Source organism: Saccopteryx leptura, chromosome 3 (assembly GCF_036850995.1).
Source record: "Saccopteryx leptura isolate mSacLep1 chromosome 3, mSacLep1_pri_phased_curated, whole genome shotgun sequence".
NCBI classification, from domain to species: Eukaryota; Metazoa; Chordata; class Mammalia; order Chiroptera; family Emballonuridae; genus Saccopteryx; species Saccopteryx leptura.
Window position 1 is genome coordinate 205,357,426 of NC_089505.1, and position 72,089 is coordinate 205,429,514.

Here is a 72,089-nt window from a genome sequence, read left to right on the forward strand (position 1 = left end):
CATTTAATCCATTTACATTTAGGATTATTATTGACATGTAGTTGTTTATTGCCATTTTATTCTTTAAAACTGTATTCCTCTTTTGCTATATTCTTTTCCCACTTTGATCTGCTTACACCATGCCCCTTAACATTTCCTGCAGCATTTGTTTGGTTGTAATAAATTCCTTGAGTTTTTTTTTTTGTCTGGGAAACTTTTTATTTCTCCTTCAATTTTAAATGATAGCCTTGCTGGATAAAGTAGTCTTGGTTGTGGGTTCTTGTTCTGCATTACTTTGAATATTTCTTGCCATTCCCTTCTGGCTTCAAGTGTTTCTGTTGAGAAATCTGATATCATCCTTATGGGGCCTCCTTTGTAGGTGATAGCCTTTTTTTTCTCTCACAGCTTTTAATATTTTCTCTTTATCACTTAGCTTTGGTATTTTAATTATGATGTGTCTTGGTGTAGTTTTCTTTGGGTTTCTTTTTAGTGGAGTTCTCTGTGCTTCTTGAATTTGTGAGAGTTTCTCCTGCAATAATTTAAGGAAGTTTTGAGCTATGATGTGATTGAACAAAGCCTCTATTCCTTGTTCTTTCTCTTCTTCTTCAGGAACCCCTATGATGCGGATGTTATTTCTCTTTATGTTGTCACAGAGCTCTCTAAGAGTTTCCTCAGACTTTTTGAGTCTTTTCTCTTTTTTCTTCTCTGCTTTCATGCCTTCATTCCAGTTGTCCTCCAACTCGCTGATTCAATCCTCAGCTGTATTCATTCTGTTTTTAATTCCTTCCATTGTGGTCTTCATTTCTGATATTGTATTTGTCATCTCCCACTGATTCTTTTTTAATATTTCAATATCCTTTTTTATACTTGCTATTTCTTTATTTAGGTGTTCGTGATGACCATCCATTGTTGTTCCAAGATCCCTAAGCATCCTTACAATCATTATTTTAAACTCTGCATCCGGAAGTTTGATTATTTCCATATCACTCAGTACATCTCCTGAAGGTCTCTCTTGTGGATTCATCTGGATTGCACTTCTTTGTCTTCTCATTGTGTCTACCCAGGGTGTTTTCTTTGTAGAGCTGGTTGAGTCTAGGCTTGGTTTTTACTTGTGTTGTTTCTAAGTCTTCCTGTGTTGGCATCAGCTATTATTTGTAATCCACTTTAGGATTTGGGCCAATTTGAAGTCTTGATTTGTTTGTTTTCTTAACAGGTGATTGTCTTGTTTGCTGATCTCAGCAGGGGGCTTATTTGAAACTGTATCCAGGAATGCGGTGGGTGTGACCTGAGGCTTGAAGTCCTCTTCTGCCTGTTAATCTCTCTGGGGGGGGGATTGCTTTCTCAACTTCAGTAGGGGGAGGTGTATCTCAGATTTCCAAGGAGACCTGAGTTACTGCCCCTCCTCCCCACTTCTTGTTTTCAGCTGTGTCTTGTTGAGCTGACTGGAGCTGGAGAGATGTCTGTATCTCTGTGACCTGTAAGTACTTTTGTATTTTGCTTTGTGGAAGGATCAGCCCCTCCCCCAGTTATGGCTGCCTCCAGCACTGAATGAGTCAGCTTTTTATGTCATCATCTATATTCCTCTCCCCCTCACCATCCGTCTCTTTCTTTCTCCTCTTTTTGGAAGACAAGCAGGCCCTTTCAACACACCTCATTCCCTGGTCACCAGGTAAGTGGTTGTGAGCAGTACTTACTGCTCTCCTCCTTAAAATATAGAGCCCAGCCTCACCCCCCCTTGTTTCTGTAAGCAGGGGAGATTCAGGTGCTCTCTACCAGGTTTGTTGTGGTTTCTTCTTTGCTCCTTGATTTTTGAAAGCTGTTCTTGTAGCCCAGATTTTGTTTTTCATTCTGATTGTTCATAAATTAGTTTATAATCCAGTTCAGTGGTGTGAGCTGGGAGTCTGTGCGTCTGTCTACTCCGCTGCCATCTTCAGGTCTCTGTATTTCTTTTTGAGAGAAGTGTTTATTCATACCTTCTTGTCATATTTTTATTGGATTGTTTGCTTGTTGGTAGCTGAGTTTCATGAGTTCTTTATATATTTTGGATATTAACCCCTTATCTGAGCTGTTGTTTGCAAATATCATCTCCCATTTAGTTGGCTATCTGTTTGTTTTGTTGTTCTTTCCTGTTGCTATGCAGAGGATTCTTAGTTTGATATAGTCCCTGTAAAGCCAATGGCCATGGCCAGGGCCACCATCACAGCAGCCTGGCCCATGCATGTTTGCATTGGTTTCGGACAGTCGGTAAAGAAACAATGGAGCCAAAAACTGATAGGCCATTTTCTTTAATTCTAGCTTACACCGGGCGGGCAAGTAAAAACACACACTGGGCTCCAAAACCCACTCACATTCAGTGCTCACAAAGCCACTGACTTATCCAAGTTTCCTAGAATCAAAGGTTTCTAGTTCACCAGCCTTATTCTCCTCAGTTCCCCATCTCCTTCCTTATCCCAGATACAAACTCTGCACAAACTGGCATCTCACTCAGCACTCCGCCATCTTGGCTGCTTCTCCTGGCCTACTCCACGTGGCCTCCTTCTGCTCTCTGCTCTGCTCTCTCCTCTAATGATTCCAGAACCAAGAGCACAAACTCCCGTTCTACCCCCACTTTATACTGTAGATTCAAACCCTTTAATCCAATATACAATATAGGGAAGTCTCTAATACAGTCACTTCTCTGAGGCATGATTGGATTGTACCACCCCACATCAAGACGGGTGGGAGAGGCTTAATCCCAAAACCAAGCCCCAGGCTACAATGATCCTGCCTGCCCCCAACACACATTAATATCACCTGGGCAACGGCATCTTTAACAAAGTGAGCATAATACATTTTATCTGCCCAACAGTCCCATTCATTTATCTTTGCCTTTACTTCCTTTGCTTTTGGTGTCAAGTTCATAAAATGTTCTCTATGGCCAAGATTTGTGAGCTTTGTACTGATGTTTTTTTTTTAATGTAATTTATTGTTTCAGACCTTATATTTAGGTCTGATCCATTTTGAATTAATTTTTGTGCAACAGAAGAAACTATAATCAAGTTTCACACTTTTGCATGTGGCTTTCCAATTTTTCCAGCACCATTTATTAAAGTTTTCTTTTATCCATTGTGTATTTTTGGCTCCCTTGTCAAGGATGATTTGCCCATATATATATATGCAGCTTTATTTCTGTGCTCTTGATTCTGTTCCATTGGTCTGCATGTCTGTTTTTCTGCCAACACCACCTTGTTTTGATTATCATGGCTCTGTAGTATAGTTTGAAGTCAGGTATTGTAATGTCTTTTGCTTTGTATTTTTTCTCAGGTTCCTTTGGCTTTTTATTTTTATTTTTTTGTGGTTTCATACAAACCTAGTGATTTTTTTGTTCCATTTATTTAAAAAATAACATTAAAATTTTTATGAGAATTGCATTAAATTTGTATATTGCTTTGGGTAATATGGCCATCTTAACTGTATTTATTCTTCCTATCTAAGAATGTGGGATATATTTCCATTTCATTTATCTTTTTTTAATTTTTGTTAATTTTAATTTATTGTGTTAACATGAATTCAAGTTTCCCACTCAATTTAACTCCCTCACCCTCAAACACATGTCTGCAATTATATCCCCATTGCCGCCCTACTTCTAACCTTTCCCCCCTTTCCCTCTGGGATATGGTGTACTGTTGTTGTAAGGTACCAAAAAGCTAAAAATTGATGTTGATATTCTGGGAAGGAAGGTCAGGCTTTCCTATCAGGCTTCCCTGTCCCATCCTTCCTTTATGGAGGGGAGGGAAAAGACTGTAGAAGTTTCTGGCTTGCAAGAGCAATAAGTCATTCAGTTTTAAGTCTAAAATACAGGTTAGCCTAAGAAACTTCTTCTCTTTCAATAGGAGGCACATTTACATACCACCTTGCATTGATTGCAGTTTCTCCCCCTTCCTGGAATCTTGAGGGCAAAATTCTTCTAGGCTAGTGAGGAAAGATGAACCCTAGAAGATCTGTAAACATCTTTGATTGTGTTACCTTGAAAGTCCTAATGTTTCTGTGTACCCCCTAAACAAATGTTGCCAGCTCATACCATGATTTCATGCTCTCCCCCGCCTGTGTGTGAGCAAGGGTATATAAGCAGCCCCTGAACTATTTTTGGAATTGCACGATTGGGCCTGCAGATATCCCATGTCAGCCATATGCAGCCAGCATATTTAAAATTTCCTCCTCTAATAAAACTCTTCAAAATTCATCTGGACTGGGTGTCTCTATGTGAACTCAATGAAATGAGGTACAGTGCCTGTCAGAATCTGGGGTGCGGTATTTTATAACATATGGGGGCTTGTTCAGGATCCAGTGTTTTGCATCACCAGATTAAAACACCCCAAATTGGCTGGACTCTCTGCTGAGCTGCCCAGCCCTGCTTGAATCTCTTGGAGAGGCACCACCTGAGACTTTTCTGGGCTCCTGATCTCCCTGTGGTATCTGGACCATTCCTTGGTAGACCCCTCCCAGTTCCCAAATTCAACAATTTGGATAATTCGGCAGAGAACTTCAGGAGGTAGGTAGAGCAACTCTTTCTGATTTACTGAACTTTCTGGCTTCTGTTTGAACTCTTACTTTCACTTTTATGTTTGTAACTAATTTGTAGTCTGTGTCAGACTAGAATGTAGGTAGAGTAAATTTGGGGTCTTTGCTGATTTGGGACTCCAGGGATGTGGAATCCCAGTGAGTAGGTAGGGCTTTCAAGACTACTTTGCTGTTTGTTACTAGTTTATAGTATTGCTTTCATTTTCCTGTTTAGGACTGGGGCTGGTTTGGGACTAGTTGTAAGTAAGGTAAGCCTGTGATTTACTAATCTGTAACCCAGTGGGTAGGTAAGGCAGATCTCCTGTTTTGCTGATCTGGAACACTGGTAGTCTGTAGGTAAGTTCAATCTAGATGTATGGCCAATCTAGATCTGTGGTTTTACTAATCCATAATTCTGGTCTGTAAGTAAAGTAAATCTTTTGTTTTGCTGAGTTGAAACTCTGGAAACCTGTAGGTAAAGCAAACCCTTTGCTTTGCTAATCTGAAGCTCCAGAGTGTGTAAGTAAAACAGAATTTGGGCTTTGCTGATTTGGATCTCCGGCATAAGTAGAACCAGCTGCTTTGCTGATTTGAAGCTAGTCTCCATGTTTGGCGGTGTTCTCTGGAAGAAACCCGAGTAGGGACTGAGTTGATACTGAGCTGATCAGTCCCATTTCGGAACTTTCAGGGACACCTCTGTGTTTGTTGAAATCTCAGTCTTTATTTTAATGTTTCTGTCTCTAAAACCCCTGGTTAAGAAATCTCTGGTGCCATGACCTGCATGCACCTGAGAGGCCACAGGGGAGCTCTTCCCTCATCTATGAGGCTTTGTCTTTGTTTATCAAATTATCCAGTATTATTTAATTGAAATAGGCATGCATTGTTTGTGTATAAATCCTTTGTTCAATGTCTAAATGTGTCTGTTTGAGTCTTTTGTGTCAAGATTGGAAGCTTCTGACTAAAAGCTATGCTAAGTGACTTTCTTTGTTCTCAAAATCTACCTTTAGGGCACTGTATCTGACTTCTCCCCTGAAGGAAATTATTCTCTTTGGTTGGCTTCTTCCCCTTGTCTTGTGTAATAATTAATATCTCTATAGTCAAACACTCTCTTATTCCAGGTGCTAGTTAACTATCTGTCTTATATTTTTGTTTTATTGGTGCACTAATTCTTAGATTTTCCCGAAACAAGTTTCAGTTTTGTAATAAGTAATAACAATTGGAAATTCTAATCCCCAGATAATAAGGACAGTCTGGAATATAGTAATTGGGAACCCAGGTTGTCCCGATCAGTTTCCATACATTATTTGGTGGCTAAATTTAGCAATGAATCCACCACAGTGGCTAAAAAGCTTGCTCAATACAGAAAGGGCTGGCAAGCAAGTGATTTAAATGAAAGAAAAGCAAAGCCCCCAAATTGAAAGGGTTTCTCCAAACTCTGGAGCAAAAGGACTAGCAAGTAAGTAGTTTGAGTTAGAGAAAAACCCAGCGGTGATGGGCGGTGTGCTGAGTGAGGGGTGGGGCCAAGTATGCATGGTCCCTCCCCTCTCCATCGTCATTCCCTGATCTCCACCAGTGCTGCACCTGAGCGGAGCGGCAGGCAAACAGTAAACAGCCCACTGCCTCCAGGTGCATGAGTAGGTTAGGATTTAACCTGCTGTGTGTAGGGCAACAGAAAAGAGCAATCAAGTAAGGATAAAATAACTAAAATGTAGAATAGAAATTAGTTTCAAATGTCCACTGGCAGACCAAAGGAGGTTTTGTCCATTTAGAAATTACAGGGTAGGAATAGTATTAAAAATTAGAACTTTGCTTAAAAAATTATAAAGGAAAGAAAAGGAATTTAGAAATTAACAAACCATAGGTGTGGACCATGCTAGTTAATTGGCAGCTTCCTAAATTAAATTGCAACTCTAGAAGGAGTAATAGAATCATAAGTAATAGGATTATAGGGAATAAAATTAAAAATAAACTCTCCGTGTGTTGGGCATGATGGCTTGTTGCCCCTACTGGTGTAAAAATGAGGAAAAGTTCCAACACTCTCCTGCGGGTAGAGAGGGGGTTGCAGTCTCTCCAAGACTTTCAGTTACATAAAAGACATAAAGTTCATAAGAAAGACCCACAGCATTAACCATAATAGTAAAAATTGTAAAAAGAATTTTCAGGGAATTGCGGGAAAAATTGGAAACCTCATATAGGCTAAAACAACTCACTATTGGGAAAGTAATTTTGTGAAATTTGTATTTAGCTTCTTGAAGCAAGGCAGTTTGTATACAGGAGGCAAATTGATTCAAGTCTTGCTAGGGAAAAGCCCCATTGTCTTGCTTGACTGCAGAGGGAAAAAAAAGGTAAAAGTGGCAAGCTCTCAGTTCTTGGAGTCTGCTTCTCCCTCAGGCATTCACCCCGCCCCTCATGACTGAAATTACTGTAAGTCAAAAGAAAGTTAATACCTCTTTGCCAGCTGGGTAGTTTACACCAAGAATCCCTTATTGTATAAAAGTATTTTCCATGTTAAAATATATGTGTTGTTTAAAAGGCCTTTTGTTAATTCTTTTATTTGCTGTTTTATAGTTCTGTAATATTAGAATTTTAGTTTACATATTGAAAGTTAATAATGTCTTTTTATGTAATGTTTAGTTTATTATCATTTTGAAACAGTATTGTTAAAATTTCTTTTGAATTCTAATATGCTGAATTATTTAGCAGTGAAGAGACTCTGGAATTCTAAAGAAAACACCCAAACCTATTTTTCTTGAATTGATGATCCAGCTAATAACGTTGTTTTTGTCTTTTTTCCAAAAGTTTATATAGATAAAAAAGGGCTCTCAAGCCCCTCAGTGAGATCTTCTGAGCATGGCTTTTAAGGTCTGTAATAACCAAGGTAGTAACAGAAAAGGCAAATAAGGCCCAAAAGAGGTCAGAAAATACCAGCTTTTGGTATACGCTCTTAAAGGCTCCAGCACCCAGAAAGGGCATCATAGGATTCCAGCAGGGCCCTGCTTCAAGAGTTGAAAGAAAAAGGTCATTGAACTGAGGTCCACCAGGCTTCCCAGCCCCACTGGGAGACACATCTCTGCTGTGAAAAGAGGGACATGAGAAGGTAATCTGCCCCCTTGCTCCATGGAGGGAGGGTTCAGTCTCTTCTAGCCCTGCTCCAGCTACCTGTGACCTGACCTTGCCCAGCTTACTGGGAATTGCCACTGAAGGCCCAAGGACATTGTTCATGAGCCTAAGATATTTCTTCCAAGTAGCAGATAAACTGATCTCATTTCTTGTGAACACAAGGGCCATCTACTATGCCTTGCCTGAATATTTGAGTTTTATTTATCCCTCAAAGATCTCTACTGTGGGTATTGACAGTCTGATTTTATTGCTTTATTTAATGTATAGTGTCTCCTTTATTCTTCTTGTCTCAATGCCCCATGCCTATTATAGGCTGGGACCTGCTCCTAATTCCAGCTAGAAGCAGTGGTCACTAGGAATTAAACTCTAGCTACAAAGTGTAGAACGTGACCACAACTCCAATGCCCTGTGGATTTTCCTGAATATGTGTAACACCTGTTCTTTAGGACATTTCTCAGACTTAGTGAAATTATGTTAACATGTTAAGAACATTTGTGACTGTAAGAATTTTATTTTGAATCCTGTTATATTAGTTAGAATTTTATTTTACTTAATAATCTAGTAGGCTTTAGACATTTTATTGTATTAAGACGCTTGTTATAGTATTTGTTAACATTAGCTATTTGAATTTTATTGTTCATTGTATATTTTTCCAATCTGCCTCAAAATAGGAACATAGTAATTCAAATGAATAGATGCCACCCAGAACCAGTGGAGTCTTGGGACCCTTATTGCCAAAAGTTTATTTGAAACCAATTAGAGAAAGATTTGGCCAGTAGAAAAGAAACCCAATATTAATTAGAAGCTAATTTGAAGCTACATTGTGCCCATAGGTACCCAAAGGTTCAAGGCAAATAAATTGCATGAATCAAATAGTAAAAGAAATGTAACCACCCTTTCTCTAAGTACTTGCAGGATTTACAGGTTACTCAGCAAACTGTTCAAAGACTGTCCAAGAAGTACTTTCAGCATTACCAGGAGATCAAGCATATCACCCAAGGACTGACTTTCACGTGGACAGGTCCATACACCATGATCCTGACCACTCCCACTGATGCTAAGGTAGAAAAATGGCGTGCCCTACTCCAACCACAAACGGAAGCTGGTTGGTCTATGTACAGCGAATGTATGAAAAACTCACTAAGGACTTCTTTTTATCAGACTCTGGGAAAAGGGAAACTAGGGTAAAATGTAAGACAACTTAATTGTCACTAAAGGTTAAGATTTTTAAAATCAAGAGTTCTGACTAGAAAGGAATTGTATAGTTTTGATAATAGAAGGTATAAGGTATGGAACTACTTTTGAAAGAAAAAGGAAAAAGCAGGTTGTGAAGGCCAGTTATTTCTGGATAAGAGAGTTTATGAAAGTTGAAGGTTTATGTAAGTTGCAGAAAGTTTGTAAAAAAAAAAAGAATTTGAACAGTCAGAAAACTGGTTTTTGAAGAATGTTTAATTAGTCACCCTAGCTAACAATCCTATTGTCTGCATCAATTAGTCCTCTTACTTTAATATTGTCTTGTACCATGTTTAATCAATTCTATAGCAAAAAATTGCTTGATAGGTTTAGTTCTTCTTTGAATATTTGGTAGAATTTGCCTGTGCAGCCATCAAGTCCAGGACTTTTTTTTTGCTGGGAGTTTTTTGATAACTGTTTCAATTTTATTTCTTGTAATCAGTCTGTTTAAGTTTTCTGATTCTTCCAGATTGAGTTTTGTAAGATTGTATGTTTTAGGAATTTATCCATTTCATGGTTGTCTAATATTTTGGCATGTAGATCTTTAAGTATTTTCTTACAATCCTTTGTTTTTCTGCAGTGTCAGTTATTACTTCTCCACTTTAATTTTATTTATTTGAGTATCCTTTCTTTTTTCCTGATGATTCTGGTTAAAGGTTCGTCCATTTTGTTACCTTTTCAAAGAATCAGCTGTTGGTTTCATTGATCTTTTGTATTGTTTTTATAGCCTCTATGTCATTTATTTTTCTGCTCTGATCTTTATTATTTCCTTCCTTCTACTTCCTCTGGGCTTTAGTTTTTTTTTTTTTCTCATTCTTTTAGATTCAGGGTTGTTTATTTGAGTTTTTTTTTTATTCTTAAGGTATGTTTGTAATGCTATAAACTTTCGTCTCAGTATTGCTTGTTTCAAGAAAATTTATTATTTCTTCCTTGATCTCATTGTTAAGCCATTCATTATTTAATAACATGCTATTTAGCCTCCAAGTGTTCAAATGTTTTTCAGTTTTTCTATTGTAATTGATTTCTAGTTTCATGCCATTGTGATCAGAGAAGATGCTTGATATGATTTAAGTCTTCTTAAATTTCGTAAGACTTGTTTTGTGTCCTAATATGTGGTTTATCCTAGAGAATGTATCATGAACACTTGAAAAGAATGTATATTCTACTCCTTTGAGGTGAAAGGTTCTAAAGATAGCAATGAAATCCAGTTGATGTAGTGTGTCATTTAAGGCTGTTGTTTTTTTGTTAATTTTTTGTCTAGAGGATCTGTCTATTGATGTTAGTCAGGTATTAAAATCCTCTACTATTACAGTATTGCTGTAGATTTCACCCATTATGTCCATCCACACTTGTTTTATATATTTAGGTGCTCCTATATTAGGTGCATAAATATTTACAATGGCTATATCCTCTTGTTGGATTAGTCCCTTTATTGTTTTGTAGTGACCTTCTTTATCTCTTACTATAGCCTTTGTTTTAAAGGCTATTTTGTCAGATATAAGTATTGCCACCACAGCTTTTTTTTTCCATTTCCATTTCCATAAAATATACTTTTTTCCATCCCTTTACTTTCAGTGTATGTGTATCTTTTGTTCTGAGGTGGGTGTCTTGTAGACAACATATCTACAGGTCCTGTTTTCTTATTCATGCAGCTACCCTATGTCTTTTGATCAGAGCATCTAATCCATTTACACTTAAGGTTATTATTGATATGTACTTATGTATTGCTGTTTTATTACTTAAATCTACAATTCTCTTTCTCTTGGTTTCTTTTTTTTTTTCTTTGCTCTTTTTACAGGAGGCCCCTTGCAGTACTAGTATGGTTGTGAAAAATTCCTTGAATTTTTTTTGTTCTGTTTTTGCCTGGGAAGTCTTATTTTTTTTTCTTCATTTTAAACAATAGCCTTGCTGGATAAAGAAGGCTTGGTTGTAGTTTCTTGTTTTGTGTCAATTTGAATATTTCTTGAAAATCCCTTTTGGCCTCAAGTGTTTCTGTTGAGAAGTCAGATGTCATCCTTATGTTGGCTCCTCTGTAGGTAATTAACTCTTTTCTCTTGTAGCTTTTAGTATTCTTTCTTTGTCTTTTTGCTTTGGCACTTTAATTATGATGTGTGTTGGTGTAGGTCTAATTGGGTGTCCTTTTAATGGGACTCTCTGTGTTTCTTGAACTTGTGTGACTTTTTTTTCATCAATTTAGGAAAATTTTCAGCTATGATTTTTTTAACAGGTTCTTTATTAATTGTTTATTCTCTTCTGCTTCAGGTACCCTTATGATTCAGATGTTGTTTTTGTTTATGTTATCACAGTGGTCTCTTAGTTTTCTTATTCTTTTTGATCCTCTTTTCTTTTTGCTACTCTGCTTCCTCGCTTTTGTTTGTCTTGTCCTCTAACTTGCTGATTCCATCCTCTACTTCATTCAGCTGCTGTTGATTCCTTCTAGTGTAGTCTTTATTCTGATACTGTATTTTTCATTTCTGACTGGTTCTTTTTTATAATTTCAATGTCCTTTTTGATGTTTCCTATCTCTTTATTTATTTGCTAATTATGTCCATCCATTGTTGCTCTAAGACCCTTAAACATTCTAAAAATCATTATTTTAAAACTGTGTTATTTCTATTTCATTTAGTTTTTTTTAAAAAAACAGATACAGAGAGAAACAGAGAAAGGGACAGACAAATAGGAAGGGAGAAAGATAAGAAGCATCAATTTTTTTGATATGGCACCTTACTTGTTCATTGATTGCTTTCTCATATATGCTTTGACTGGGGGCTACAGCAGACCGAGTGACCCCTTGCTCAATCCTGTGACCTTAGGCTTATGCTGGTGTGCCTTGCTAAAACCAGATGAGCCTGAGCTCAAGCTGGCAACCTCGGTGTTTTGAACCTGGGCCCTTTGCATTTCAGTTCAATGCTCTATTCACTGTGACACCACCTGGTCAGGCTCATTTTGTTCTTTTTTTCTGGGTATTTCTCTTGTTGATTCATTTGGGTTGCATTTCTCTGTCTACCCGTTTTGTCTGTGTATTAGATAGTGCTGTCTGACTGAAATTTTTGTGGTGTCTTTATGAGGATAATGGGCTTGGTAGTAATGACCTGCCAAGCCACCTGTTTTTCTTGTTCTAGAAATGCTCATTGAGGGTACTATTTTCACTCTTGTTGAATATGAGTATTGTTGTATGAGAGCTGGTCCTTACATGGGTATGCTTATTCCTTCAGGCTGGCTGGCTCTAAAGGTCAAACTTGATTGTGTGTTTTACACAGTGTACAATGTTTGTCCTACTAGATGTATTTATTCTCCATAGTGTCTGGTGCCTTTGGAACTGCTCCTTTGTGCATGCTGCTTTTGTATGTAGCTGAGTCCAGGGTTGTTGTTGTTGTTGTTGCTGTCTCCCACCCATTACCAGTTGTGTTGGCTCTAGATCATCTTGGCTTGGTGTTAGCTGTTGTTTGTAGCCCTCTGTGGGCTACCTATCTGCATCTACTGAATTTTTTTTTATTTGTGTCTGCATTTTCTGTGTTTGGGTAGTGTGAGAAGGGCCAATCTTTGTATAAAGATCAGCTTCCTCCTGATTAGAGATGAGAGAAGCTTTGTAAAAAGTTCCAAGCTTTGTAGGATTTGTCTCCACTTTTCAGCTGCTCCTCCTTCTCTTGCAGCTTCCTGGTCTTCCCACAGAGTCTTCTGAAGAAAGGCTATAGTGTAGGCTTAGACTGGCCTCACCCAAACAATGCCTCTACAGGTTGCATGCTTCATGGGTTAGGGTAGCTGAAGTTGTGAATACAACATGAGTGGGACCCCCAACTTTAGGTATCTCTTGGTCAGGATCTCAGTCTTGGGAATGTGGCCCCTACTTTAAAGCCTAATCCTTCAGCCACTGCTGGATACTCAAATTTTATTACTCATCAACAAGGTGAGCAGCAGACTGAGTGTGGCCAACAGTCCCCTCTGCAGAAGTTCTTTTAGCTGATGAGACCCTGGTCTCAGGGAGGAAGACTAAGAGAGTCCTCTCTTGGGGCTGACTGTGCCCCCCCAAAGGTGGCTAAGCCCCTCAACCAATCCAACAATAGACTCACAGAAACACACACATTAAATGTCCATGCTCCAAGCCTCTCTCCCTTTCCCCTATGGAATCTAGCCCAGCAGGGCAGGATATCCAGCACCTAGGCCAGCTGACTGTGATAGTACCTTATCCAATGCAAGTGAGCCACTGTACTGGTGCTGATCACAGTGAGTGGAACTCACCTTAGCTAGGCCAGGTGTGAGCAGCCCTTCCTTAGGATACCACTCTAGCAAGGGTTGTTAGGTCCTGAACCAATGCTTTCCACAGCTGGCCCCTGTATGTGCCAGTCCTGGGCCTGCCTGATAGAAACCTGGCACAGGCCTGTGGGAGACAATGCACATGACTGGTCCTCAGTGACCTTCTTGGAACTATAAGCAATCCAGAGTTTGTGGCTGCCTCTGGTGGACCCAGGTGCACATGGAAATGCCAGCTGCACACGTAGGCTGGCTTTTACCTACTCTGGGCCTAGGGGAAGGCCTGCATAAAAGGCCAAGTTTCCCTGGGTTCCGCCTCCTGCTGCTTCTGTCTGCTTGTTGGGCTCTGCCACTGAAAGAACCTCTGGTAGATTTTAGAGCCTGTGACAATTCAGGGATTTGGAGGTGTGGTGGTTGTGACTTTGCCCCTCAGCCCCAGGTGTCAGTCTGTCCAGACATTTTTCACAGGCCTCAGTAGGGTGTGGCCACCAGGACTGTGTTGGATGTGTTCTCTAAGACTCAGAGGCCCACAGTACAGACAATTTCCCCTGAGTCTCCTGTGAAGTGGAAGCACCAGTCCCAGAGTCAGGCACATGTGAGGGAAAACTTTGGCCTGAATACCAGAAAACTGAGTCACTGATGTTTCCCCCTGCTTCCTGGCCTCTCAGAACAATTTATTGCCATGAATGGAATAGGAGAGACTACTAAGAGCAGAGAAGTTGCTTTTCATCAGGCTGATGCCGCTTAGAGGGGACTGCTCCACCCAAGAAAGATGGGTGACTGCAGTATTGCAGAATGACTCAGCACAGGGTTTCAGTGGCTCTCCCCCACAGTGTCTCTTCCTGGGCCTCCAACTTTACACTCTCCTCATGCAATTCTAGTCCTATCATCTCTCCCTCCACTGAAGCCCCGGGTAAGTGGCTGTAAATAGATTTTCTTTGTGGGCTCTTTAAGATGGAGCCTGTGTCTCCAAGAGCTCTGTCTCTTTCTTGCAGACAGAAAACTGACTCTTTTTACCTCCAAATCCTGTGTGGGCCTCTCCTCTAGGCTCTGGGGCTTTAAACTGGGGCTCCAGGCCTGGAGTTGAGGACCCACACCTCTCAGGGTGACCCTCCTTGAATTGTGAGTCCCTTGGGACCCACAGCTGCTGCTCACTCCTGGGAACAGGGGCAGTCCCCTCCATGTCTCTGCCCTTTCTACCAATCTCAATGTGGCTTCTTCTGTGATTCTTGGTTATAGACTTCTCTTTCTTGAGTCCAAAGCTAGTTTTTCAAGTTGATTTTTCTTAAATCAAGTTGTAATCCAATTTGGTCCTGGGAGGTGGCAGTTGGAATGTCCACCTACTCCATTGTCATTTGGGAATCCTATCATTTTTGAATTTAATGTAAGGTAATGGCCAAGTGATTTTTTATGTTAGATGCATGCAGCCTGACTACTGTATGAAAGTCTTTCCAAATTTTCTGTCCAACCTACACACTTTGAATGTGCTTGGGAGCTTGCCTGCTAGTGAATGCCCCTAGTCCTCTATGACAAGCCTGGAGACACTGTCAGGTTGAGGAGAGAAATCATGACATTGAAAAGATGTTACACCCTTCTGTTCTCTAAATATTTTCTGGTTTCTAATTGCTTCTTTTACTCTGATGATGACTTTAACCTTAGGCACAAACAACCCAGATATACTTCCATGTTGTTTAAAACCATGTTTCATGTTTAAATGTTTAAAAACTTTGGTACATTTCTACCATAAAATACTACTCAGCAATACAAAGGAATTATTGATACATGTAGCAACATGGATTAATCATATGAGAGTTATGCTGTGAAAAAATTTAAACCCAAATGTTACATACTTTATGGTTTCATTTATATGCCAATTTTGAAATTGCAGATTTATAGGCATGAAGTACAGATAACAGATTAATGGGTACCAAAGTTTAAGTTTGGGGTGGAATCTGAAGGGAAGCAATTGTGAATGTAAAAACATAACCTGAAAGATAATTTTGGAAATGTGTGTCTTGAACGGTATAAAGGTCAATATTCTGGTCTAAATTTAACCTTTTTTGTATTCTGGGAACCTAGGTGAAGGGCACATGGGATTACATTGTATTATTTCTTAGAGCAGCAAGTAACCTAAATTTATTTTGAAACAAATAGTTTAATTAAATATTAAAAAGGTGAACTAGAAATAGCATATATGATATTCAGTAATACATAAAAAGACAAAACATCAATATCAAATAGCGATCATTCCATACATTGAAGGCTGATTCAATATATTAAGTGTGAATGTAATTCACTACATTAACAGACTTAAGAAAAGCAATATGACTATCTCAACAGATGCAGTCAAAGAGTACGACAAAATTCAGCATCTAGTCATTCTGTATATTCTCATTACAGCAGGAATAGAAAGGAACTTTCAAAATCTGATCAAGTGCATTTCAGTAAAGCTAACAGCTAACAGCACATTTCACAGTAAAAGATAGCTTTCTTCTGAGATCCAACACTAGACAAGATGCAGGTGATGCTTCAGCTGTGGCCCAGGATAGTGAGAGGAGAAAGTGCCCACTAGGAGGACTCTTAGAGTGACTGTGAGGTGGAGAATGGTGAAGGAAGCCACCATTAACAGGAAATGCAGGCATCCCAGTGATAATGCAGTGCACATGAGGTCATATGGGGCTGTGCCTGATGAAGGAGTGAGGGCACAGGTGGTGGGCAGCATGTCCACAACTTTCCTGTTTTCCTGGAACATGAACCTTCTGTATAGCAGGGAGCACAGTCATCTCCCTGGGGGTCCTGCCTCCTGGAGTTCCTGCACTAATTCTATCACCTGGTGCTTGCAATTAACTACTTCCAGTGAGTTGTCATTTAGCTGTGGTTTCTTGTCCTCTGCACTTTTCTTTCTCATATTCTCTGCTTATTTTCCTTGAGTCATTTGTACTTTTGTTGTATTGATTTAAATGTTGTTGTTTTTTTTAGATATTCTGTAAGTTAATCCTTTATTGGTTCCTCTCTCCTGATGATACTTATTTCTTGATCCAGTCATTTTCTTATTTTATTTTATCTTTATTTTTCTTGCTGGTTCACAGTAATTATTTAATTTTATATATTGAAATTCATTTACTCATTTTAATCATTTTAGATTACCATGGATTGTCCATGTACCTGGAAGTGTCATCCCATATAATAATGATGTTATTGTTTTAAAGTTGGTCCTTTTGCTTTTTTATTTCTTTTTTTCCTGCTTTATTGCTCTGACTATACTTTCAGTACAGTGTTAAATAGTAGAGGTAGTAAAAGTCAACAACCTGTGTGTTTCAGCTTCTAAAAATGCTAAGGCCTGGCCAGTGGTGGTGCAACAAATGGAGTGTTGAGCTGGGACACTGAGGACTCAGGTTCAAAACCCCAAGGTTGTCAGCTTGAGTGTAGGCTCACTAGCTTGAGCATGGGGTCGCCAGCTTGAGCGTGGGATTATAGACATGAATTCATAGCTGCTGGCTTGAAGTCTAAGGTCACTGACTTGAACCCAATGTTGCTGGCTTGAGCAAGGGGTCACTCGCTCTGCTGCAACAACTCAGTCAAGGCACATATGAGAAGCAATCAATGAACAATTGAAGTGTTGTAAATACGAGTTGATGCTTCTCAACTCTCTCCCTTCCTGCATATCTGTTTGTCTCTCTCCCCTTGAATTAAAAAATATGCTGGGTTAATTAAGATGCTTGCTTTGTATTTCTTATAGAAAAACAGTCAAATAAAGAGGTTGTCTTATTTTTATTTAATTTTAATATTTTATTTACTGTGTTGACATGGTTCCAAGTGTCCCACTCAATATAACATCCTCTACGCCCTGCATCATGTCCCCATACCCCATGCAAAGTCTCTTTCCATTCCTATTTCACCACCTTTTGCCCCCTCACCCTACCTTTATCCCCACTTTCCCTCTGGGATTTGCTTATTATCTGTATCTATATGTTATGTATATATAATTTGGCTAATTGATTCACCTTCTTTGATCCCATTCCCTCTCCCCCCTTTCCTCTGACAGCTGCCCATCTGTTCCCTGTGACCCTGCCTCTGTTTCTTATTTTATTCCTCAGTTTATTGTGTTCAGTAGATTTCACATGAGTGAGATCATATGATACTGTATTTCCCCATACTGTATAAGCCACACCTTAATTTAGGGGCCTGATATTTGAAAAAAATATAAATTACATAAAGTTATTGAACTCAAGTTTTTTTCATCATAAAACTCATACAGCTCCTCATCACTGTCAAAACTCCCATCCTTTGTTATCCTCGTCTGTGTCTGATGATGAATCAGTCCTTATATATTGCCTTGTCCTCAGTTCCCTCTATGGCATCTGAAATGCCACACTTCTTTAATGATTTAACAATGATCTCAATCTTGATATTATCCCAGGATCTTTTCACCCGGGTACAAACTTCTCCTATAGTTGGTTTCTTCATTCTTCCTGCCAGTGTCAAATTGTCTCCAGAAGACTTCATCCATTGATTCCATTTGTCTCTTATGGCAGCTTTAAAGGGTTTGTTAATGCTGACATCAAGTGGTTGGATTTGGGATGTCAAGCCTTCAAATATGACAGCAAGTTTTGTTTTTTGCTCTGCAGCAATCTTTGTGTTTTTTGTTATGTGTGCCCTGAACTGATCAAGCACCAATAGGGCAGGTTTGCGTAAGAGCCCACCTGGTCTCCTTCTCCAAACTTTCTCAAATCAGATATTTATCCCATCCTGATCCATCAATCCTTGTCATGAACATGGACAATCATTCCTAGAGGAATGTCTTCTTTTGAAATTGTTTTGAGTTTGAAAATTAGCATTGGAGGCAGCTTGATTCTGTCAGCACAACAAGCTAGAACAACTGTATAATGGCTCCTTTCATGTCCACTTGTCTTCACAGTTACAGTTTTCACCCCCTTCTTGTTAACAGTTCTGTTACTTGGGACATCAAATTGAAGGGGGACTTCATCTATGTTTGCAATCTGTTCCAACTCAAATTGATGTGTCTTCCAACATTGAATGACAAAATGATGAAATTCAAGGACCTTCTGCTCATAGCTTTCAGGCATCTTTTGGACAAGTCTGGTGCATGGACGCATGCTTAGTCCATTCCGTTTCATGAACCTGAAGCACCAGTTGTGTCCTTTTTTGAAATCAGCAACTTCTTTTATATCCGTAATTATTCTTGCCTCATGCTGAACCATCTTTGTAGACATAGGAATTCCAATTACCCTTTGTTCTTTAATCCGTATCTTCAGTTCCCTCTCTAAATCAGGCCATTTTGCTGACTTACCCCTCATGGCCTTCTTCTGCCATGGCATTTTCAGTAGGGCTTCTTCCCATAACCAGTCTTGAATTGATTTTTCAGTTGGAGAGGACCAAACTTACATTCAACAGGATGATTTTCATTCACTTTTGCAAACTGTATCACTTTTAACTTGAATTCAGCACTGTACAATAATGTTTTCTGAGCCATTTCTGGGAAGAAATGTTGCAAAATGTAATATACTGGTGACAAGTGAGAAACAGTGAGCACAAAGACAACAAGTGTAAAAAAAACAGAAAATCAAGTAAAAAATGTACAACCACTATATAAGACGCACCCAGTTTTTAGACCCCATTTTTTTTGAAAAGGGGTGCATTTTATACATGGGGAAATACAGTATTTGTCTTTTTCTACCTGGCTTAGTTCACTTAGCATAATGAACTCTGGGTCTATCCATGCCATTGCAAAAGGTAAGATTTCCTTCCTTTTCATGTCTGTGTAGTATTCCATTGTGTATATGTGCTATACCTTTGTAACCCACTCATCCACTGATGAACACTTGGGCTGTTTCTAGATCTTGTTTATTGTAAACATGGGAGTGCATATCTTCTTTTGAATTAGTGTTTTTGGATTCGTAAGATATATTCCTAAAAGTGAGATAGCTGGGTCAAAAGGCAGATCCATTTTTAATTTTTTCAGGAAATTCTATACTGTTCTCCACAGTGGCCGCACAACTCTGCATTTCCACCAGCTGTTCAGGAGGGTTCCCTTTTTTCCACCCCCTCACCAGCACTTTCTGTTTGTTGATTTGTTAATAATAGCCATTCTGGCAGGTGTGAGGTGGTATCTCATTGTGGTTTTAATTTGCATTTCTCTGATGATTAGTGATGTTGAGCACTTTTCCATATGCCTATTGGCTATCTATATCTTCTTTGGAATATTCAGATCTTCTTCTATTCAGATCCTTTGCCCATTTTTAAATTGAATTGTTTACCTTTCTAATGTTGAGTTTTATAAGTTCTTTATAAATTTTGGTTACTAACCCCTCAGACGCATCAGCAAATATGTTCTCCCATTGAGCTGGTTGTCTTTTTATTTTGTTAATATTGTCTTTTGCTATAAAAAAGCTTTTTAGTTTGATATAGTCCCATTTGTTTATTTTATCCTTTATTTCACTTGCCTATGAAGATATATATTGGCAAAAATATACAGAGATGTCTGAGAGTCTATTGCCTATGTTTTTTTTCAAGCTGTTTATGATTTCATGACTTACATTTAATTCTTTTACCATTTTGAGTTTGTTGTGCGGCTGCCAGCAGACTGCGGGAACACTGGCTGTGACCCTTTCTTCTGCCACAGCTTTGTTTTATTTTCTCCCCCTCTGCCCCTCAATCTCACCACTCCTCCTGACAGAAGTAGATCCAGTCACTCAGGTTTCTCCCTTCTCTGGAGCCCCAGCAGACAGACACCCAGATAGCCTTGGCTTCTATTCTTTCCTGAGCTGACTGTGAGTGCATCTTATCACTCAACCCTTCCCACTGTTAGTCCATTTATTGCACAGATCTCTCAGGCAAGCTTGTGAGCCCAGCCAAGGTTATTTCACTGTCTTATAGCTGGTTGGTGTGTTAAAATTTCAAGGGGAGAGGTCAAGGGCATCTCTCATGATGCCATTATGCTGAGGACATCCAAACTTTTAAAATTTTATTTAATTTTAAGTAATTTAAATATCCACCTGTGGCTAGTGAATTGGACAGCACAGCTATGGATGATAGCTGTTATAGGGACTACTTAGAACAGGGGTCCCCAAACTTTTTACACAGGGGGCCAGTTCACTGTCCCTCAGACCGTTGGAGGGCCGAACTATAAAAAAAACTATGAACAAATCCCTATGCACACTGCACATATCTTATTTTAAAGTAAAAAAACAAAACGGGAACAAATACAATATTTAAAATAAATAACAAGTAAATTTAAGTCAACAAACTGACCAGTATTTCAATGGGAACTATGCTCCTCTCACTGACCACCAATGAAAGAGGTGCTCCTTCCGGAAGTGCAGCGGAGGCCAGATAAATGGCCTCAGGGGGCCGCATGCGGCCCGCAGGCCATAGTTTGGGGACCCCTGACTTAGAATATTAAATGTAAGCTTTTTAGAATTTTCTTGAGTGATATATTTTTCAATTCCTTACTTTTGAGCATGTTATATGCTGTTTGTTGTGTAATAAAATCTATAGCAGGGTCCCTATCTTGGAGAAAAATACAAAGAAGAAATTAAGTAAGCACAGGTAAGGCAACATAGACTTACAAGTGATATTATAATATACTTTAATCAAAAAAGAATTATACCAAGTGTAGAATTTAGAAGGGCAAATGATCTTTTGAGGAATAGGAGGGCTTGTGCTGCATAAGCATGTTATACAATTTGGATGGGTTAAAAAAAGGAAAGAAAAGTCCAGGTAGAGGCACAGTAAAAATAAAACTAGGAGGATAGAAACCTGACAAATGTAATCAGGGCTCAGTGAGTACACTAGTTTGCTGTGGTGATGAGAGTTGAAACAAAGCTGAAAATGTGTTTTGGAAGATGCTGTCAACTATATCATGTAGTTACAGCTAGCTGCCTTTGAATTTATAGCTAAAAAGCTTGGGATGTATCTTTTAGGTAGTGAAAATTCAAAATCATTGAAAAACTTTGAGCTAAAGAGAAATATAATCAGAGTTTTGTTTGTTTGTTTTTGGGGTTTTTTTTTGTTTTTTTTTTGTATTTTTCTGAAGTTGGAAATGGGGAGGCAGTCAGACAGAATCCCACATGCACCTGACCAGGATCCAGCCAGCACGCCCACCAGGGGTCAATGCTTTGCCCATCTGGGGCTTCGCTGTTGCAACCAGAGCCATTCCAGCACCTGAGGCAGAGGCCACAGAGCCATCCTCAGCGCCCAGGCCAACTTTTGCTCCAATGGAGCCTTGGCTGCGGGAGGGGAAGAGAGAGACAGAGAGGAAGGAGAGGGGGAGGGGTGGAGAAGCAGATGGGTGCTTCTCCTGTGTGCCCTGGCCGGGAATCAAACCCAGGACTCCTGCACGCCAGGCCAACGCTCTACCACTGAGCCAACTGGCCAGGGCTATAATCAGAGTTTTAATGTGGGAAAATAAGCTTGGCAGGTGTGTGATGAGCAGAATCAGAGTTTTTGTTGTGGGAAAAATAACCTCACCAGATGTGCGATAAGCAGAATAATGAGTTAGGAAGCTTACACTCATCTAGGCAGGAGATTAAAGGTTTCTGAGCCAGAGGGTGGCTATAGAAATGAGACTTTATAGAGGTAAAACTGAAAGATATTAGAATATAAGTGAGTAGGCACTGAAGGAAGTAAATGTGGCAGAACTGTAGCACTGATGGGGGGTGGAAGAGAGAGTCCAGTTAAGTATCATTATATGGGATGTGCATGAATGTATTACAGTATGAACCTTGAAGTGAATTGGAAGTTTTCCATAAGGAAACAGAGTCACTTGATAGTTACTTGGCTATGAAGAAATTACTGGAAATAGTTAGTCACTGTCTACACATTTTGGTGCTGCAATAAAACTTATCTTGAACCAACACTTACTCTGAAATATTTAGTGTATTTTTATATGAGGACTGAAGAATTTTTAAGTTAACAAACACATGATCTGTAAATTTAAATGTAATGATAATTAGCAGCAATATTATGTTTGTAACTAGTATTGAACTCCCATCCTTCCACATGGCCATTCTGTTCCCACTCTCCACCTTGCCCTTAAACCTCTGCTAGTGCTATTATTTTCTTTTTAGAGTGAACAAAAGCAAACAGTAAAGAACTAGTGTGAGAACCTGAATCCAACATCATGTGGTCTGGGTACTAAAACTTTTATTGATTATTACCCATTGTATTGGGTAATAGACTAAAATACTTTTTTTTCCTTTCTTACTGGAATTGGAAGTGTGAGGTCAGACTGGTATTAGCCATTTTCTTCTTATAGTCTTCATCGAATCTCTCATTCTGAGCCACGGTAAAGTGATTCTTCCAGTCTCCAACTGCCCCTGAAACAACACATGGGAGAGTCAGTAACTGGTGGAAGAATTTGTTTCTCTACACTTCTGGGGTTTTTTTTTTATTTTTTTTGTTTGTTTGTTTGTTTTATGCTTCTGTTTTTGTGTGATGATTTCTACTCTACCCTCCAAGAGCAGCAGTATTGGACAAAACATTTCTCTTGCTAGCCTGTCATTTCCTCAGCCCGAAGAGAAGTAGAATTCTTGTCTGATGTGAGAAATGGAGAGCCTATGACCCACTGAGCCACATTATTGGGGGAAACCAGACCACTGTGCTAAAACAGCCAGCCACAGGGGTTTTCTTGTTTTTCTCCTATCTTCCTGCACATCAAAGCATGGTCAGTGGGTATACTGATTGCTTCCATTCTGTACACAGACAAGACAGCCTGTTTCTGAGAGAACTCAAGGTATAGTCTTAAGACAATTTAAAAATCCTCCAACTGTCCAATTTCAATCCCTGTTACCTTTCCTCTATAAAAATTTGTGTGTTTTGTTCACTACTCTGAACATTAACTAGAACTGTGTATGGCACAGAATGGCTACTCAATAAGTATTTCTGAATGAATAAATATAACTGATAGCATAGAGCCATCTATAAAATGGGTTTCTTGCTCCATCTTGACTTGATTTTTTTTTGTATTTTAACTATCATCTAGAACCCTGGAGGGAAAGAGGATAAGGGATTGTATTTAGACACTATACTTCCTTCTCCAGTTGTGGTAAACATTGTTTTTATGTCATCTGTTGTTTCTTAAATACTTTCTCCCCAGTATCATTTATTATAGATCTTATTTTTCTTATCCATAGAAATCTCCCCAAAGTCTCTGAAATATTTGACAGTTCTTTTAAAATCATTACTAAAATAAAACATAAAAAACCTTTTCTCATAAATGGAGAAATAAAGTGGTTCATGATTTCAGTAGGAATTGATGAATAGTTTGCCATTGGATTTTGCTTCATAACATCAAATGAAGTATGATGGATAATTTTATCTAGAACGTTATCATCTATGTTCTTTCCAATAAATTCTCCCAGTTTCCGAATTTCATGCTTTGGATTCTATAAACAAAGTGAAAAGAAAAGTTAAGATTTGATATAAGATAGTTTTAAAAGAATATTGAATTATTATAGTGATAAGTAACATCATGAGTTAAAATTTTTAAAAAAATTAAATTTAAAAAATCACAAATGCTCAACTTTTCAGAAAGGAGTCACTTTAATATGGTGGCACATATTTTTATTTTTATTAATTGGTATTATTAAGCTTTTCTTGATCTAAGATAGAAGCAGCTATTCAGCGTGATTATATGCAGTGTGTGGAGAATGTTTCACTAAATGAAAGTATGAAAACTTAATTTTTTTTTCTAATCAGTGAGAGGAGGGGAGGCAGGGTAAGACTTCTACATGCACCCTGACCAGGATCCACCAGTCAATCCTACTAGGGGGCATTGCTCTGCCCATCTGGGACCCTTGCTTCATTGCAACTGGTACCATTTTTTAGTGCCTGAGGCAGAGACCATAGAGCTATCCTCAGCACCTGGGCCCAACTCGCTTCTGTCAAGCCATGGCTATAGGAGGGGAGGAAAAGAGAGAGAGAGAGACAAAAATGAGAGAAGGAAGGGTGGAGAAGCAGATGGGTGCTTCTCCTGTGTGTCCTGACCAGAATTGAACCTGCGACATCCATCCACCCCACTGATGCTCTACCACTGTGCCAACTGGCCAGGACCGGAATGTGTGAAAACTTAACAGTTCAAATGTTATGTAAATGTTTACCTGAAGCCTATGCTATGTACTTTTATTGATCAATGTCACCCCATTAAATTTAATTTTTTTAATAAAATTTAAAAAGAACTAATTTCCAAATGTTCTGCTCAAATCAATTATCAGAAGGGTCTTGGTCAACTAAATGTCTAACATGAAAAGTTCATAGACTAATGATGAGAACAAAAATATTGCAGGAGGATAGGGGCAGACAATTTAAGACCTGATTACAAAAAGGTTGTCTCTCATTTCTGACACTGATAGAAATGTCCCCAGATATTGCTAAGGTGGTAGAAGGATGAGAGAAGATGTTTTGGTATTTATGAAGTACCTAAGAGGCACCCATGGCTTATAACTCTAGTGCCCAGCATGTCCAGGTGTTTCTTTGTCTCCGAGAGGAACTCTGTTCACGGTAGCCACTATTTTCTCATTAGAGGGACACAACACCCTGGGAAGAGTGGCTATGGGAGGAGTGGTGGGGGAGGAAAAGTGAAAAAGTTTACGTTGACAGCTGTATCTTCTGCTCTAAAACAAGCTTCTGCTTTAAAAACTTAGATGTCAAAAATGCTTAATTTAATTGGCATTACAGACTAGGAATCAGGAGGAGTACTGAAAGCTGTGAACTTTGTATGACTACATTCAAAGAATGTTCCAAAATATGATCACAGAAAAACAAATTTTTAGTGAGAGACAGAGATAGATAGAGAGATGACAGGAAAGGAAAAAGATGAGAAGCATCAACTCATAGTTGTGTCACTTTAGTTGTTCATTGATTGCTTTCTCATATGTGCCTTGACCAAGGGGCTACAGCTGAGCCAGTGACCCCTTGCTCAAGCCAGTGGCCTTTGGACATAAACCAGCAATGATAGGATCATTTTGATGATCCCATGCTCAAGCCAACAACCCCATGCTCAAGATGGTGAGCCCACACTAAAGCTGAATGGGCCCACGCTCAAGCCGGTGATCTTAGGGTTTCAAATTTGGGTCTTCAGCATCTCAGGTTGACACTCTATCCACTGTGCCACCACCTGGTCAGGCAAAGAGGAAATTTTATACTGATAACTGTGTAGGTTGTCCTGATAGCTCTTTAATCATGGTTCTAAGAATACTAGAAATGTAAAACCTTGTCTATTTTTAATATTGCCTGACTGGGAGGTGGCACAGTGGATAGAGCATTAAACTGGGACACAGAGGACCCAGGTTCTAAACCTTGAGGTCACTGGCTTGAGCATAGAATCATAGACATGACCCTGTGGTCGCTGGCTTGAGTCCAAAGGTCATTGGCTTGAAACCCAAGGTCAGTGGCTTAAACCCAAGGTCATTGGCTTGAGCAAGGGGTCACTCACTTTGCTGTATCTCCCAGTGAAGGCACATATGAGAAAGCAATCAATGAACAACTAAGGTGCCACAACAAAGAATTGATGCTTCTCATCTCTCTTCCTTCCTGTCTGCCTGTCCCTATCTGTCCCTCTCTCTGTCTCTCTCAAACAAAAAGGATTCTAATCACAAAAAATATAATAAATATATATGTTGACAGATGTTAACTAGGCTTATTGTGGACATCATTTTGAAGTATATGCAAATATTAAATTATCATGTTGTGTACCTAATACTAAAGCAATGTTATATATCAATTTAAAAAACAAAGAAAAATGATGCTGTGTTTTTCACTCTTGATATTTTATAGAAACAACTGGAAAAGCCCCACCTATAACTGAAACTAAGAAGAGTGTATCAGAACTGTTTGATACACATGAATCCTCTAGAAATCTTGTAAAACTGCACATTCTGACTTAGCAATCCTGATATGGGCTCTGATAGACCATGCAGCTAGCCTCCAAAGCACCTTATGATTACCAAGGCTTTCAATAATAAACTTAAGAACAGAGACTAATTCTGCATAGATCTTGGTATTTAGTGGAGTTACAGCAAGTACTGACTAGATAGATTATCATTTACAACAAATTACCATGAACATCATTTCATTTAGTCCTCATAACAGATCTCAGAGGAATATAATATACTATGTCCCTTTTGAATTTGAGGAAACTAAGTCTTTAAGATGTGTCTTTACCAAGAATAATTGCCAGTAGGAAATAAAGCCAGAATTTGAATTCAAGAATTTTGACTAAATCATTAGTATTTTTCATTATACTAGATATAATTTCTTGAACTGTGTCTTGAAATTGATGTCCTTCAAGTACTAATGAAGAAAACCAAAATGTGTTAGAGAAAAATTTTTCTTGTAAACAGAATTTTAAAATAAATATGCCTATAAGGAAAAAGTATATCATACCCCAGAGTACCAGAAAATTGCAGGTGAGACTTCGTGATGAATAAATTCATGATGTTCCATTTACATTTTGATACATGAATAGCTATAGCCAATGAAATGCAGCAAGTTTTTGTTCACTTTTTCAGTCTGTGAGTCCCTGATTGGTCCCAAACATTATGACTTAAATATCTGGTAGTCAAATAGGAACACATGAGACATCACTGCTCCTCACCATCTTCAGGTCCTCATAGAAGAGGTAGAGAATGCGGTGTTGGCCTTTGGCTTCCCACCATCCTTTCACGTGGTCATACCAAGAACCCCAGCACACTGCAAGACAGGATGTAAAACAGGAATGAGTCACAGTAGCTCAACCAACAAATATTCTGCTGAAAAGAGAATTCCCGATGTCACATTGATGATTCCTTCACATTAAAGGCAGAACCTGTGCTGTTCTAAGAAAATGATTCTTTCTTTTTATATTGTTTAAAAGTTTTGAGAAAAGAAGGATTCAAAGCTGATTTTTTTATACCTTTCCCATTCAGAAAACTCTCAAAATACTCTTCCCAGGTTCCTGGAGCAGGCAGTGCTTTATTCATCCTTTGGAAATGGTAATAAGACACCATATTGTCCTTGGGATTTCTTGCTACATAGATTATCTGAGAATAGTGGGAGGATAGGAAGAAACACAAACAAGATTAGACTTTTGCTTAATTACAGCCCAGATAGATTATGTTAGGATGGATACATTTCATGCAGGTGAATTTTTCTGATGCTTTTTTTTGTCATCTTGGTGTTCATGAAAGATGAAAGGGTTCATATTAGCATGCATATTAATTATTGTGAAGAGGTGAACTATATTTCTTTAATAATAGGTGAAGTGTTTTAAGAGGAAATAGATTGGAGACCAGAGTGTAAGGTATTTTTCCCAGCCAAGAAGGAAGGAAGGGCCGGAGCCACAGAGTGTGGAATAATAAATGGCTTTATTGAGTACAGAGCACGCATCCCACCCAGCAAGGTTCCCTGGCCCCGAGGTAAGATGAAGGCCAGGGAAGTTACATGGATTAAACCACGTGGGAGATATTTAAAGGGGTCCCTCTAGAAAAGTGGAGCTAACATGACATGGTGAAATCCCACTGGCTGGTAGATGGTTGCTTTTTTCCAAATGGTTCCTGTGAAGCCTCTTTTGGTGCACTTGGTTGTGGGCGGTCCTAGCCAAAGTTCGCGGGTCTGAGTTTCCCAAGTGACCATCCCCCATTATCCACCGACCTTACATTCTGACCTTTTGTGTTAAATAGAAAAAGGGGCATCATTTATTCATCTCGCTACTTCCTGCTGAATAGGGGCATCGTGGGGAGGGGGAGATCAGAAGGTGGTGGTTTTGAGGGGTGTCAGGAGGAATATCTGTGTGGCCTTGAGTTGAGAAACTTCACAGATGTGGTCCTGTAAGGATTTTTAAAAAAGAGGAGTAATAGGGGGATTTGTAGGGTCCAGTCTTTTGGTGAGCTGGAGATGGATGGAGTCCAGTGGTTCCGACTGCCAGTGGTCCTGTAAGGAGGCAAGCTTGAGGCAGAACTGCATGTCAGGAGTGGAATAAAAGGGGAAAGGAAGGGGTCCCATCCATTCCCATAACTGAGACCTGTGAGGAAACTAGAGGTCCAGAATGTGATGGCAAAACAGAGAAGGTAGCCCCCGTGTCCACAGAAATGAGATGGACTTACTCACTAGTTGCAGCATACCCTGGGTATGCCACCACCTTCTGATCTCCCCCTCCCCACGATGCCCCTATTCAGCAGGAAGTAGCCAGATGAATAAACAGCGCCCCTTTTACTATTTAACACAAAAGGTAAGAATGTAAGGTCGGTGGATAATGGGGGATGGTCACTTGGGAAACTCCGAGTCCAGGCCATGTCCTAGGAGTTTGAGTGATGCATCCACCTGGCTGGATTGGCCTTCCCATATGGGCAGCTTGTCCTCCACATAGAGGCACTGAGGAAAAACCTGTTGCCCAAAGGGGCAATCGCTCCACCAGTGATTGGGCTGCTTGCAGTCAGGGCAGGGTTCAGTGGGCAGCTGCCGGCAGGGGCCCTGCTGGGACCAGTGGTCCTGCTTGCAACACTTAAAGCAAGCTGCTGGTGGCTCTGCTGGTCTCAGGGTTGCCACAAGAGTTGGGGTTTAGAGCATTACCTTCTGCTGCGTGAGGGCCTGGCGAATAGCCTTGGCATGTTTCTACTAGTTGGGACCATTAAAAACTTTAAATGCTGTGTTCACAGGTTCTGGATAGGGATTTGGGGGATTGGGAATAAGAGGAGGAGGGCTCATGCAGAGCCCGGCACCCAGATCCTACAGGAAATGCTGGAGCCAAAGGCAGGACAGGGCCAGAACTTCCTGCAAGGAAATTGGGGTTGGACGTCCTGAAAACCGGTGTAAGAGCCAATGCCAGGCTGAGAATGGCCTGATGGAGGAGGGGTTTAAGAACACAGTGGAGAAGGGAGGGGCCCCTGGCCAGCAGGGGAGGAGAAAGAGATGGTAGTGGTGAATAAGAAACAGGTTTTTGAGAAGGGAGGGGAGGGGGCTCTCAGAGAGAAGAAAGCTGAGCACAAAAGAGGTCCACAGAGGGACCAGAGAAAAGTCCTGAGAGAGGGGCGGCAACTCCAGGGGTCAGGCAGGAGAAAAAGAGAGTTGGGAGTCCATGGAGAAGGAAAAATTAGGAGTGGAGGTTTTAGGTGAGGTCTCTCTGGCCAGAAAAAGGCCTGCACGATGAAACAGGCTGCACAGAGATTAAGGACGGGTGCGTGAATAATTAGAAACCGTGTATGTAAGAGATCTCCAATCAGTTCCCAGCTTTTTTGGTGATAGTTAAATTGGTGAGGGTGTTAAAACCGAAAGTCCCTTCAGGAGGCTAATTGAGTGGGTTCTGTGGCCTGCCCACAGCAGAGAAGAACAGTTTCTTCTTATTTATGGAGGGAGATTCCTGTGCCCCCACAGCCACCCTCAGTCCTCAGAGTGGTCAGATTTGAGTATTAGCATCCTAAAAACTCAAGGTCTGGCCGTGGACAGAAAAGGTAAAGTGGATATGCTCCAGACGCCTCTGTGGGCACACACGCACTTGGACAGAAAAGAGTTCCCTTACATAGCTACGGTTTCAGACAGGGAGTCTTGGCAAAAAGAACTGAGGGGAGGCTGGAGGCAGGGGACTTACCGCACCATGCGCCGAAGTGGGTGGAATGTCGGAGATCCTGGTTCTTTCTCCTGGTTCTTTCTCGGAGGGGATGAGGAAGAGGAGCAGTCCTTGCGGACTTCTACTCCTTCCGGGTTTTTGGCATCAAAATGTAAGGTATTTTTCCCCACCGAGAAAGAAGGAAGAGGGCTCGGAGCCACCAAGTGTGGAATAACAAAAAGGCTTTATTCAGTACAGAGCACACATCCCACCCAGCAAGGTTCCCTGGCCCCGAGGTAAGATGGAGGCCAGGAAAGTTGCACGGATTAAACCTCATGGGAGATATTTAAAGGGGTCCCTCTAGGGAAGTCAAGCTAACATGATGTGCTGAAATCCCACTGGCTGGTAGATGGTCGCTTTTTTCCAAATGGTTCCTGTGAAGCCTCCTTTGGCACGCTTGGTTGTGGGCGGTCCTAGCCAAAGTCGCGGGTCTGAGTTCCCCACGTGACCATCCCCCATTATCCACTGACCTTACACAGAGTACAACTCAGAATTCCGTTTGTTCTTTACCTTACAGTTTTTCTCTAAAAAAGATGGAGGCAGCAAGTGGATGGGAAGGTGCGTTTTCAGGGTTCGTGGTGAGGGCATTGCATTAGCTTTTTCCAAACCTGTAAAATTGATTTTGATCATTTTCCACTATTTTTCTCTATTTGCTTCAAAATATTGCTGTTGCTTTCATTATTACTACTTTAGAAACAACTGAACAATGGAAGGCAGCTGTAACTGTCTGTAGACCTGGTCTAAGTCAGTATGTCTAACCTATGAGTGAATTTTTTGGCTAGAACAGTTTCTTTTATTTTTTTTTATTTTATTTATTTATTTATTTTTTTGTATTTTTCTGAAGCTGGAAACGGGGAGAGACAGTCAGACAGACTCCCACATGCGCCCGACTGGGATCCACCCAGCATGCCCACCAGGGGGCGACGCTCTGCCCATGAGGGGGCGATGCTCTGCCCCTCTGGGGCATCGCTCTGCCATGACCAGAGCCACTCTAGTGCCTGGGGCAGAGGCCAAGGAGCCATCCCCAGTGCCCGGGTCATCTTTGCTCCAATGGAGCCTGGGCTGCGGGAGGGGAAGAGAGAGACAGAGAGGAAGGAGGGGGCGGGGTGGAGAAGCAAATGGGCGCTTCTCCTATGTGCCCTGGCCGGGAATCGAACCCAGGTCCCCCGCATGCCAGGCCGATGCTCTACCGCTGAGCCAACCGGCCAGGGCCTAGAACAGTTTCTAATCATAAAAAACAACTAACCAAATAAATAAGAACCTAAAAAATTCAAACTTTTCAACCATATAATTACTTATGCTTATCCTTGTGGAGTAAGATTAATTTTTATTGGAGAATCAAAATTAAATTTATTTTTGTATAAACAGAAACTCCATTAGAAAATGTTTGTTTGGAGTACAGCAATGGTCAAATATAGTTTTTTAAAAAGACAAAGTTACAAAATCCATCAGTAATTGTTTGAATGCTTAGAATTTTGAGAGGGCTTTTTGATAGTAAAAATCTAAGTATATATTTAGGACTACTGCTAAGTGAGGTTATTCCACACTCACCAGATCCTATGGATGGGATTATCCATTCGATGAAAGGAAATCTCACATGAGTAGGTGCTCGCTGACTTTTGTCAACATCACCTTCATTTTGTATTAAGTCCACTATCTCCTGAGTCCATGTTGTTCCTTATTCCGCATGGAAGATAAAGATACATAGACATTTAGTAGTATACTGTATTTCTTAAAAGATGATCACACACTTGTTAGAACATCTATGTGAATCAAAAGTTAGTTTTATAATGGAATTCAGAAAACATCATTCTTTATATCTTTTTTTATCATAATACAAATTCTTATAAAAAGACTACAAATTGAATTAGACTTTATATTGGTAAATATACTGTTATAAAGTACTGCACCCCAGATTCTGAAAGGCACTGTACCTCACTTCATTGAGTCCACGTAGAGACACCCAGTCCAGATAAATTTTAAAGAGTTTTATTAAAGGAGGAAATTTTAAATATGCCGGCCGCATATGGCTGAGATGGGGCATCTGCAGGCCCAAATCATGCAGCCTCAAAAATAGTTCAGGGGCTGCTTATATACCCTGATCACACATGGGTGGGGGAGAGCATGACATTATGGCACAATCCTTAACAAGATTATAACATTTGTCTAGGGGATACACAGAAACATTAAGACTCTCAAGGTAACACAATCAAAGACATTTACAAATCTTTCAGGGTTCCTCTTTCCTCACTAGCCTAGAGATATTTTACTCTCAAGATTCCAGGAAAGGGAGGAACTACAGTCAATGCAAGGTGGTATGTAAATTCTGCCTCCTATTGAAAGAGAAGAAGTTTCTCAGGTAACCTTAATCCTTTCCAAGAACTGAAAACCAAATGACCCTAGTCATCCTTGTCAGTCAGGAAACTCTTTTTTTTTTTTTTTTTTTTTTTTTACTAGTGTTACAGGCTTTAATGAAAGGAAACCTGCCAGGTTGTCTCCTAAGGAAGAGCAGCCCCTGGTTCTCTAACAGTAGGGTTAAATAGGGGATTTAAGGGTGGGGACTGGTGGTCATTAAGAAAAAAATGTAGCTTTCAGCAATTTATGTAAGATTAACTGTAAATAAGCTAGGGCAGTGGTCCCCAACCCCCGGGCCATGGACCAGTACCAGTCCGTGGGCCATTTGGTACCAGTCCACAGAGAAAGAATAACTTACATTATTTCCGTTTTATTTATATTTAAATCTGAATGATGTTTTATTTTTAAAAAATGACCAGATTTCCTCTGTTGCATTCGTCTAAGACTCACTCTTGATGCTTGTCTCGTAAATTCGACAATTATATTTTAAAATAACACAGTTTTTACACCGGTCACATAATTTTATTTTGTGCATTTATCTGTCCCACCCTAAAGGCCGGTCCATGAAAATATTTTCTGACATTAAACCGGTCCGTGGCCCAAAAACGGTTGGGGACCACTGAGCTAGGGGACCTCCACACCCTGGTTAGTCACCTGGATGCCTGGGGGAAGATGATATGGAACATACAGTTTGTCAGTGTTCCTTAAGGGAAGAGGAGGTCATGGCCCCCACCTGCAACCCTATCACCATGGTGTAAATATAACACAGCTTTTATATTATTGGGCAGATAAAATGTATTATGCTCACTTTGTTAAAGATAACACGAGGAGGCCGTCACCCAGGTGATATTAATGTGTGTTGGGGTGGGCTAAAGGCAGGCAGAATCCTTGTAGCCTGGGGTTTGGTTTTGGGATTAAGCCTTTCCTACCCTTTTTGATGTGGGGTGGTACAATCCAATTATGCCTCAGAGAAGTGACTTTGTATTAGAGACTTCCCTATTTTGTATATAGGATTAAGGGTTTGGATTTCAGACGGAATGGAAACCGTCCGGATTTCCACTGGTCACGGAAATGGCGCCGTGAGCAGCGCGTCTGACAGATCTCCCCAAAATCACAACAAATTTATCAACTAGAAACAGAAAAATTTATCCTCAGAGCATTCCGGAGTTCCACACAAACTGAAAGCGAAAGGACTGTTATCACTTGAATCTGAGAGACGAGGGTGTGGAGGAAGATAACTACCGCAGGAACGTTCATTCAAGCCTCGGAGGGAGCGCGCCTGTGGTGAGGCGGACCACACTCGGGAGCGGCGAGCAGCCGCCGGCGCAAGCCCAGTCCGGTTGCAGAGCGAGCACCGCTAACGTTCCCAGCGGCCCGCGCACTGCAAGTGAGAGTCCCCAGCCACCGGTGCCTGGAGCACCCCATTCGCGCGTGTGCCCTACTGGCCCGCACACCCAGGGTGCCCCATTATCCTGCGCCCGGTGCGCCCTACTGGCCCGCACACCCAGGGTGCCTCATTATCCTGCGTACGGTGCGCCCCAGCCACCAGCGGCGGGGCGAGCGGGAGAGGCGCCAGGGCGGTCTTCCCTACTTGGGAGATTCTCTCCGTGGGCGGGGCACCTCACCCAGCCATTCAAGCTAACAATCAAGCGTTGGGGGAGGGGCACGCAGGCAGCCTGAAATACCTTCGGGAGCACAGCTGTGGACCCAATCACTGAAATTAGCTTAACCCATGAAATCTGCGCACCCACGGGCTCTAATTGATAAGATCTCTCTCAGTTCAGCGATCCAAGACAAGAGGTGTGATATTTCTTAGTACCTCTCGCTAAAGGGGCAGGGGCAACTTCTGATTGATAGAGCCTCCATATTCAGGGATAAACGCTAACAAGAGGGACTTGGCAGATAATAAGATCTTTACTACACTAGTCGCAAGCAGAGACTAGTGCCTCTTCTTCCCAGCCAAAACAGGCTACAAAGTGTGGAAAGCCTGGGTTGAGTGGTCCAACTGAATGCTAGGCGCTGAACAGTCACCTTGACAACAATTGACTCCCACCCCCGCCTGATTACACTGGAGGCTCTGACTGCCAGAGCCTTTCCCAAAGCCTTGCGCTGAGTGGGGATAGAGTGGGGATTTCCTAGCTCTTTGAGCCTCTTACTCCCCAGGCAGAAGCAGTAGCAGCCTTATAGCTGGATCACCAGGCTGCTAATTCAGGAAGGGGGTACTAGGAGAGAGACTCCAGGAAAGCAAACTCTCTCATCGTTGGACCCTGCAAATGCCAACAAGCCTTGACTACCAGCAAGACTAAAGCCAATTATATGACATTGCCATAGAATCCCATCAACTGCAAATCCCTACCTAAGTGTGACACAGGGGCAGAGCCTGGGGTACAGAGTCACCGACCAGGAAGAGGGAGAGAAAAGAAAAAGGAAGAAGTTAATCTCTCAAAATCAAGAAAAATCCACAGACTTTACAACTTGTTCCACTAATTTTTTTTTTGCTGTTGTTTGTTTCTTCTATCTTATTGCCTTTATTATTACTATTTCTATTTCCTCCACCTCGGTCCTTCTATTCTCTGCCCATCTTATGCTTCCCTTTTCTTGAACTACACTACCCATGAGTGTTACATTTTATTCTTATCTTCATCCTCACCCTCCTTCAAGGTTATACTCCAAAACACTTAACTTTCACTCTCTCCTCTTTTGTTTTTTTTTTGTTTTGTTTTGCTTTATTTTGTTTTTTTCTCTTCCTTTTTTTTTTCTTCCTTCATTTTTCTCTTTTTCTTATTTTTTCCTTTCTATGCGTTTTTTCTTTTTTCGTTTTACTTTTCCTCCCATTTAATCCTCAATCACGAACAAATTAGTTAATTTGGGACTCAAGGGTTTTTTTTGGTTTTATTTTTCTTTTTCGCTTTTGTTTTTGTTTTTTGCTTGTTTGTTTGTTTTTGTGGCATTTTGGGTACTTTTTACGTTGCTTTTTAACTCACTAGAATTCCTCCCAACCCAAGGTCTCCATTGTATTTAGTCTTCGCTCCACTTAATACAACAGATTTTTACTTATTATTTTTATTTTTTTCTTTATTATTCTTTTTTTTTCTCCTTTTTTCTGGTTCCCTCTTATCCCTCTCATTATATCTCTTAGTCAACCATCACTTACAAGCAAATCATCTTATGCTTGTCTAAGATTTTCTTCCTTTTTTTTTTTTTTTTTTTTTTTTGCATATAGTAGGTCCCTACTCCATTTTTTTGCCCCTTGAACTATTCACCCCAAATCAGGCCCTCCATTATAGGCAGTTTTTGTTCCATTTAGCATAATATAATTCACAGGTCATCACGATATTTCCCTGAGGAGGGGAGAGGAGGGAAAGAGAAGAAAGAAAAGAGGGGGAAATAATAAATTATTACTGTTTTTTTTTGGGGGGGGGTGTTTTACCTTTTTTTTTTCTTTTTACTCTTTATTGATTCTAATTAGTGCTATCAAAAAGACCACCCTCAGATGCCAATAAGAAAGAGGAAATCAAATATTATGGATACAAAAGAAAGAGAGGTAACACAAATAGATGTGGAAAAATCTATGGAGAAAAGACTTAACATATTGGAAGCCTTGGAGCTAAATGACAGAGAATTTAAAATAGAAATCTTAAAAATACTCAGAGATATACAAGAAAACACAGAAAGGAAATTTAGGGAGATCAGAAAACAACTCAATGAACACAAAGAATATATTACCAAGGAAATTGAAACTATAAAAACAAATCAAACAGAAATGAAAAACTCAACTCACGAGCTGAAAAATGAGGTAACAAGCTTAGCTAACAGAACAGCCCAGATAGAGATAGGATTAGTGAAATAGAAGACAAACAACTTGAGGCACAACAGAGAGAAGAAGAAAGAGACTCAAAAATAATAAAAAACGAGAAAGCCCTACAGGAATTGTCTGACTCCATCAGAAAGAATAACATAAGAATAATAGGTATATCAGAGGGAGAAGAGAAAGAAAATGGAATGGAGAATATACTCAAACAAATAATAAACGAGGACTTCCCAAGCCTGTGGAAAGAACTAAAGCCTCAAATTCAAGAAGCAAACAGAACACCAAGTTTTCTTAACCCCAACAAACCCACTCCAAGGCACATCATAATAAAGATGATACAAAACAATGACAAAGAAAAAATTCTCAAGGCAGCCAGGGAAAAGAAGAGCACAACATATAAAGGAAGGCCTATTAGATTATCATCAGATTTCTCAGCAGAAACTCTACAAGCTAGAAGAGAGTGGACCCCAATATTTAAAGCCCTGAAATAGAGGAACTTTCAGCCAAGAATATTATACCCATCAAAGCTATCCTTCAAGTACGAAGGAGATATAAAAACATTCACAAATACAGAAAAGATGAGAGAATTTATCAGCAGAAAGCCCCCACTCCAGGAAATACTAAAGGGGGTTTTCCAACCAGATTCAAAGAACAAAAGAAAACAACACCACAAGTAACAGCTCCACCAAAACCACAATAAAACCAAACTTAAACTGTGACAACAAAGGAAAAAAAGGGGGGAGAGGATGGAGATTAACAGTAGCAAAGGACGATGAAGTGCAGAAATACTCATAAGATAGGGTACTACAATGAATATGGTAGGTACACTTTTCATTACATAATGGTAACCACCCTTGAAAAAAACACCACAAAACCACTTGACTTAAAAAAGGTAGCAACAGAGGAAAGAAGTGTGGAACACAAACAAACAAAAACAAATGATAGAAAAACAAAAGAGAAGAATCAAACAAGATACAAAACTAACAGAAAGCAATTTATAAAATGACAGTAGGGAACCCACAAGTGTCAATAATTACACTAAATGTAAATGGATTAAACTTACCAATAAAAAGACACAGAGTAGCAGAATGGATTAAAAAAGAAAATCCAACTATATGCTGCCTACAAGAAACACATCTAAGCAACAAGGATAAAAACAAATTCAAAGTGAAAGGCTGGAAAACAATGCTCCAAGCAAACAACACCCCCAAAAAAGCAGGTGTAGCAATACTCATATCTAATAATGCTGACTACAAGACAGAAAAAGTACTCAGAGACAAAAATGGTCATTTCATAATGATTAAGGGGAAGTTGAATCAAGAAGACATAACAATCCTTAATATATATGCACCAAACCAAGGAGCACCAAAATATATAAGACAGCTACTTATTGACCTTAAAACAAAAACTAACAAAAATACAATCATACTTGGAGTCCTCAATACACCACTGACGGCTCTAGATCGGACATCCAAACAGAGAATCAGTAAAGATATAGTGGCCTTAAACGAAATACTAGAACACCTGGATATGATAGATATCTACAGGACACTTCATCCCAAAGCAACAGAGTATACATTTTTCTTTAGTGTACATGGAACATTCTCAAGAATTGACCATATGTTGGGCCACAAAGACAATATCAGCAAATTTAGAAAAATTGAAATTGTACCAAGCATATTTTCTGATCATAAAGCTGTGAAACTAGAATTCAACTGCAAAAAAGAGGGGGAAAAACCCACAAAAATGTGGAAACTAAACAACATACTTCTAAAAAATGAATGGGTCAAAGAAGAAATAAGCACAGAGATCAAAAGATATATACAGACAAATGAAAATGAAAATACGACATATCAGAATCTCTGAGATGGAGCAAAAGCAGTAATAAGAGGAAAGTTCATATCACTTCAGGCCTATATGAACAAACAAGAGAGAGCCGAAGTAAACCACTTAACTTCACACCTTAAGGAACTAGAAAAAGAAGAACAAAGACAACCCAAAACCAGCCGAAGAAAGGAGATAATAAAAATCAGAGCATAAATAAACAAAATAGAGAATAGAAAAACTATAGAAAAAATCAATAAAACAAGGAGCTGGTTCTTTGAAAAGATCAACAAAATTGACAAACCCTTGGCAAGACTCACCAAGGAAGAAAGAGAAAGAACTCATATAAACAATATCCAAAATGAAAGAGGAGAGATCACCACAGACACCGTAGATATACAAAGAATTATTGTAAAATACTAAGAAAAACTATATGCCACCAAATACAACAATCTAGAAGAAATGGATAAATTCCTAGAACAATACAACCTTCCTAGACTGAGTCATGAAGAAGCGGAAAGCCTAAACAGACCAATCAGCATGGAGGAAATGGAAAAAACTATTAAAAACCTCCCCAAAAATAAAAGTCCAGGTCAGACGGTTATACTAGTGAATTCTATCAAACATTCAAAGACTTGGTTCCTATTCTACTCAAAGTCTTCCAAAAAATTGAAGAAGAAGCAATACTTCCAAACACATTTTATGAGGCCAACATAACCCTCATACCAAAACCTGGCAAGGATGGCACAAAGAAAGAAAACTACAGACCAATATCTCTAATGAATACAGATGCTAAAATACTAAACAAAATACTGGCAAACCGAATACAACAACATATTAAAAAAATAATACATCATGATCAAGTGGGATTCACCCCAGAATCTCAAGGATGGTTCAACATACGCAAAACGGTTAACGTAATACACCATATCAACAAAACAAAGAACAAAAACCACATGATCTTATCAATAGATGCAGAAAAGGCTTTTGATAAAATACAACACAATTTTATGTTTAAGACTCTCAACAAAATGGGTATAGAAGGAAAATATCTCAACATGATAAAGGCCATATATGATAAACCATCAGCCGACATCATTTTAAACGGCATAAAACTGAGGACTTTCTACCTTAAATCAGGAACAAGACAGGGTTGTCCACTCTCTCCACTCTTATTTAACGTGGTGCTAGAAGTTCTGGCCAGAGCAATCAGACAAGACAAAGAAATAAAAGGCATCCATATCGGAAAAGAAGAAGTAAAGGTATCACTTTTTGCTGATGATATGATCCTATACATTGAAAACCCGAAGGACTCCACAAAAAGACTACTAGAAACAATAAGCCAATACAGTAAGGTCGCAGGATACAAAATTAACATACAGAAGTCCATAGCCTTTCTCTATGCCAACAATGAAATATTAGAAAACGAACTCAAAAAAATAATCCCCTTCACGATTGCAACAAAAAAAATAAAATACCTAGGAATAAATATAACAAAGAATGTAAAGGACCTATATAATGAAAACTACAAGGCATTATTAAGAGAAATAGAAAAAGACACAATGAGATGGAAAAATATTCCTTGCTCTTGGATAGGAAGAATAAATATAATTAAAATGGCTATATTACCCAAAGCAACATATGAATTTAATGCAATTCCCATCAAAATTCCTATGAGATTTTTTAAAGAAATGGAACAAAAAATCATCAGATTTATATGGAACTATAAAAAACCCCAAATAGCCAAAACAATCCTAAGGAAAAAGATTGAAGCTGGGGGCATTACAATACCTGTTTTTAAACTATATTATAGGGCCACGATAATCAAAACAGCATGGTATTTGCAGAAAAATAGACACTCAGACCAATGGAACAGAATAGAAAGCCCAGAAATAAAACCACATATATATGGTCAAATAATCTTTGATAAAGGGTCCAACAACACACAATGGAGAAAAGAAAGCCTCTTCAACAAATGGTGTTGGGAAAACTGGAAAGCCACATGCAAAATAATGAAACTCGACTACAGCCTGTCCCCGTGTACTAAAATTAATTCAAAATGGATCAAAAACCTAAATATAAGACCTGATACAATAAAGTACATAGAAGAAGACATAGGTACTAAACTCATGGACCTGGGTTTTAAAGAACATTTTATGAACTTGACTCCAATGGCAAGAGAAGTGAAGGCAAAGATAAATGAATGGGACTACATCAGAATAAAAAGTTTTTGCTCAGCAAGAGAAACTGATATAAAAATAAAAAGACAGCCAACTAAATGGGAAATGATATTTTCAAACAACAGCTCAGATAAGGGCCTAATATCCAAAATTTACAAAGAACTCATAAAACTCAACAACAAACAAACAAACAAACAAACTCATAACACTCAACAACAAACAAACAAACAAAAAATGGGAAGAGGACATGAACAGACACTTCTCCCAGGAAGAAATACAAATGGCCAACAGATATATGAAAAGATGCTCAGCTTCATTAGTTATTAGAGAAATGCACATCAAAACTACAATGAGATACCACCTAACCCCTGGTAGATTAGCTATTATCAACAAGATGGGTAATAGCAAATGTTGGAGAGGCTGCGGAGAAAAGGGAACTCTCATCCACTGTTGGTGGGACTGTAAAGTAGTACAACCATTATGGAGGAAAGTATGGTGGTTCCTCAAAAAACTGCAAATAGAACTACCTTATGACCCAGCAATCCCTCTACTGGGTATATACCCCAAAACCTCAGAAACATTGATACGTAAAGACACATGTAGCCCCATGTTCATTGCAGCACTGTTCACAGTGACCAAGACATGGAAACAACCAAAAAGCCCTTCAATAGAAGACTGGATAAAGAAGATGTGGCACATATACACTATGGAATACTACTCAGCCATAAGAAATGATGACATCAGAGCATTTACAGCAAAATGGTGGGATCTTGATAACATTATACGGAGTGAAATAATTAAATCAGTAAAAACCAAGAACTACATGATTCCATACATTGGTGGAACATAAAAACGAGACTAAGAGACATGGACAAGAGTGTGGTGGTTACCAGGGGTGGGGGGAGGGAGGACATGGGAGGGAGGGAGGGAGAGAGTTAGGGGGAGGGGGAGGGGCACAGAGAACTAGATAGAGGGAGGCAGAGGACAATCTGACTTTGGGCGAGGTTATGCAACATAATTTAATGACAAAATAACCTAGACATGTCTTCTTTGAATATATGTACCCTGATTTATTAATGTCATCCCATTATCATTAATAAAAATTTATTTAAAAAAATGGTTTGGATTTCTACACTCTAAAATGGGGATGGAGCAGGAGCTTGCGCTCTTGGTTCCTGGGATGATTTGCATGAGAGAGCAGAGGGAGCAGAGCATTGAGCAGAAGGAGGCCATGTGGAGGAGGCCAGGAGAAGCAGCCAAGATGGCGAAGTGCTGAGTGAGAGGCCAGTTTGTGCAGTTTGGAGCTGGAGAAGGAAGGAGATGGGGAACTGAGGAGAATAAGGCTGGTGAGCTAGAAACCTTTGATTCTAGGAAACTTGGATAAGTCAGTGGCTTTGTGAGCACTGAATGTGAGTGGGTTTTGGAGCCCAGTGTATGTTTTTACTTGCCCGCCGGGTGCAAGCTAGGATTAAAGACGATGGCCCACCACTTTGTGGCTCCGTTTTTCTTTACCGACTGTCCGAATCCAATGCGAACCTGCATGGGCCGGGCTGCTGTGATAGTGGCCCTGGCCGTGGCTCCTGGCTTTACATATATCCATTCATAAGTCAGAAGACTTTTACATTCCTTTTCCTCCATTTTCCAAGGAAAGGACAGGAAAGCCTGACTTTTTTTTTTCTCCTAGAATATCAATATTAATTTGCAGCTTTTTGGTACCTTACAACAATACAGTTTATTTTTTTTTCTGCTGCAACCATTAATTTAGAATGTTATCTTACCGATTTAGCTGCTTTGTTCTTTAGAAAGAATAGTTTTTGGATCCTGAGCTTGGGAGACTTTTAAGGACTTCAGAGGGCTGCCAAGGTAAAATTTGCAAAACTAAAGCTTCCCTAATTCTCCCTCAAATCAGTCTGGGGTCCCTTTTCTAGCTCCTGTACCCAAAGCAGCTTTTTACAAGATCTGTAGTAAAGGCCTGGACTGCACTGGGAATAAATAAATCAATAAATCTAGTCCTTTTTTTCTTAGCTGTTTTATTCACTCTTCTGGGAAAGTAAAAAAAAATAATGAACATTACAGGAAGAATTAAATTCTTAAAATATTTTTTGTGTAGGTTTAGTTTCCACAGTAATTTGTCTTAGCCATATCATTCTGCTCAGTAAGCAGTTTTCCACTCAAATTCAGATCAGTTTCTTTATTTATTATTAAGGCATCTTTCCCATTTACCTCCCTAACTCCCTTCTTCACCTTCCCAGCTCCTTTTCCACCTACCTGCTTTAGGATAGGTAGAAATAAGTAGATCATCAGGCTTGGCTTGAAAGTTCCAGATCTGATCCCAGGTGTCACAGGTGGGTGTGGGCTGAAGAATTCCCTTCACATAGTCAAAAGTAAGGCGCTCTGTTCCATCAAATTTCAAATCTTCCACTTTGTTTAAGGCCATTAGTGTCAGAAATTAGTAAAAAGTTAGCTTTCAATCAGCACAAAGCTATATTTTCGATATTGTACAAACAATGCAAAATTCAGACCATGGGCCCTTCCTTGGACAGCCTGGTGGTATGATAGCTGTAAATCAAGGGAAAACTAGCAATGGGCCTGCTTGTTTAAATTTCAAGGAGTTTTGAGCTATTGTTTAGGACTTTGTACACAGGCCTTTCCCTAGTGAGCTCCAACCCTCCCCCAAGTCAGGCTGTTACATAATCCCTCAAGCACTCACAAATCCTGGAGCTGAGTCCTGTTCCTGTGCGATCTGGCTCTTCTCTATCAGTGTAACATGAGTTAGTGTCAAGCTGTTTATATGTTTCATCTGAGTGTTGATAAAATAATTCACAGATGCTTTCATTAATTGTTTCTTCTGGGAATTTTTAGTTAAATAAAAAGTTGCAGAGAATTTGCCCATGGAATTATAGATTGCAACATAGAGTAACTTCCCTGAAAGGGAAATTTCTGTAAACTGTTAACAACCAGGTCGAGTTGATTCTTCCTGCACAGATATCTGAAAATGTAAGTTTTGTCATTTTTTAAGAGTAAAGAAAACACTGCTATACAGAGAAGGTTTCCTTCTTTTGTAGGCCATTTAATATCAGTAGCAATAAGAGTCTCTTCACAGCTATTATCATGTATGTCTCAAAAACAGAGCATTTGCAAAAACTCTTGAGTTACAAAAGGTGTTTATGTTAGAACACACACCTGTTTGCTTCTTCCTTCTTGGAGTTCACTTCCCAGGCTCCTACCAGAATCCCCTGTAAGCCTTGTTTTCTTAAAAACCTTGGCATTTATCCTGCTTGCTCCTTTCCTGGAACTATTCCTGGCTCCTGTCCATGTTTTTGTTGTTTTTTTTCCTCCTGCTTAAACTGAAACTGGTAAAATGACCCACAGGTCTAACTGCCTGTCACCCTGAAAATTAGTTACAGGAGACAGGGTGCTGGTGAGAGGAAAGAAGATTATTCAAGCACCAGTCACCTGAGAAGATGAGGGGACTCCTGTCCTCAAAAACCCATCTTACTTTTCTGGTGCAGGCAGGGTTTTTATAAGGAGAGAGAAGGAGGAGGAATAAGTAAAAATAGATCAAAGAAATCAAAAGGAGGGGATTGAGAGTGCTTTGTTGAGTGGGGGAGGAACTACTTGCAAGCTAGCAAGCTAGCCCAGTGAGTTCAGACAACTAGATAAAGGTCAGCAGATTTCCTAGAGCTGACACATCTAAAAGTTGGAGTAACTTCCACTTGTTATTACAGGAACTGAAGCCAGAAAGTAACTTATAAACTTGGAGTAAAGCCAGAAGCCATGGCCACTACTATCAAAGCAGCCAGGCCCATGCAGGTTCGCATTGGATTCGGACAGTCAGTAAAGAAACAAAGGAGCCACAAACTGGTGGGCCATAGTCTTTAATTCTAGCTTGCACCCGGCGGGCAAGTAAAAATACACACTGGGCTCCAAAACACACTCACATTCAGTGCTCACAAAGCTACTGACTTATCCAAGTTTCCTAGAATCAAAGGTTTCTAGCTCACCAGCCTTATTCTCCTCAGTTCCCCATCTCCTTCCTTATCCCAGATACAAACTCTACACAAACTGGCTTCTCACTCAGTACTCCACCATCTTGGCTGCTTCCTCTGGCCACATGGCCTCTTTCTGCTTTCTGCTCTGCTCCCTCTGCTCTCTCATGCTAATCATCCCAAGAACTAAGAGAGCAAGCTCCCATTCTGCCCCCATTTTATAGTGTAGATTCAAAACCTTTAATCCAATATACAAAATAAGAAAGTCTCTAATACAAAGTCACTTCTCTGAGGCATGATTGGATTGTACCGCCCCACATCAAAAAGGGTGGGAAAGGCTTAATCCCAAAACCAAGCCCCAGGCTACAATGATCCTGCCTGCCCCCAACACACATTAATATCACCTGGGCAACAGCCTCCACGTGGACAACGTTATCTTTTACAAAGTGAGCATAATACATTTTATCTGCCCAACACTCGGGTTTTTGTTTAACAAGTGTCCACAGATTCCCACAATCAGATTGTTGTCCCTTTGGCCTCGAGTGAGAATCAGAACTGCAAGTTCAGCATGATGGGAGTGAGGAGAAAAGGGTCCCATTTATGCTTGATGTTAAACCTTGATGTGTGTCAGCTGGAGAGGAATAGGCCTTTTAACTGTAATAAGAACCTGGCCAGCGATGAAAGCACAGGATTGATAATATACCATATTTTCCTATGTATAAGATACACCCTTTTTCAAAAAAGAACTTACAAAACTGAACATCAGGAAGGCAAACAATCCAATTTAAAAATGGGCAAAGGATCTGAATAGACACTTCTCCAAAGAAGATATAGATAGACAACAGGCAGATGGAAAAGTGCTCAACATCACTAATCATCAGAGAAATGCAAATTAAAACCACAATGAGATACCACCTCATACCTGCCAGAATGGCTTTCATTAACAAAACAACAAACAGCAAGTTCTGACAAGGGGGTGGAGTAAAGGGAACCCTCCTGAACAGCTGGTGGGAATGCAGACTTGTGCAGCCACTGTGGAAAACAGTATGGAGATTCCTCAAAAAATTAAAAATGGAACTGCCATTGACCCAGCTATCCCACTTTTAGGAATATATCTTAAGAATCCAAAAACACTAATTCAAAAGAAGAAATGCACCCCCATGTTTATGGCAGCATTGTTTACAATAGCCATGATCTGGAAACAGCCCAAGTGTCCATCCGTGGACAACTGGATTAAAAAGGCATAGTACATATACACAATAGAGTACTATACAGACCTGAAAAGGAAGGAAATCTTACCTTTTGCAATAGCATGAATGGACTTGGAGTTTATTATGCTAAGTGAACGAAGCCAGGTAGAAAAAGACAAATACCATATTCCCCATTTATAAGATGCACCCTTTTTCAAAAGAAATTGGGGTCTAAAAACTGGTTTTGTCTTATACAGTGGTTGGTTGTAGTATTTTTTACTTGCATTTTCTGCTTTTTCACGTGGATTAGGAGTTGTATGAATTTTATGATGAATAAAACTTGAGTTCAATAACTTTATGTAATATATAATTTTTTCAAATTTTGGTCCCCAAAATTAAGGTGTATCTTATCCATGGGGGCATCTTATCCATGAGGAAATATGATACTATTGATATGTTACAGAATACATAACTGTGATTACTTAACTGGTGATATTGAATCATGGTTATTAAAGCAAAACAATAAACTGGATTTAACATTTTACATAAGTTCTTTTATAAGCTTACTTTGTTTGTATATTCTTATTTAGCTCTATTTTATAACTAGTAAGACTGAGATCAGTAAATCAGTAATATAGCATTTTTATTCCTGGTTACACAACCACAAGCTCTTCTTTGCTGACTATCTCTAGAGAATGTCAGATTCCTTTTAGTTTTTAACTGCTAAGTATTATAAGGTCTCTCACCCAATTTTTCTGTCTCTTCTTTTGCTATTATAAGATGTATATCTATCTGGTATTTGTCTCTGCTTACTGGCATAGAGTGGCCAAGACATGGAAACAACCAAAATGTCCTTCGATAGAAGATTGGATAAAGAAGATGTGGTACATATGTGGTACTATGGAATACTACTCAGCTATAAGAAATGATGACATAGGATCATTCACAACAACATGGATAGATCTTGATAATGTTATACTGAGTAAAATAAATAAATCAGAAAAAACTAAGAACTGTATGATTCCATACATAGGTGGGACACAAAATTGAGACTCATGGACATAGATAAGAGTGCAGTGGTTATGGGGGGGGGAGAAAAATGGAGAAGAGGGAGGGGCATAAAGAGAAACAAATATAAGGTGACAGAGGATAATTTGACTTGGGTGATGGGTATTCAACATAATTGACTCTCCAAATGATGTGGAGATGTTTTCTCTAAATTCATGTACTCTAGTTCAGTGGTCAGCAAACTGCAGCTTGAGAGCCACATGCAGATATTTGACCCCTTTAATGTGGCTCTTCCACAAAATACCATGTGCTGGCAAAGGCCAGCTTAGGAGTACCCTAATTAAGTTAATAACAATGTACCTACCTATATAGTTTAAGTTTAAAAATTTGGCTCTCAAAAGAAATTTCAATCGTTGTATTGTTGATATTTGGCTCTATTGACTAATGACTTTGCTGACCACTGCTCTAGTTGACCAATGTCACCCTGTTAAAATTAATTGTCTAAAATATAAATAAATAAATACCTCATGAGAGTTCCTGAATATTAAAGTACCTTTAGTTATTCGTGAGTCCCATTCAACTATACCTGAATGTATGTTAATGAAGTGACTCTTGATGAACCCTTAGATAGTTTCAGAGGAGAGGCTGGCCACACCAGAAAGATCAAACACATGGTTAGAAGTTTGGAACTTTCAGTCCCACTCAGAGGTGGATTAAGGTCCATTGAGGCCCTGGGCACAGAAGAAAATATTGAGCCCCTTAAAAAAAGAGAGAGAGAGAGAGAGGAAAATCAAAATACCTATTAACCATACTTTCAAATAAATAAAAAATATTATGCACTATTAATGTTAAAATTGCACATATAAAACCAAACTTAGTGTCATTAGAAAAAAGTGTAAAGTTGGGGTTTTGTGGGGCCCTTCAGAAGTTGGGGTCCAGGGTGCACACCCAGTGTGCTCACTGTTAAATTGGCCTCTGGTCCCACCCCAGCCTCAGGGAGAGGAGAGAGACTAGAGACTGAGTTTAATCATGTGGCCAATGACATGATAAGACCCTAATAAAATTCTGGACCCTGAAGCATCTGTGGTTGGTGAACACTCTCATGTTCTTGTAGAATGACATGTCCATATTCCATAAGAAAAGGGGATGGAAACTCCATAGACCTCTCCTTCAAGGCCCTAAACTATGCACCTCTTCCATTAGAATGTTCCTAATCCTTATCCTTTATGATAAAACTATAATTGTAAGTATAGTGTCTTCAGTGAGTTCTGTGAGTCATTCCAGTGAATTCTTAAACCTAGAAAAGGGTCATGGGAATCCCCAGATGTATAATAATGGCTGGTTGGTCAGAAGAGCAGACAACTCTAAGACTTGGGGCTGGTATCTGAAGTGGGTCAGTTGTGTGAAAGACTTCATCCTTAACATGTGCAGTCTGCACTAACTTCAGGTAGTCAGTGTCAGAATTGAATTGAATTATAGGGCACCCAGTGTGTGTCAGATTGCTGTTGGAACACCTCTCTTGCCTGCAATAACCCTCAATGGCTTCCTCAGAATCCATCTGTCCCCAGAAGTCAGGAATTTTAGTACTTGCCTTAAGTCCCTTGCACCCTAAACTTTATAAGATCCTACAAGCTCCTCATGTAGAGACCTCAGCCTGTACCCTAAGTTATGCCGCACTTATTGCCTCTCACAGGGCTGCAGCCCCAAAGGCCTTTGTTTATCCTGGCAACCACCAAGCTCCCTCTGGTATGTTGTAAGGTGCCAAAAGCTACAGAATTAATGTTAATATTTTAGGAAGTTTAAAGAACATTTTATTGGTTTGGGATAGGTGTGCAAAGAGAGATTTTGAAAATAATCTTTGTATTTGTGTGATTAGCATAAAACCAAAATCACATTGTGTTGTAAATGCAGAGGAAGAAGGAGACTTGGATTCTCTGACCTTCCCCCATACCTATGGGAGGAGGGGTGAACAGCTAGCCAGGTACAGGAAGAGAAAAAAGATTAAATTAAAATCTTTTCTTATACTAATTTACCATTTACAGGCATTTGTCTCTATGGAAACTACCCCTTCCCTCCTGAAAGCATGTAGTTAATGTATGTATCTCTAAACAAAAGTTATAAATTTATGCCATAATGTCAGGTTTTTTCCCCTCCCATGTATAATTAGGAGTATATAAACAGCCCCTGAACTGTTTTTGGGGGCTGCACAATTTGGGTCTGTTGCCCTGTGTCAGCCATATGTGGACAGAATATTAAATAAATTTCCTCCTTTAATAAAACTTCAAAAACTTATTTGGACTACGTGCCTCTACAAATACCCATGGAATTGTGGATTGGGTACTTTATAACAGTGCTGCTGATACTGCCTTTCTCTGCCTGATATTCTCTTTGGCTCTTTCATGTCTGGTTCTTGAAAGGCAGAAACTGTGGATGAAACGACAACACAAGGCTAGTGTGTTCCAAAAGAAAAAATTATTTTAAAAGTGCCTGGGTACAAGAGGACTGAGACCGAAAAAGGGTATCAACTCTGAGTTGCAGGTGGGAGTGGTAGATATAAGGACTAGGAGTGGATTAGCATATCCTGGTCAAGCCTTGGTCACTGACTTGATAATGAGCAGGAGGAGGAAAATTCAGCTGCAGAAACACCTCCTCTTCAAGGTTTTTTTGTTTGTTTGTTTGTTTTACAATATATTACAGACCTAATCAGCATGGTCCTATCTGATATCCTTGGTAAACCTCCAAGACAACTGGGGTCAGGTATCTCCCAGGAAGAGCCAAGTCCTGGTATCCATGGGAAACATCTGTGAAAATTTTCACAGGGACTCTATTTTCTTTAGGCTACAAAGTAAGATATAGGATTAGTGATCTAAGCTTCTAATTAGTTTACAAGTTTTAACTTTCCACAGTAAATCCTGTGGCTAGGCTTTTATAAACAACTATTGTGATTCAAACTCTCCCAATTGTCAGGTACCTCCCTAATGTAAACTTTTCCTCATATTCCTGCAAAGGTAAATTTATTGCTACATTTTAAAGTAAAGGCCAGGAAGCCATTAAGAGAGAGAATAGCAAGCAAACTAACTACAACCTTACAGTGGGAGATGAGAATGTTCTCTGTTAAGCCCTTCTTCCTCCCTTGGGCCTACATTGTTCTCAGGATAGCAGCTGAGTAGCCATTTTATCTATCAGTTCTTGTTTAATTCTTTGGCTTCCTTCAAGTCTTCTTTCATGTTTTCCTTAAATGTCTCCTTTCTGAACAGGGCTTCTCTAACTCCAGTGTCACCTAGAGTAAATTCTAATTTCCTTCCTTGTGGTACTTTCCTTCAAGAGTAGCTATAAAAATATAGTTTTTATTAATTGAGCTAACATTAGTTTATTACATTATATAAGCTTCAGGCATGTAATGGCATCTGTTTATACTATATTGTACTGACCACCAAATGTCTGATATCCATCTGTCACCATATGGTTGACCCCCTTAACTTGTTTCATCCTTCTTCTACCTCCTTCCCCTCTTTGAACCACTGATTTGTTATCTGCCTCTATGAGTTTGTTTATTTGCTTGTTCATTTATTTTTATTTTGTTTTGTTTTTTAACTATACCACATATGGGTGAAATTATATATTTGTCTTTTTCAATCTGATTTATTTCACTTAGCATAATCTCTTCAGAGTCCATCCACATTGTAGTAAATGTCAGAATTTCACCTTTTTATGGCTAAGTAATATTTCATTGTGTGTGTGTCTGTGTGTGTGTATGTACATACTACATCTTTCTTATCCAGTTATTTATCTATAGACACTTAAGTTGTTTCCATATCTTTGCTATTGTAAATAATGCTGCAAAAAATTTTCAAATTAATGTTTTTATATGCTTTGGACATTCATAAGTGCAGTAGCTGGATCATATGATAGCTCTAGCCTTAATTTTTTTAAGGCTCTTCATACTGTTTTCCATGGTAGCTATAAAGCAGGTCTTCAAATAACATCATTTTGTTATAATATTGAGGAAGATGCTCTAGGACTTACCTCTTGTTTATATAAAGTAGCCTGTGATATTCAGGTAATTGGTTTCATTATATGTTGTTTTCCTTAAAGTAAAAAAAAAACTTATTAACAATGTTAAGTGAGGACTTACTGTACTAATTTACATCCCCACAAAAGTGTACAAAGAATTTCATTTTTTCCATATCCTTCTCAACTCTGGTGGTGTCTCGTTATTTTCTTTTGTCACAATAGTTACTTTTTCTTTTTAAATTTATTGTATTTACATGTTTCAAGTGTCCCACAAAATATAACACCCACTGTGCCCCACATCTTGCCTCCCATGCCCCATACAAAGTCTCTTTCTCTATATATAATTTGGTTAATTCCTTCACCGCCTTTGATCCCGTTTCCTCATCCCTCTTTCCTCTGACAGCTGTCCATCTGTTCCTTGTGACCCTGCCTCTGTTTTTATTTTGTTCCTCAGTTTATTGTGTTCATTAGATTCTACATATAAGTGTAATCATACAATACTTGCCTTTCTTTGGTATTTTTAGGATATATTCCTAAAAGTGGGATAGCTGGGTCAAAAGGCAGTTCCATTTTTAATCTTTTGAGGAAATGCCATACTGTTCTTCACAGTGGCAGCAAAAGTCTGCATTCCCACCTGCAATGCAGAAGGGTTCTCTTTTCTCTACACCCTTGCCAGCACTTATTGTGTGTTGATTTGTTAATGAGCACCATTCTGACAAGTGTGAGGTGGTATCTCATTGTGGTTTTAATTTGCATTCCTCTGATGATTAATGATGTTGAACATTTTTTCATATGCCTGTTGGCCATCTGTATGTTCTCCTTGGAGAAGTGTCTATTCAGATTTTTAGTCATTTTTTAATTGAATTGTTTACCTTTTGGGTGCTGAGTTTTAGAAGTTCTTCATAAATTTTGGTTATTAACCTCTTATCCAATGTGTTGGTGAATATGTTCTCCCATTGTGTGGGTTGCCTTTTAATTTTGTTAACGGTGTCGTTTGCTATGCAAAAGCATTTTAGTTTGATATAGTCCCATTTGTTTATTTTATCCTTTATTTCACTTACCTGTGGAATATTGGTAAAAAAAAATATTGCTACGAGAGATATTGGAGAGTTTATTTTACTGCCTGTTTTTTTCCAAGATGTTTAAAATTTTGTGACTTACATTTAAGTCTTTTATTCATTTTGAGTTTATTTTTGTGAATGGTGTAAATTGTTGGTCTAGTTTCAATTTTTTGCATATATCTGTCCAGTATTTCCAACACCATTTATTTTATTTATTAATTTTTTTAAAGATTTTATTTATTCATTATAGAGAGGAGAGAGAGAGAAAGAGAGAGAGAGAGAGAAGGGGGAGGAGCAGGAAGCATCAACTTCCATACGTGCCTTGACTAGGCAAGCCCAGGGTTTTGAACCGGCAACCTCAGCGTTTCCAGGTTGACGCTTTATCCACTGCTCCACCACAGGTCAGGCTATTTTATTAATTTTAATTTATTTTTTAACATGGATTAAAGTATCCCAATTTATACCCTTTTTTCCCCTCCACCTAACACCCTCCCCCCCCTACTCTCAGGACTCTCTGAAGTCCTGTAATCTGTATCTCTGTGTTATGTATATATAATTTTACTGATCCCTTCACCTTTTCTGATCCCATCCCTTCATCCCCCTTCCCTCTGAGCACTGTCCCTCTGGTCCCTGTGACCGTACCTCTGCCTCTATTTTGTTCCTCAGTTCACTTTGTTCCTTCAATTCCACATATAAGTGAGATCATATGATATTTGTTTTCCTCTGCCTGGTTTATTTCACTTAGCATAATAGTCTCCAGGTCTATCCATGCCATCACAAAAGGTAAGATTTCTTTCTTATTCATGGCCATGTAGTATTCCATCATGTATATGTACCACAGCTTTTTAATCTGCTCTTCCACTGATGAACATTTGGGCTGTTTCCAGATCTTGGCTATTGTGAACAATGCTGCAAAAAACATGGGGGTGCATATCTTCTTTCTAATCAGTGATTTGGTATTCTTAGGATATATTCCTAATAGTGGAATAGCTAGGTCAGAAGGCAGTTCCATTTTTAACTTTTTGAGGAATCTCCATACTGTTTTCCCCAGTGGCTGCACCAGTCTGCATTCCTGCCAGGAGTGTAGAAGTGTTCCATTTTCTTCATACCCTCACCAGCACTTATTATGTGTTGATTTGTTAATGAGCACCATTCTGACAAGTGTGAGGTGGTATCTCTCTGTGGTTTTAATTTGCCTTTCTCTGATGATTAGTGATGTTGAAAATTTTTTCATATGTCTATTGGCCATCTGTATGTCTTCTTTGGAAAAGTATCTGTTCAGTTCTTTTGCTCACTTTTTAATTGGATTGTTTACCTTCCTGGTATTGAGTTTTATAAGTTTTTTATAAATTTTTGTTATTAACCCCTTATCAAACATATTGGTAAATATGTTCTTTCATTGTGTGGGTTGTCTTTTTATTTTGTTCATGGTGTCTTTTGCTGTGCAAAAGCTTTTTAGTTTGATATAGTCCCATTTGTTTATTTTGTCCTTTATTTCACTTGCCTTGGAGATATATCAGCAAAAATATTGCTACTAGAGATATTGGAGAGTTTACTGTCTATGTTTTCCTCCAAGATGTTTATGATTTCATGACTTACATTTAAGTCTTTTATCCATTTCGAGTTTATTTTTGTAAATGCTGTAAGGTGGTGGTCTAGTTTCATTTTTTTTGCATGTACCTGTCCAATTTTCCCAAAACCATTTATTAAAGAGACTATCTTTACTCCATTGTATGCTTTTACCTTCTTTGTCAAATATTATTTGACCATACAGGCATGGGTTTATTTCTGGGTTATCTGCTCTGTTCCATTGATCTGTATGCCTGTTCTTATGCCAGTACCATGCTGTTTTAATTACAGTGGATTTGTATTAAAACTTGATATCAGGAAGTGTAATACCTTCCAATTTATTCTTCATTTTCAAGATTGTTGAGGCCATTTAGGTTATTTTTTGATAATATATACATTTTTGGAATATTTCTTCTATATCTTTGAAGTATGCCATTGGTATTTTAATAGGAATTGCATTGAATCTATAGATTGCTTTGGGTAGTATAGAGAGTTTAATGATACTTATTCTTCTTATTCATGAACATGGTATATACTTCCAGGTGTTTGTATCTTCCTGGATGTCTTTTTTCAATGTCTTATAATTTTCTGAGTACAAGTCTTTTACCTCCTTGGTTAAATTTACTCCTAGGTACTTTATTATTTTTGCTATAGTGAAGGAGATTGTTTCTTTAATTTCTGTTTCAGAGAGTTTATTGTTGGTGTATAAAAATACCACTTATTTCTGAGTGTTAATTTTATATCCTGTCACATTGCCAAATTTATTTATCAGGCCTAGTAGTTTTTTGACTGAGACTTTAGGGTTTTCTATGTACAGTATCATGTCATCAGCAAATAATAATAGTTTTACTTCTTCTTTTCCAATTTGAATATCTTTTTTTTCTTCTTATCTGATTGCTGTGCCTTGGCCTTCCAGAATAAGAGTGGGGAAAGGGGACATACATGCCTTATTCCTGATCTTAAGGGGATTGCTTTCAATTTTTGCCCATAGAGTAAGATGTTGGCTGGTGGTTTGTCATAGATGGCCTTTATTATGTTGAGGTATATTTCTTGTATTCTTACTTTGCTGAGAGTTTTAATCATAAATAGTGCTAGATTTTATCAAATGATTTTTCTGCTTCTAGTGATATAATCATGTAATTTTTATCTTTCCTTTTTTAATGTGATGATTCACATTGATTGATTTGTGAATATTGTACCAGCCTTATCTCTCTGGAATAAATACCACTTGATTATTATGTCTGGTCTTTTTGTTGTATTGCTGTATCTGGTTTTCTGATATTTTGTTGAGAATTTTAGAATCTATGTTCATCAGGGAAACTGTCCTATAGTTTTCTTTCTTTGTAATGTCTTTACCCGGTTTTGGAATGAGGACAATTCTTACCTCATAAAAGGAGCTTGGAAGTCTTCTTTCCTGTTGAATATTTTGAAATAGCTTGAGAAGGACAGGTTTTAGTTCTTCTTTGAATGTTTGATAAAATTTGCCTATGAAGTCATCCAGTCCAGGACTTTTGTTTACTTAAAGTTTTTTTGATAACTGCTTCAATTTCATTGATGTAATCAGTCTGTTTAGGTTTTTTATTTCTTCCACATTGAGTTTTAGAGGATTGTATGTTTCTAAAAATTTATCCATTTCACCTAGGTTTTCCAATTTTTTGGCATATAGAGCTCATAGTATTTTCTTACAATACTTTGTATTTCTGTGGTGTCAGTTGTTACTTCTTAACTTTCATTTTTAATTTTATTTATTTGAGTCCTCTCTCTTTTTCTTGATGAGTCTGGTTAAAGGCTCGTGAATCTTGTGTGCCTTTTAAAAGAACCAGCTCTTGGTTTCATTAATCTTTTGTATCATTTTCTTAGTTTCTATGTCATTTATTTCTGTCTGATCTTTATTATCTCCTTCCTTCTACTATTTCTGGGCTTTATTTGTTGTTCTTTTTTTACTTCTTTTAGGTGCAGGGTTAGATTATTTATATGAGCTTTTTCTTGCTTCTTAAGGTATGCCTAATGCTATCAACTTTCCTCTCAGGACTGCTTTTGCTGTGTCCAGAGATTTTGAGTTGTATGTTCATTTTTATTTGTTTCAAGGAAATTTTTGGTTTTTTCCTTCATCTCATTGTTAATCCATTTGTTATTTAATAACATGCTATTTAGTCTCCAAGTGTTTGAATGTTTTTCAGTTTTTCTATTGTACTTGATTTCTAATTTCATGCCATTGTGATCAGAAAAGATGCTTTATATAATTTCAATCTTTTAAAATTTATTGAAACTTGTTTTGTGTCCTAACATGTGGTCTATCCTAAAGATTGTACCATGAACACTTGAAAAGAATGTATATTCTGCTGCTTTGGGATGAAATGTTTTGAAGATTTCAATTAAATCCAGTTTATATAGTGTATCATTTAAGGACATTGTTTTTTGTTAATTTTTTGTCTGGTGGATTTATCTATTGATGTTAGTATGGTATTAAAATTTTCTGCTATTATAGTATTGCTGTTGATCTCGCCATTATGTCCATTAACACTTGTTTTATATATATATATATATATATATATATATATATATATATATATATATGCTCCTATATTAGGTGCATAGATATTTACAATGGTTACATCCTCCTGCTGGATTGCTCCCTTTACCATTAAGTAGTGACCTTCTTTATATCTTACTATAGCCTTTTTTTATATAATACAATTTTATTGATTTTTTCCTTTTTTTATTGATTTTAATTTATTGTGTTTACATAGATTCTAGTATTGCCCCAAATGCATACCCCCTCCCCCATATTCCTCTCAACATCCCCTTTGCCCCCTCCTTATAGTGCCCTCCCCCCTTCCCTTCAGCTTTATCCCATCCTATCATCCCCTTTCCCTCTGTTCTCTTTTCCTCTGGTCCCTTTGATCTCTCCTCTGTCTCAATTCTGTTCCTCAGTTCACACTGTTCATTGGATTCCTCAAATGAGTGAGGTCATATGATATTTTTCTTTTTCTGCCTGGCTTAGTTCATTTAACATAATAGTTTCCATGTCCATTCATGTTGTTGCAAAAGGTAAGATTTCCTTCTTTTTCATAGCCCCATAGTATTCTATTGTATATATGTACCACAGCTTTTCAATCTACTCATCCAGTGATGGACACTGGGCTGTTTCCAGATCTTTGCTGTTGTGAACAATGCTGCCATAAGTATTGCTACCCCAGTTATTTTTTTCATTTCCATTTGTGGAAATACTTTTTTCCCCCATCCTTTCACTTTCATTCTATGTATATTTTTTATTCTGAGATGGGTCTTTTGTAGACAGCATATGTACGGGTCCTGTTTTCTCATCCATGCAGCTACTCTATGTCTTTTGACTGTAGCATTTAATCCACTTACATTTAAAGTTATTAATGACATGTATTATTATTTTATTATTATTTAAATCTATAATTGTCTTTCTCTTGATTTCTTTTTTCCTTTGATCTTTTTATAGCAGGCCCCTTAACATTTCTTGCAGTACAGGTTTGGTTGTAATGAATTCTTTGAGTTTTTATTTTGTCTGAGAAGCTTTTATTTCTCTTTAAATTTTAAATAATAGCCTTGCTGGATGAAGTAGTCTTGTTGTAGATTCTTGTTTTGTATCACTTTGAATATTTTTTGCCAATCCCTTCTGGCCTCAAGTGTTTCTGTTGAGAAGTCAGATGTCATCTTTATGGGGGCTCCTCTGTAGGTAATTAACTACTTTTCACTTGTAGCTTTTAGTATTTTTTTTTGTCTCTTAACTTTGGCATTTTAATTATGATGTGTCTTGGTGTAAGACACCTTGGGGTTTTCCTTTAATGGGACTCTTTGTGCTTCTTGAACTTGTGTGACTTCTTCATAAATTTATGGAGATTTTCAGCCATGATCTCTTCAAACAGATTCTCTATTCCTTGTTTGTTATCTTCTTCTTCAGTAATTCTTTTGAAGCAGATGTTGTTTCTCTTCATGTTGTCTCAGAGGTCTCTTAGAGTTTCCTCAGTCTTCCTGAGCCTTTTTTTGCTTAGTGCTCTCTTTCTGTGCTTTTGTTTATCTTGTCCTCTAAATCACTGATTTGATCCTCTGCTTCATCCAGTCTGCTGTTGATTCCTTCTAGTGTATTCTTCATTTCTGAAATTGTATTAGTCATTTATGACTGATTCTTTTTTATGATTTCAATGTCTTTTTTGATGCTTCCTATCTCTTTATTTAGGTACTCATTATGAACACCCAATGTTGCTTTAAGATCCTTGAGCATCCTAAAAATCATTATTTTAAACTCTGCATCTGGTATTTTGGTTATTTGCATTTTATTTAGTTCATTTTCTGGAGATTTCTCTTATTGATTCATTTGGGTCATATTTCTTTGTCTGCCTGTTTTGTCTGTGTATTAGGTAGTGCTGTGTGACTTTGAAATTTGTTGTGTTGTCTTTATGAGGAAAATGAGCTCGGTAATACTGTTCTCCAGGCCACCTGATTTCTTTGCTCTAGGAATGCTTTTTGAGGATAATGTTTTTTCTCCTGTTGTGAAAGTTGAATATAGTTGGTCCTTTCAAGGGTGTGGTTATCCCTCAGGCTGGCTGGCTTTAAGGGTAAACCTTGATCATGTGTATTATACACTGTGTCTGTTCTGTTGGGTGTATTTATTCTCCACAGTGTCTGGTGCCTGCTGGACTGCTCCTTTGTACATGCTGCATGTATAGTTATCTACTTCTAGGGTTGGTGTTTTCTGCCACCCATTACTGGTTGTGTTGGTTCTAGGTTTCTTGAGTTGGTCTCAGCCATCGTTTGTAACCTATCATGGGCTACCTGTCTGAAGCTGCAGCTCTGTTCACTGTCTGTGTCTGTGTTTCCTGTGCCTGGGTAGTGTGGGAGGGGCCAACCTGTGTATAAAAATCTGCCTCCTCCTGCTTAGATATAACAACAGCTCCATAATAACCTCAAGATCTGTAGGATTTGCCTCCACTTTTCAGCTGCTCCACCTCCTCTTGCAGGTGCCTGGTCTTTCCACAGAATCTTTTGTAGAAAGACTGTAGTGTGGGCTCAGAGTGGCCTCACCCAACCAACCCCTGTACAGGCTGTATTCTTGGTGGGTTAGGGTAGCTGAGGTTGTGAATACATTAGTGCAACCCCCTATTTCAGGGGTCTCTTGGTCAGGACTTCAATACAGGGTAAGTGGCCCCTACTTCAGAGCCTATTTCCTCAGCCACTGCTGGATACTCAAATATTATTTTTTTCCCCAGCAAGGTATGCAGCAGATTCAGATTGAGTGGGTCTGACAGTCCCCTCAGCAGAAGTTCTTACAGCTGGTGAGACCCTGGTATCTGGGGAAAAAACTGATAGAGTCCTCTTCTATAGGCTGTGACCCCCCAGAAAGTGGCTAAGCCCCTTGATCAGACCCAACAATAAGCTCATAGGGATGCATACTTTAAATGTCTGTGCTCCAAGCCTCTCTTCCTTCCCCCTGTGGAACTCACCTCAGCTGGACCAAGTATGAGGAACCCTTCCTTAGGATACCCCACTAGGAAAGGTAGTTAGGTTCTGAACTGATGCTCTCTACAGCTGGCCACCTGATGTGACAGTTCTGGGCCTTCCTGGAGGGGACTCTGCAGACAAGTGGGAGACACTGCCCATGACTGGCCCTCAGCAACCTTCTTGGAGCTACAAGCAATACAGAGTTTTTGACTGTGTCTGCTAGGCACAGGTGCCATGGGAGTACCAAGCTGCACACCTAAGTTAGCTTTTATCCACCCTGGGCCTGGGAGAAGATCTGCTTAATAGGCCAAGGTTTCTTCAGTTCCACCTCCTACAGCTTCTGTCGGCTTGTTGGGCTCTGCCACTGAAAAAAACCTCGGGTAGATTCTAGAGACTGCAGCAATTCAGGGATTAGGAAGGGTGGTAAATGTGGCTCTGACCCTCAGTCCCAAGTGTCAGTCTGTCCAGACTTTTTTTTTTTTACAAACCTCAGTTGGGTGTGGCCACCAAGACTTTGGTGAGTACGGCCTCTGAGACCCAGAGATGTGGTCTTCCCATAGTCCAGACAATTTCTACTGAGTCTCCTGTGAGGTAGAAACCCCAGTCTTAGAGTCTTAGACTTGAGAGAGTGCAGAGGAAATCTCTGGCCTCAATGCTAAAAAACAAAGTCACTGATGGTCCCCCTACTTCCTGGCTTCTCAGAAAGACCTGGCTTCATGGGTGGTGCAGGAGAGACTCCTGAGGGTGGGGCAGTGAATTTTCCATTGGCCGATGCTGGTCAGAGAAGACTGCTCCACCCAAGAAAGATGGTGACTGTGGTATTGGAGAATGACTTAGCACAGGAGTTCTGGTGACTGTCACCCACAGTATTTATCCCTGGGCCATCAACTTCACAGTCTCCTCACGCAGCTCTAGTTCTCTCAGCCCTCCCTCCATCAGAGCCCCATGTAAGTTGCTGTAAATGAGATTTTATGCACTGGCCCTTTAAGATGGAGCCTTTGTCTCCAAGAACTCTCTTTTCCGCAGATGGAAACCTCAGCTCTTTTCACCACCAAATACTGTGTGGGTGCCTCTTCTAGGCTCTGGGGCTCTAGGCTGGGGTGCCAGGTGTGGGGCTTAAAACCCTCCCCTCTCAGGGCAAACCTCCCACAGTGAAAATCCCTCCAGACCCTCAGCCACTTGCTCCTGGGATTGGAGCAGCCTTTTTCACATCACCTTTTCTACCAGTCTGGTTGTGTCTTTTTGTATGATACTTGGTTATACACTCCTCTCCTCTTTGTTTAGTCCACAGCTGGTTTTGCAAGATAATTATACTTAAACTAATTTGTAATCCAATTTAATCTTGGGAGGTGGCAGTTGGAACATCTGCCTACTCTGTTGCCATCTTGGAAACTCTATTCTTAATTTTTTGAGGAAACACCATACTTTTTCTATAGTGGTTGTACCAATTTAGATTCCCACCAACAGTGAATGAGGGTTCCTTTTTCTTTAAAGCTTCTTCAACATTTGTTATTACCTGTCTTGTTGGTAATAGCTAAGCTAACAGGTGTGAGGTGGTATCTCATTGTAGTTTTGATTTGCATTTCTCTAATAGCTAGTAAAGATGAGCATCTTTTCATCTATTGCTTAGCTATTTGTATTTCTTCTTGGGAGAAGTGTCTGTTCATATCCTCTCATGTTTTTATTGGATTGTTTGCTTGTTTGTTGCTGAGTTTTGTGAGTTCTTTATATATTTTGGATATTAGCTCCTTATCTGAGCTGTTGTTTGCAAATATTATCTCTCATTTAGTTGGCTGTTTGTTCTGTAGTCAGTTTCTTTTGCTGTACAAAAGCTACTTAGTTTGATATAATTTCATTCATTTATTGTTGCCTTTACTTCCCTTGCCTTTGGGGTCAAGTTCATAAAATGTTCTCTATGGCCAAGGTCCCTGAGTTTAGTACCTATATTTTCTTTTATGTAATTTATTGTTTCAAAGCTTATATTTAGGTCTTTGATTCATTTTGAATTAATTTTTGTCCAAGGGGAAAAACTATAGTCGAGTTTCATTCTTTTGCATTTGGCTTTCCAATTTTCCCAGCACCAATTATTGAAGAGCTTTCTTTTTTCCATTGTGTGTTTTTGTCTCCTTTATCAAAGATGATTTGCCCATATATATGTGGATTTATTTCTGGGCTCTCTATTCTGTTCCATTGGTCTGTGTGTCTATTTTTCTGCCAATACATGCTGTTTTAATTATTGTGGCTCTGTAGTATAATTCAAATTTCTTTGGCTTTTCAGTTTTTTATGGTTCAATACAAACCTGGTGGGTTTTAATTTTATTTCTTTAAAAAATGACATTGGAATTTTGATGGGAATTGTATTAAATTGGTATATTGTTTGGGGTAATATGGCCATTTTAACTATATTTATTCTTTATATTCAAGAATGTGAGATAGATTTCCATTTCATTTTTCAATTTCCTTTAATAATGCTTTATAGTTTTCAGTATAGATGTCTTTTACATTCTTTGTTATGTTTTTTCCTAGATATTTTTTTGTTGTTGTTGAAACTATAAAGGGGATTTTATTTTTAGTTCCTTTTCCAAAGTTTTATTGTTGGCATATATAAAAGCAATATATGACTTCTGTATATTAAATTTGTATTCTGCAACCTTACTATATTAGTTTATTGTTTCTAATAGTCTTTTTATGAAGTCTGGGGTTTTCTGTATATAGGATCATGTCATCTGCATAATGTGAAACCTTTACATCTTTTCTGACATGAATGTCTTTTATTTCTTTCTCTTGTCTGATTGCTCTGCCTAGAACTTTCTGCACTATGTTGAACAGGAGTGAAGAAACTGAGAAGTCTCTTATCTTCCTGATTTTGGAGGAAAGCTTTCATTTTTTACCATTTAGTATGATGTTAGCTGATGATTTGTATATATGGCCTCTATTATGTTGAAGTATTTTCCTTCTAAACCCATTTTATAGAGTGTTTTATTTATTTATTTATTTATTTATTTATTTATTTATTTATTTATTTTTTGTATTTTTCTGAAGCTGGAAACAGGGAGAGACAGTCAGACAGACTTGCGCAAGCGCCCGACCGGGATCCACCCGGCACGCCCACCAGGGGCGACGCTCTGCCCACCAGGGGGCGATGCTCTGCCCTTCTGGGGTGTCACTCTGCCATGACCAGAGCCACTCTAGCACCTGGGGCAGAGGCCAAGGAGCTATCCCCAGCGCTCGGGCCATCTTTGCTCCAATGGAACCTTGGCTGCGGGAGGGGAAGAGAGAGACAGAGAGGAAGGAGGGGGGTGGAGAAGCAAATGGGCACCTCTCCTATGTGCCCTGGCCAGGAATTGAATGCGGGTCCCCTGCATGCTAGGCCGACACTCTACCACTGAGCCAACCAGCCAGGGCCTTATAGAGTGTTTTAAATAGAAAAGAATGTTTTATCTTATCAAATGCCTTCTCTGCATCTATTGATAGGATATGATTTTTGTTCTTTGTTTTGTTTTGTTTTTCTATGGTGTATTAAGTTAATTGTTTTACGTATGTTTAACCATCCTTGTGTTTCTGGAATGAATCCCATTTGATCATGCTGAATTATTTTTTTAATGTGTTGTTGTATTAGATTTCCTAGCATTTAGTTTAGAATTTTTGCATCTGTATTCATTAGAGATATTTGTCTGTAGTCTTTTTGTTTATATTGTCCTTGCTAGGTTTTGGTGTGAGGGTTATGCTGGACTCATAAAATGTGTTCAGAAATATTGCTTCTTCAATTCTTTGGAAGACTTTGAGAAGCATAGGAACCAAATCTTCTATGAATGTTTGGTAGAATTCACTAGTGTAGCTGTCTGGTCCTGGACTTTTATTTTTGTTGAGGTTTTAGACAGATGTTTGTATTTCATCCCTGGTTGTGAATCTATTTAGGCTTTCCCCTTTTCATGACATGGTCTAGAAACTTTGTATAGTTTTAGGAATTTATCCATTTCTTCTAGATTTTTTATTTTGATGGCATATAGTTTTTCATAGTATTCTACTATGAGCCTTCATATATCTCTTATATCTGTGGTAATTTCTCTTCTTTCATTATAAATTTTGTTTATATCACTCCTTTCTCTTTTTTCCTTAGTGAGTCTTTCCAAGGGATTTTTTTATTTTATTGATCTTTTCAAAGAACCAGCTTATTTTTGTATTAATTTTTTCTATAGTTTTTCTGTTCTCTATTTAACTTATTTCTGCTCTAATTTTTAAAATTTTCTTTCTTCTTTTGGTTTTGGGTTGCTTTTGTTTTTCTTTTTGTAGTTCCTTAAGATGTGGTGTTAAGTTGTTTACTTGGGCTCTCTCTTGTTTTTTTTTTATATATATGTAATGCTATGAGCTTCCCTCTTATTACTGCTTTTTCTGCATCCCAGAGATTCTGATATGTCGTGTTGTCATTTTTGTTTTTCAGTATATATCTTTTGATCTCTGCTTTTATTTCTTCTTTGCTCCAGTAATTTTTAGATGTTGTTTAACTCACACATTTTTGTGGGTTTCTTTACTCTTTTTTCCCAGTTAAATTCTAATTTGAAAGCCTTATAGTCAGAGAATATGCTTGGTATAATTTCAATCTTTCTGAATTTGTTGATGTTAGTTTTGTGGCCCAACATATGGTCTATTCTTGAGAATGTTCTGTGTACACTGGATAAAAATTTATACTCTGAGTTTCTGGATGAAATGTCCTGTAGATGTCTATTATGTCCATTTGTTTTAGTGTTTCATTTAAGGCCAATATTTCTTTATTGATTTTTTTGTTTGGATGAACAATCTAGAACTGTCAATGGTGTACTGAGCTCTCCAAGTATGATTGTGTTTTTATCTGTTTCTATTTTTAGATTAGTTAGTAGATGTCTTATATATTTTGATGCTTTTTGTTTTGGTGCATATATACTAAAAAGTGTTATGTCTTCTTGATACAGTTTCCCCTTTAGCATTATGAAATGACTATCTTTGACTCTGGTTATCTTTGAGTCTTGTAGCCAGCATTGTCAGATATAAGTATGGCTATACTTGCTTTTCTTTGGATATTATTTGCTTGGAGAATCATTTTTCAACCTTTCACGTTGAACCTATTTTTTTCCTTGTAGCTTAGATGTGTCTCTTGAAGGCAACATATGGTTGAGTTTTGCTTTTTGATTCAATTTGCTGTGTCTCTTTATTGGTGAGTTCAATTCATTTACATTTAGAGTAATTATTGACACTTGAGGATTTTCTATAGCTATTTTGTATATTGCTTTCTGATAGCCCTGTGTCTTGATTGGTTCTTTTCTTTTGTTTTTCTATCATTTGTTGTTGTGGTGGTTTTTTGTTTTTTGTTTTTTGGGGGTTTTTTTTGTTTTTTGTTTTTTGTTTTTTTGTGGTATTCCACACTTCTTTCCTCATTTTTTTTTTAAGCTATGTGTTTCAGTAGTGACAATTTTGGTGGTGGTTACCATTAGGTTATTAAAAGAAAAATTATCATATTTGCAAGAGTTCATTATTTCATGAGTGCTTCTGCACTCCATTCTTCTTTGCTACTGCTGATCTTTGTCCTCTTCCCTTTACGTTATTGTTGTCACAAATTATCCTGTTTTTTATTGTGATATTGTTGGAGCTTTTACTTGTAGTTTTGTCTTGTTTTGATCTTTGGATCTGGTTGGATAACTTTAGTATTTCCTGCAGTGGGGTTTTCTGGTGATAAATTACCTCTGCTTCTCTGTCTGTAAATGTTTTTATTTCTCATTTATATTTGAAACATAGTGTTAATGGCTATAGTATTCTTGGCTTGTTATTCTTCTCTTTCAGCATTTTAAATGTTGGGGTCTACTCTTCTGGCTTGTAGAGTTTCTGCTAAGAAATCTGATGATAACCTAATGGAACTTTCCTTATATGTTATATTCTTCTTTTCCCTAGCTGCCTTGAAGATTCTTTCTTTGTCATTGATTTGTGATCATTTCATATGGTGTACCTTGAAATAGGTCTGTTTAGGTTGAAGTAACTTGGTGTTCTGTTTGCTTTTTGGATTCGAGGCCCTAACTGTTTCCATAGGCTTGGGGACTTCTTACTGATTAGTTGTTTGAATATGTTTCTTTTTTCTCTTTCCTTCTCTTCTTCTTCTGATATACTATTATTCTTATATTGCTCTTTCTGATGGAGTCAAACAATTCTTGTAGGGCTTACTAATTTTTTTAAATTTGTGAGTCTCTCTATTTTTCTCTCTTTACTATTTCTCTTTGCCTGTTTTCAATGTCACTGATTCACTCCTCTATTTGGCCTGTTCTATTAGATAGCTTGCTACCTTATTTTTTGATCTGTGTATTGAGTTCTTCATCTCTGTTTGAGTCTTTTTTATAGTTTCAATTTCCTTGGTGAAGTACTCTTTTTGTTGATTAATTTGTTTTTAAACTTACTAAATTGCCTGTCAGTGTTTTCCTATATCTCATTATTTTTTGAACTTCAAATTTGAGTTCTCTGTCATTTAGCTCCAAGATTTCCACGTAATTGTAATTTATTTCTGGAGCTTTTTCATCGTCTATCTGAGCTATGTCTCTCTCTTGTGTATCTATGATATTTTATTTCTTCCTCGTTGATGACATTCTAGAGTGGTATTGTTAATAACACTAACAAGAGATAACTAAAAAATAAAAATTGAACAAATACAATGAAAATTTGAAAGTTCTATAAATAATGATAAATAGAACAAAAAGTACAGAGATGAAGGAGTAAGAACTGAGGAAGAATAAAGAAAGAGATAAAAATGAAATAACAAACAAACAAAACACCAAAAAAAAGTATGAGTAAAATATATAATAATTTGAAAAAAATGAAGTTCTTATGGGGGGTAGAAGAAAAGGGAAAAAAGAGTAAAAGAAAAAGTATAAAAAATAAAACCTTCATAAAAATGAGACTAAAGATAGAGCAACTAAGAATAATAAAGTTCAAATGGGAAAAGGAAAGAAGAAAAAAAGGGAAATAGCAAAAGAAAAGTATTTCTTTGTTTTGAGAGTTTTTTTTTTTAGCAGGTAGTACTGTACTATAAGTTATACCTCTGTGAAATTCTTGGGCAGAGTTCTGCTGAGGCATTGTGATAACAGAGTTGCATTGGTGGGTGGGGCTTGTTGTTAGGGCTTTGCTACTTTATGGCTCTAGTAATGGTGGTTTAATTTTCAGATCTCCAGGCACCTCTCCCCATGTCCTAATAGTCCAAGGAATAAAAGTCAGCCCCTCCACCCCTCACTGGAGAGAATGACCCAGAGAGTCAGCCAAGGGGGATCTTCTACTACTACTCTTTGCACAGTGAGTGTAGCAATGCAGGATCTGGGATGTTGCAAGGCTGCATCCTTCTCATACCTCCAATACCACTCAAAGTGCAGCCCATGGGCAGGGCAGGGGCTTCATGCTGTGAGGCAATGGTGCCGTGAGCTCTGTGAGTGGCACAGGTTCAGATTACAGATTGCAGATCAAGTGTGCCTCAGCATGCAAAAACCAAACTTTGTTGGCTAAGGTGTACAGATTAAACATGCAGGCTGCAGGCTGTGTGGGCACCTAGCTTTGGCAATTACAAGTGGAGCCCAGTGGGGGTAGATCTCAGAACCAGCTGTGTTCCTGCTCTTGGTTGTATGGCTGCCTTAATCTAGAACTTTCCCCTCTGCTCCTCAGTCTCTCTACCTCTCTCAGCTCCAAAACAAATAGCACACTAAAAGTCCCTCCTTCCCTCAGATCAGCGAGGAAAGGGGAAAACTCAGTCCTCTAGCTTTTGTTTTTCCCAGACTTTTCCAGGAAGGAGTCATATCTTCTGTTCCACTTTTTACCTTATCAAACCTTTAGTACATTGGGTGTGTGGATATTTTAGGTGCATCTGCTAGCCCAGCTGGTGTTTCTTCTCTGAGTTATATATGTTGAATTTGTTGAAATTTCAAGGGGAGAGATCAGGACTATCTCTCATGCTGCCATTTTTCTGACGTCACCCAAAGCAGTTTTATTTTTAACTTTTTGAGGAAATGCCATACTATTTTCCACAGTAGATGCACAAGTCTACACCCCCAGAAGTAGTGCATTAGGGTTCCCTTTTCTCCACACTTTCACCCGCACTAGCTGGTTGTTGATTTGCTAAGGAGAGCTATTGTGGCTGTTGTGAGATGCTATCTCATTTTAATGTGTTTAAATTTGTATTTTAACATTTTGTATTTAATTGGTTTTAATTTGTATTTCTCTTATAATTAGTGATGTTGAGCATTTTTTCATATGCCTATTGGCTACTTGTATGTCCTCTTTGGGGAAGTGTCTATTCAGGTCCTTTGCCCATATTTAAATTGGACTGTTTACCTTCCAGGTGTTGAGTTTTATAAGTTCTTTAAAATTTTTGGTTATTAACCCCTTATCAGACATATCAGTGTATATGTTCTCCCATTGATTTGCTTGTCTTTTTAATTTTGTTAATATTGTCTTTGCTGTGGCAAATCTTTTAGTTTGATATAGTTCCATTTGTTTATTTTGTCCTTTATTTTACTTGTTCATGGAGATATGCTGGCAAAAATATTGCTACAAGAGATATCTGAGAGTCTACTGCAGTGGTTCTCAGAGTGTGCACCAGGGCACACTGGTGTACCCTAGAAGATTTCCAGGTGCACCCTATGGTATTCCAGAAAAATATGTGCCTGTTGCGGACCAAAAAATCAACAGGATTTTTGGAGTTTAGATTTTAGGGGGACAGAAGTATGGGGAATTGGCTGTAAGCTAACAGTTTGTCCAACCCCCCCCCACCTCACTTGCCTGACTAGGTTGCGAAAGGCTATTAAGCTGTGGTGCTGGATTGTATACACCCCCATGTTCCCCAGAAAGACTGGAGGCAAGATTCTTCTATCCTTTGTTTGGTGTAAAGTTAAGATTTGCTAATGGCCTCACTTTGCCCTATAAATAAAGCAAGATGCAATTTTGGGGCACACTTTGTTCTTGCCAGCAGCAATTACAGGGCCTTCACAACACCTTATTTTCTTAATTTCACGTATATTTTCATTCCACACAGTTCCCACTTGGGACCTGGAATTACTAGCTGCACTGGTTCACGGCATGTGCCCAGATATAAAAATATAGTTACTCTATTATACCATTTTATTATGGAAATACCACTCTTTTTGTTAACACATCATTATTATATTTATTATTAACACACCATTATATTATTTTTAGATAAATACACTCAAAAAATAGATAGATTTCTCAAAAAGAAGTGTGATATTAAAGAATCTGATTCTGGAAGTGAGAAAAAGTGAAGTGCAAGTAAGAAAGCAAAATCGCAGCCTACTCACAAATATAGTGAAAGTTATTTAAGCTTTGGTTTCACTTGGAAGTGAAGATCATCCTTTACCGCTATATGTAGTATATGGATGTAAAATGGCAAATTAATCATTGCTTCCTATTGAACTGAGTAAACATTTTAAAACTATAAACTCTAACTTACAAGATAAATCTGTAAGTTTTTTCAAGAGATTGTATGAACAGCAAACAAAAGTGACAAATTTTTTTAAAACTATAATGACTATTTCTGATAAAGCTTAAATCACTTTTTATCAAGTCTCAGAACTGATAGCAAAAATTATGAAATCTCATACTTTAGGTGAGTCACTTATTTTGCCTGCATGCAAAAAAGTGGTCATGACAATGCTAGAAAATGAAGCAGCAATGAAAATAAGCAAGATTCCTCTGTCCAATGATACAGTTCACAGGCGTATTATAAAAATGTCTTCTGATATCGAGAAAAATGTATCTATTAGTAATATGCTTTAGTTTTCAAATTTTGCAGTGCAAGTTGATGAGTCAACAGACATTACCAACATGGCACAACTCTTAGCATTTCTCCGTTTTATTAATGAAGATCAAATAGTAAATCGGTTTTGTTTTTTTTTGCAAAAAATTAGGAGTGTCTACAAAAGGTGAAGATGTTTTTAACATTTGAAAAACTATCTTGATAAATGACAGATAACATAGAAGTAGTGTGTAGGCATTTGTACAGATAGTGCCCCTTCCCTGGTAGGCTGTGTTAAGGGTCTTACATCTTTTGTAAAAAAACAAAATGAGAATGTTATTGTAACTCACTGCTTTCTTCATAGGGAGGCCTTGATGGCAAAAACATTTGGGAGAAAAATTAAGAGAAGTTTTAGATCAAGTTGTTCAGATGGTAAACTTTATTAAAATAAGACCTGTCAAATTGTGCATATTTGAAAGCTTTGTATCTATATGAATTCACAACACAGACGGCTGCTTTTACACACTGAGATCACTGAGATGAGGTGGTTGTCAAGGGGAAAAGTACTTATCCGTGTACACGAGCTACTACAAGAACTTCTTGCATTTTTTGAAGAGATAAAACAGTTACATTTTTGTAACCTCCTTCAGTGCAAATTTTGGATTGCCAGGTTACAGTATTTGGCTGATATATTTCAGCAGGTTAATATTTTGAATACTAGCATGCAAGGGAAAGAAGAAAATATTCTCACATCCACTGACAAAATGAAAGCATTTCAGAGAAAACTATAGATTTGGAAAAGAAAAACTGTTGAAGGTAATTTGGAAATATTTCCATTGGTAAATAACACTTACATAAATGAAACAGTTTCAATAATAGTTGAACATTTAATAAATTAGAAGAAAAACTGGGTTCTTATTTTCCATCACTTAATACTGAACAATCCGACTGGATTAGAAACCCATTCATGGAAGCTTCAAGTGACTTTGGTTTAACATTAACAGAAGAAAAAGAACCAGCAGCTATATCCACCGATTGTGGATTGATGATTAAACATAAGGAATTGTCTCTTAAAGCCTTTTGGATTTCTATAAAAGAAGAATATGTGGCAATATCTAAAAAAGCTTTGAACATTTTACTACAATTTTTAACATCCTATTTATGTGAATTAGGATTTTCTACCCTCAACACAATTAAGAGTAAAAAGAGAGGAATTCTTTAATGTATTGATGAGGAAATGAGAGTTTGCCTTTCAAATATATGTCCAAACATTGAAGAAATCACTAGAATACATCAGGTTCATGTTTCTCATAAATACAAAAATGAAAAAACTTAACACATTCACACAGGAACCTGCTGAATTTACTAAATCTTACTAAGAAAGTATCTATATATATATAAAAAGATAACCTTTTGGTTTTTTTATTTTTAACTCCTCTTTTTATTAATTCCAAATAGCATAACTGAAAAAATGTAATATAAAAATGTTTTTAATGTTAGAACAAATGTAATTTTGTTGTATTTATTTTGTTTAATTAACATAAAAGCATGCTTGAATTTTATATTTTTTCTTTAATATTTGACTTAATTATTATAACAAATTTCTCAGAAATTTGTATATAGTGCACCTACAATTATTTGTAGGATTTTAAATGTGTTGGGACTTCAAAAAGTTTGAGAACCACTGGTCTACTGCTAAGGTTTTCTTTCAAGCTTTTTATGGTTTTATGACTTACATTTAAGTCATTTACCATGTTGAGTTTGTTTTTTGTGAATGGTATAAGTTGGTAGTCTATTTTCTATTTTTGCATGTACTTGTCCAATTTTCTGAACACCATTTATTAAAGAGACTGTCCTTCTTCCATTGTATTCTCTTACCTCCTATGTCAAATATGAATTGATTGTAAAGGCATAGGTTTAATTCTGGGTTCTCTGTTTTGCTCCATTGACCTGAGTACGTAGTCTTATGCTAGTAACAAGCTGTTTTGATTACAATGGCCAAGTATTAGAGCTTGATATCGAGAAGTGTGATACCTCCCATTTTGTTCTTTGTTTTGCAGATTCCTGCGGCTATTTTGGTTCTTTTTTCGTTTTATATCAATTTTTGGAATATTGTTTCTAGATCTGTGAAATATGCCATTTGTATTTTAATAGAAATTGCATTGACTTGCATTGCTTTGGGTAGTATGGACATTTTAATTACATTAATTCTTTCTATCCATGAACTCAGTATATGCTTCCACTGTATCTTCCCCAATTTTTTTTCAATATCTTATAATTTTTGAGTAGAAGTATTTTACATCCTTGGTTAAATTTATCTCTAGGTACTTCATTCTTTTTTTTTTTTTTTTGCAATAATGAAGGGTATTTTCTTCATTTCTCTTTCTGATAGTTTATTGTTGGTATATAAAAATGCCACTGATTTCTGAATATAAATTTTATATCCTGCCACTTTGCCAAATTCATTTATCAGGTCTAGTAGTTTTTGGCTGAGACTTTAGGGTTTTCTATGAATAGTATTACAGTGGTACCTTGAGATACAAGTTGAATTTGTTCCGTAACTGAGCTAGTAAGTCAGTCAATTCATATATCAAACAAATTTCTCCCATTTAAAATAAATAAAATAGATTTAGTTAATTCCAGCTCTGTGAAACATCCCCAAACCTTTCTAAATTATGAAAAAAGATGTTTTTAATTAAGGAACACACATGTATAATTTACCAATGCTTAACAAAATATATGAAATAAAAGAAAAAAGTGTTATTTAGTACTGTATTCTTACCTTGGAGACAGACAAGTGTGGCTAACGGAGGTGAATGGCAGAGGAGGAGGGAGGAAGGGATGCAGACACTGTAGACATGTAAACTAAAATTGCACTTTCTTAACACTAAATGTAAACTAAACTGCATTTTCTTTAAACAAAACTAAAACTGTACTTTCTTTACTTAAAATAAAACCACAAAAACTTAATTGTAAAAAAATGCACTTTCAGAGAAGATGTCAGAGTAATGGTGGGGTAGGAAGCGATACCGATAAATCTCCCCCAAAACTCAACAAGATCTTCAACCAGAAACAGAAAAACCTATACTTGGAGCCTCCAGATGCTTCGCAATACACCCAAAGGTATGGTCGAGTGAAAAATTGGCTAAATATATAACCAAACCCCGAAGGAAATAGGGAGTAAGAAATGCTCCGCCTTCCTCACTAACCTAAACAGGGCGGCTTTCTCTGGTAACTGTGAATATAGAAAATGAGGCGGGCAAAGGGGGTGAATAGATCCAGGCCGCGGCACAAACGGCCGAACCAGGCTGTGGCACGGAGATCCAAGCCGAGGAAAAACTGATCCTGTGGCAACCCAGGCAATACAAGCTAACACTCGTGCCAAACCCAAACAAAGAAAGACAAGTGGGGTGGCCATTTTACCTGGTCTCCTGGTTGGCGAGCGTGCAGTTAGTGGGCGAGAGATTTCTTCCTAGGCCCCGAGAGTGGGTGCCCGTGTTGCCCCATGGAGAGGCAGGGTCAGAGGCCTTTCTGTGGGCGAGGGCAGAGTCTCTGGGCAGCCCCAGCGCCCTGGGAAAGCCACGCACGGGAGGGAGTGAGAACTAATTCCAATGGTGGAGATTTTCCGTGCTGGAAGGGGTTTCACTCAGAGGGAAACGCGGCCGGCCTCATATCCTGGTCTGCGCGCGCAGATAGTGAATGAGAGATTCCTCCGAGTGCCTCGGCAGTGCGCGCCCATATTATCGCAAAGAGGGGAAGAGTCAGGGGCCTTTGTGTGGGCCAAAGCGGAATCTCGGGCCGCCCCAGCGCCTTGCAAAAGCCGCGCACGGGGACGGAGCGAGACTCAATTCCAACGCTGCAACTTTTCCTTGCGGTTGGGGGTTTCACTCAGAGTGTGAGACTGCTGGCCAGATATCCTGGGCTGCATGCACAGACAGTGAGTGAGAGTTTCCTCCAAGCGCCCCGGAAGTGGGCACCCGCCTGTGTTACCAGACAGAGTGGCAGAGCCAGAGGTCTTTGAGTGGGTGGAAAGCCCACCTGATTATGCTAGCAGCTCTGACTGACTGAGCCTTACCCAGATCCCTGTGCTGAGTGGAAATAGAGTGGGGAGTTGCCAGCTCTTTGAGCCTCTTACTATCC

General features: G+C 38.5%; 1 protein-coding gene across 1 annotated transcript; it reads right to left on the reverse strand.

Moving 5' to 3' along the window:
* Positions 1-20,707: 20,707 nt before the first annotated feature.
* On the reverse strand, positions 20,708-42,553 carry LOC136400470 (sulfotransferase 1C4). Its single transcript, XM_066377221.1, has 7 exons — positions 42,161-42,553; positions 31,274-31,399; positions 30,233-30,330; positions 27,035-27,161; positions 26,738-26,832; positions 23,348-23,528; positions 20,708-22,460 (listed from the first exon to the last, which is right to left on the reverse strand). Exons 1-7 carry the CDS (start codon positions 42,327-42,329, stop codon positions 22,345-22,347), a joined length of 912 nt encoding a protein of 303 aa, XP_066233318.1. The 5' UTR covers positions 42,330-42,553; the 3' UTR covers positions 20,708-22,344.
* Positions 42,554-72,089: the final 29,536 nt, after the last annotated feature.

Excerpts from the sequence above, each read along its gene's own strand:
- LOC136400470 (XM_066377221.1), bottom strand. The coding sequence starts at position 42,329 with ATGGCCTTAAACAAAGTGGAAGATTTGAAATTTGATGGAACAGAGCGC. Across the intron at positions 30,331-31,273 it reads AATCCCATCCATAGGATCTG|GTTTGGAAAAAGCTAATGCA; the intron begins GTGAGTGTGGAA and ends TCAATTTTACAG. Across the intron at positions 23,529-26,737 it reads TCTATGAGGACCTGAAGATG|AATCCAAAGCATGAAATTCG; the intron begins GTGAGGAGCAGT and ends CTTTGTTTATAG.